Source organism: Pan troglodytes, chromosome 3, assembly GCF_028858775.2.
Source record: "Pan troglodytes isolate AG18354 chromosome 3, NHGRI_mPanTro3-v2.0_pri, whole genome shotgun sequence".
NCBI lineage: Eukaryota > Metazoa > Chordata > Mammalia > Primates > Hominidae > Pan > Pan troglodytes.
Genome location: NC_072401.2, coordinates 140,322,103 through 140,394,191, shown reverse-complemented (window position 1 = coordinate 140,394,191; position 72,089 = coordinate 140,322,103).

Genomic DNA, 72,089 nt, shown 5'->3' with positions numbered 1-72,089 from the left:
TACTACTGGGAATCAGGAAGAAATTACTTTTTATTCATTTTGTGAAACTTTCTTACTCTTCTTATTTTCCTAGCACATATTAAAACTTTCAAAATAGAAATAGATTTTTTTTCTGATTTAGAAAAAGGTTATACACTCATTGTAAAAAAAATTACATAGCACAGAAAAGTATAAAGAAAGTAAAAATCACTAAAAGTAACACTACCCAGCAATAACTACTATCAATATTTGAGGAACATCTTTTCAGACAGCTGACACTGTTCTCTCAACAGATGCAGAATTTTATGCAAACGTGTTTGTCTTACATATATTGTTCACTAACCTGCTTTTCTTTTTTTCAGAAATATATGTTGTGGCCACATTTTGAGGTCAATATGTATAGATTACAGCACTAACCTTTTTTGTTTTTGAGATGGAGTCTCACTTTGTCACCCAGGCTGGAGTGCAGTGGTGCAAACATGGCTCACTGCAGCCTGGACCTCCCGGGGTCGAGCCATCTTCCCTTCTCATCCCCTCAAGTAACTGGGACCACAGGCGTGTGCCACCTTGCCTGGCTGTTTTCTGTTTTTTTGTAGAGATAGTTTTACCATGTTGCCCAGGCTGGTCTTGAATTCCTGAGCTCAAGAGATCTGCCTGCTTTGACCTCCCAAAGGGCTGAGATTACGAGCGTGGGGCATGCCTGTGGCCAACATCATCATTTTTAATGGTCACTTAATATTCATTGTACAGATGTGCTGTAAATGTTTTTTTCTTTTTTTCTTTTTTTTTGAGATGGAGTCTCGCTCTGTCGCCCAGGCTGGAGTGCAGTGGTGCGATCTCGGCTCACTGCAACCTCTGCCTCCCGGGTTCCAGCAATTCTCCTGCCTCAGCCTCCCAAGTAGCTGGAACTACAGGCGCCCACCACCACGCCTGGCTAATTTTTTGTATTTTTAGTAGAGACGGGGTTTCACCATGTTAGCCAGGATGGTCTCGATCTCCTGACCTCGTGATCTGCCCATCTTGGCCTCCCAAAGTGCTGGGATTACAGGCATGAGCCACCGTGCCCGGTCAATGTGCAGTAAATGATTTTATCTTAACATGTGATTTTTTAAAACAAATTATCAGAAAGACATGCTCTGAAATGTTTTTTTCCTAAACATTGCAGAAGGCATGAAGTAAAAAGTGATCTCATTTATTCATTCTTCTCCCCAATTAATTCTACCTCCCAAAGGTAACTTTATGATATCCCTAGGATGAGACAAGACTAGTAAAAAAAAAAAAATATACACACATATTTTCCCAGATGCGATCATTTTATCTTCTATAATTTGCTTTAAAAAGTTTTACACTGTATTGTGTACATTTTCCAGGTCAGTGCATATAAAGTGATTTTCATGCGCGTCCGTGTGAAGAGACCACCAAACAGGTTTTGTGTGAGCAATAAAGCTGTTTATTTCACCTGGGTGCAGGTGGGCTGAGTCCGAAAAGAGAGTCAGCGAAGGGAGATGGGGTGGGGCCGTTTTATAGGATTTGGGTAGGTAAAGGAAAAAGGGGGGTTGTTCTCTGGCGGGCAGAGTGGGGGTCACAAGGTACTCAGTGGGGGAGCTTTTGAGCCAGGATGAGCCAGGAGAAGGATTTTCACAAGACAATGTCATCAGTTAAGGCAGGAACAGGCCATTTTCACTTCTTTTGTGGTGGAATGTCATCAGTTAAGGCAGGAACTGGCCATCTGGATGTGTACGTGCAGGTCACAGGGGATATGATGACTTGGCTTGGGCTCAGAGGCCTGACATTCCTGTCTTCTTATATTAATAAGAAAAATAAAACGAAATAGTGGTAAAGTGTTCGGACAGCGAAAATTTTGGGGGATGGTATGGAGAGATAATGGGCGATGTTTCTCAGGGCTACTTCGAGCGGGATTAGGGGCAGTGTGGGAACCTAGAGTGGGAGAGATTAAGCTGAAGGAAGATTTTGTGGTAAGGGGTGATATTGTGGGGTTGTTAGAATAAACATTTGTCGTGTAGAATTATTGGTGATGGCCTGGATACGGTTTTATATGAATTGAAAAAGTAAATGGAATAAGAGGAGAAAAGCAGGTATTAAAGGACTAAGAATTGGGAGGACCTAGGACATATAATTCGAGTGCCTAAGGAGATTCAGCATAGTCCTGCCAGCAAAGATTATTTATTTACTTCAAGAGTTAAGAGTGGCGGTTTGGGGATAACACCAGGAGATATCAGCTGTGCTGGCTTGGAGAAACAGTGTAAACTGGCAGTGTAAACAAGAGCAGGGCATGTATGAGTAGTTGAGAACGGTGAATAGAAGTATGACTAGACAGAAGACAGTAAGGATGACAAGTTTTTGGGGCACAGTCCAAGTTGGTCTGGTGTCTGGAATGAGACTGGGGCCTAATAAAAAGGAGCTCAAGTGGGCTGTACCTTGTAGCATTCCGAGGACAGGCCTTAATTCTGAGAAGCGAAAGTGGTAAAAGTATTGTCCAGTCCTTTTTAAGTTGGTGGCTAAGCTTGGTGAGGTGTGTTTTTAAAAGACCATTAGTCTGTTCTACTTTTCCTGAAGACTGAGGACTATAAGGGATATAAAGGTTTCACTGAATACTAACACCTGAAAAACTGCTTGGCTGATTTGACTAATAAAGGCTGATCTGTTATCAGACTGTATAGAGGTGGGAAGGCTAAACTGAGGAATTATGTCTGACAGAAGGGAAGAAATGACTGTGGTGGCCTTCTCAGACCCTGTAGGAAAGGACTCTACCTATCCAGTGAAATTGTCTACCTAGACTAAGAGGTATTTTAGTTATCTGACTTGGGGCATGTTGAGTAAAGCTAATTTGCCAGTCCTGGGTGGGGGCAAATCCTCGAGCTTGATGTGTAGGGAAGGGACGGGGGCCTGAATAATCCTTGAGGAGTAGTAGAATAGCAGATGGAACACTGAGAAGTTATTTCCTTGAGGATAGATTTCCACGATGGAAAGGAAATGAGAGGTTTTAAGAGGCGGGCTAGTGACTTGTACTATAGCATAGCCTGCCTTTGCTGGTGTGTGGCGATTAGGCCTGGTGGAACTGCCATCAATAAACTAAGTGCGATCAGGGTGAGAAACAGGGAAGAAAGAAATGCGGGGAAATGGGGTGAACGTCAGGTGGATCAGAGAGATGCAGTCATGAGGGCCAGGTGTGGTATCAGGAATAATGTGGGAGGCCGGATTGAAGTCCCGGCCAGGAACAATGGTAATTGTGGAACTTAACAAAGAGTGAGTACAGCTGAAGGAGCCAGGGAGCAGAAAGTATATGCGTCAGGTATGAGGAAGAAAATAGATTTTGGAAGTTGTGAGAAACGTAGAGAGTAAGTTGAGCATAGTTTGTGATTTTGAGGGCCTCTAAAAGTATTAGGGCGGCAGCAGCCGCTGCACAGAGACATGATGGCTAGGCTAAAACAGTAAGGTCAAGTTGTTTGGACAGAAAGGCTACAGGGTGCAGTCCTGGCTCTTGTATAGGAATTCTGACCACACTAACCATGCCTAGGAAGGAAAGGAGTTGTTGTTTTGTAAGGGATTGAGGTTTGGGAGATTAGTCGGACACGATCAACAGGCAGAGCACGTGTGTTTTTATGAGAATTATGCCGAGATAGGTAACAGATGAGGATGAAATTTGGGCTTGACTGAAGTAATGGGGGCTGTCTGTGAAGCCTTGCGGCAGTACAGCCCAGGTAATTTGCTGAGCCTAATGGGCGTCAGGGTCAGTCCAAGTGAAAGCAAAGAGAGGCTGGGATGAAGGGTGCAAAGGAATAGTAAAGAAAGCATGTTTGAGATCCAGAACAGAATAATGGGTTGTAGAGGGAGGTATTGAGGATAGGAGAGTATATGGGTTTGGCACCACGGGGTGGATAGGCAAAACAACTTGGTTGATAAGGCACAGATCCTGAAGTAACCTGTAAGTCTTGTCTGGTTCTAGGACAGGTAAAATGGGGGAATTGTAAGGAGAGTTTATAGGCTTTAAAAGGTCATGCTGTAGCAGGTGAGTGATAATAGGCTTTAATCCTTTTAAAGCATGCTGTGGGATGGGATATTGGCATTGATCGGGGTAAGGGTGATTAGGTTTTAATGAGATGGTAAGGGGTGCATGATGGGTCACAAGGAGGGAGTAGAGGTATCTTATACTTGTGGGTTAAGGTGGGGGGATACAAGAGGAGGACGCAAAGGAGGCTTTGGATTGGGAAGAAGGGTGGCAATGAGATGCAGCTGTAATCCAGGAATAGTCAGGGAAGCAGATAATTTAGTTAAAGTGTCTCGGCCTAATAAGGGAACTGGGCAGGTGGGGATAACTAAAAGGAGTGCTTAAAAGAGTACTGTCTAAGTTGGCACTAGAGGTGGGGAGTTTTAAGAGGTTTAGAAGCCTGGCCGTCAATACCCACAACAGTTATGGAGGCAAGGGAAACAGGCCCTTGAAAATAAGGTAATGTGGAGTGAGTAGCCTCCGTATTAAGAAGGGGAAGGACTTACCCTCCCCTGTGAGAGTTACCCGAAGCTTGGCGTCCGTGATGATCTAGGGGGCTTCTGAGGTGATCGGGCAGCGTCAGTCTTCAGCCGCTAAGCCAAGAAGATCTGGGAAGGAGTCAGAGAGCCTTGGGCCAGAGTTCCAGGGGCTCTGGGAGTGGCTGCCAGGTGAGTTGGACAGTCCGATTTCCAGTGGGGTCCTGCACAGATGGGAAGCGGCTTAGGAGGAATCCTGGGCTGCAGGCATTCCTTGGCCTGGTGGCCAGATTTCTGGCACTTGTAGCAAGCTCCTGTGGGAGGAGGTTCTGGAGGAACGCCTAGCTGCTGCAGTTCAGGCGTTTGGAAATTCTTGTGTGCTGGAGATGTGGCTGGGGTTTGTCTCACAGTGGAGGCAAGGAATTGCAACTGTTTTCTATTATTGTACACCTTGAAGGTGAGGTTAATTAAATCCTGTTGTGGGGTTTGAGGGCCGGAATTTAATTTTTGGAGTTTTATTTAATGTCAGGAGCAGATTGGGTAATAAAACGTATTTTAAGACGGCCTTTTGACCTTTTAGGGTCTAGGGCTGTAAAGTGTCTCAGGGTTGTTGCCAAAGGAGTCATGAACTGGGCTGGATTTTTATATTTGATGAAAAAGAGCCTAAACGCTATCTGATTTGGGATAAAGAAAAAGGAGCGTTAACCTTGACTATGCCTTTAGCTCCAGCCACCTTTTTAAGAGTAAATTGCTGGGCAGGTGGGGGAGGGCTAGTCGAACAAAACTGTAAGCCGGACCGGGTGTGAGGAGGGGAGGTGATAAAAGGATTATAGGGTGGAGGAGCGGAGGCTGAGGAAGAATCGGGACCTAGCTCCGCCTGGCGAGGAGCAGCCTGGGGAAGAGGGGAGGTCAGATGGGTCTGTAGAAAAGGAAGATTAGAAAGACTCAGCGACGCTTGGGGTTGGGACTGAGGGGGGACAGGTGGGAGGGAAAGAAGGAAGATTTGGGAGGAGTTGCATTGGGCACAGAGACTAGGAAGGGACCAATGTGTAAAAGAATGCCTGGACGTTAGGCACCTCAGACTGTTTGCCTACTTTACAACAAGACTTATTTAGATCTTGCAGGATGGAAAAATTGAAAGTGCAGTTTTCTGGCTATTTGGAACTACTGTTGAGTTTGTATTGGGGTCAAGTGGCAATGCAGAAGAAAATAAGATGCTTAGATTTTAGGTCAGGTGAGAGTTGAAGAGGTTTTAAGTTCTTAAGAACACAGGCTAAGGGAGAAGAAGGAGGAATGGAGGGTGGAAGGTTGCCCATAGTGAAGGAGGCAAGCCCAGAGAAAACAGAGAGTAGAGACACGGGGGGAAGGGGTTCAGGGGTTCTTACCCTCCAGAAAAGTGGGAAAGGGGTCGGGGCACAGAGATACGAGGTCGGGGCGTGGAAATAAGGGATTGGGGTACAGAGAATATAAGAGGTTGGGGCGTGGAAATAAGGGATCGGGGCACAGAGATATAAGGGGTCGGGGCATGGAAATAAGGGATTGGGGCACAGAGATAAGAGGTCGGGGTACAGAAATAAGGGATTGGGGCACAGAGATATGAGGTTGGGGTACTTGCCCCTCCCCCAGAAAAGCAGGACTTGCTGCTAAGGGTGAAGGAGAAGGGGTTGGGGGTTTCTTGCCCCCCAGAAAGGTGGAGAAGGGGTAGAGACACGGAGAGAAGGGGTTGGGGTACTTGCCCCTTCCCCAGAAAAGCGAGACTTGCCGCTAAGGGTGAAGGACCAAGGCAGGCGTCCCTGCGTGGTCTGACACCTCTGAAACCTGGGTGAATAATCAGGCGTCCCTGCAATGATTAAACACCAAGGGAAGGCTGCCTTTCCTAGTCTGTGACCGGTGCTGGAGTTTTGGGTCCACAGATAAAACGTGTCTCCTTTGTCTCTACCAGAAAATGAAAGGAATTGAAATTAAGAGAAGGGAGAGATTGAAGAGTGGAAAGGAGAAAGTGGTTGAGGGATAGTGAGAGAGGTTGGAGAAGAGAGTAAGAAGAGGCCGCTTACCTGATTTAAAATTGGTGAGATGTTTCTTGGGCTGGTCGGTCTGAGGACCTGAGGTCGTAGGTGGATCTTTCTCACTGAGCAAAGAACAGGAGGACAGAGGATTGATCTCCCAAGGGAGGTCCCCCGATCCCAGTCATGGCACCAAATTTCATGTGCATCTGTGTGAAGAGACCACCAAACAGGCTTTGTGTGAGCAATAAAGCTGTTTATTTCACCTGGGTGCAGGTGGGCTGAGTCCGAAAAGAGAGTCAGCGAAGGGAGATGGGGGTGGGGCCGTTTTATAGGATTTGGGTAGGTAAAGGAAAAAGGGGGGTTCTCTGGCGGGCAGGAGTTGGGGGTCACAAGGTACTCAGTGGGGGAGCTTTTGAGCCAGGATGAGCCAGGAGAAGGAATTTCACAAGACAATGTCATCAGTTAAAGCAGGAACAGGCCATTTTCACTTCTTTTGTGGTGGAATGTCATCAGTTAAGGCAGGAACTGGTCATCTGGATGTGTACGTGTAGGTCACAGGAGATATGATGGCTTAGCTTGGGCTCAGAGGCCTGACAGTGATCTAATTCTTTTTTAACAACTGCAAACATATAGATATACCATGATTGATTTAACGTATACCCTATTGTCTTAGTCTGTTTGGGCTGCTATAATAAAATATTATAAACTGGATAGTCTATAAACAATATAAATGTATTTATTTATTTCCCACACTTCTGGAGGCTGGCAAGTCCAAGATCAAGACACTCACAAATTTGGTATCTGGTGAGGGCCCACTTTCTGGTTCACGGATGACATCTTCTCATTGTGTCCTCACATGGTGGAAGAAGTGAGGGGTCTCTCTCAGGCCTTTTTTATAAGGGCACTAAACCCATTCACAAGGGCTCTATCCTCATGGTCTGATCACCTCCCAAAGGCTCCACCTCCTAATATCATCACCTTGGGAGTCAGAATTTGAACATGAATGCTGAGAGGAAACAAACATTCAGACCACAGCACCTATGGATCAACATTGAGGTTATTTCAATTTTTAGATATGCTAAACAATGCTATAGTGAACAACCTTGCATATTCATCTTTATAAATGTCCCTATTGTCTCTTTAGCAGTTTCCTGGCAATGTTATTGCTGAGTCATTTCATATTTTGATCAGTGTAGTCAAGCTCTTTTCCAGTTGCTTTCCACTTTAGGTTTGTACTGGGTGCTGATATTTTCATTTTCATCTTTTCTAAACTTCTGAGTAGAATATTTTTGATCACTGTTGTTTTTATTTGTATTTCTTTAATTATTAGCAAAGTTAAAAACATTTTATAATGTTTAATGTTGGTCATTTGAAGTTCTCTTGTAATGTGCGTATTAGTGCCCTAAACCTGTTTTTTATTGGAACGTTTATCTTTTTCTTATTGTTTTGTAGGAGTTTTTAAAATGACCAATAAACACTGTACTTTTTCCAGTCTATGTAAAAATCTGACTTAATATGACACACTCTACCAACAAATCACTACCTTTGGCTTAACTGATGAGAAAGGAAAATGAACTATGCATTGCCCCATCTTTTCCTTTCCTTCTATGTCCTTTTCAGTGTGGTTGGCTAATATAGTGATGTAACATGAGTGAGAAAGAATATGGTAGGGTTCCTTGGTTGTTCTTTTTGCTTAAACAGTATTGATTCTTTCAAGCTAAACTGGTTCAAAGGGAAAGCACGGCCTCTTGGCTGGGTTGTGGGGTAGGGGGTCACCTATCACTGAGTTACACTGAGCTTTCATGCATCATGGGTCCACCAGAATTCTCTGCATGGGACATCACAGGTGGTATATGTGAATGGGAGGCAAGGAATGGTGTTACTGCACATGCACACATATTGTATCTCCTCTGCTCACGCTCATTCTCCTTTGTCCCATGAAACTTCACTTATAAAACACAAGTTCAAAGATAAAATTATTAGGAATTTTAAGATGGCAACAATGGAGTATGAAATCAAGTGCAGGGCCTTCTGAGTGAGGGCCTGTGGGACTGTGTAGGTTGTAGCCCGGGAAGCTGGTTCTGCGGAGACACCATACGAAAGTCTTGCTGGTGGCTGGGCCTGGGCCATGATTTAGGGATCAGACCGCTGGGGAGAAAAGAAAGGGACTCTGACTCTGCCAGCTGGTGTGAAAAAGGATCTGAGATCTTTGTAGTTAACCCGCAATAGTCTTCTATCTCCCTAATAACATGGCCCTCTCTGCAAGCCAGCTCCTTTCTCTATACATGTGCACACATTTCCAGCTGGCTAGGACATTTAATTTAACCCATTTTTGCTCATAGCTTCAATGAAGGGTGTGGGTGTGGGCTGCATGTCAAATGCCCTAGCTTGCTCCCCATAAGGATAGTCCTGAGCTCCATACCCATAGCCCATCTCTACTCTCACACGTAAATGCCCTGATAAAGGGGAAAACTTGGAGCATTTCATAAGTACACTTACAAAATAACTTTTCTTCCTGAAAGCATGTTTGCTTTCTGGCTGAGCAGTTGCCTTTATTCTACCCTGGATACAAGTGCATTCCAATGACTGGTGAGGGACCCTTTAGATAAGTTTGTAAAATGCTTGAAGACGCTCCCAGAAAAAAAGACACCATCCAAGCATAAGGCTCTGTAATCACTTCTTTGGAAGTCTGCATTTTCCAAACATTTACCAAACATTCTTCCCCGGTGACTTGCAGATCAGCATGGTTTATTATAAGCAAGGCCATACATGGCTTCTCATATTCTCCTCACTGGTCTGTCGAGGATCTTAGTCTTACTGACTTTCCAATCAGAACAAAACCATCCATAAATAAACAAAGCTAAGAAAGCTAAGAAACAAAGCTAAGAAACAAAGACTGAGGTGAGGGAGATTTGAGTATTCTTTTTCCTCTACCAACAAGTGAAGAATTGAACACCTTAATCCATCTGATCTCCCAGGTGGAAGCCACAAATCGTTTTTTTGTTTTGCTCAGCATATTGGCACAGTGAGAAATTCATTTTATACTCTCTGGCATCTCTCTCGTAAACTCACCAAGTCTCAATAAGTTCACAAAGAAGGCCGAGACAAATAACCCTAGAATGCAGGTGATTGTTTATTTATGTATTTTCCTTGTTACATACCCACCTATACCCAAGGCCTTTGCAGAAGAGCTTAATAAATGTAATAGTAACTGACATTCATCACACACTGAGCTTCTCTTTCCATTTCCTGTGTCCTTAATAGATCCCTACAGAGGGTAGGGAAGAAAGCTTAGGCTATTGTCAGACGATTGTGTTACTTCACTCTCTCCAAACTCATCAAAAATTCTTTTGTTTCTGTCTGAGTGAAATGTATTTTTGAAGAGATGACATGGGTATCGTTTGTAGATATCTTTACCAACATTTGGCCACCATTTTCCTTGACCTCACATCATTCTAATGTATTCCCAACATTTGCCATTCTCCCAAGAGCGCCTTAAACGTCAGAGGAAGGAGGCACAGGACATAATAACATCTTCTTGCACTTAGGATCATTGCTCAGGAAATTTAAAAACACTTACCGGTGTAAGCGCCCTCCGTTTCTCTGATAAAAATAATGAAAAGTGCTTGGGTTTATGATGATGGGCCTCTGTAAATTCTGATGATGGTGGACACATACATTTATAGAAAGAAAGTTTCTCTGTATAAGGTAACATTTCCAGGTCCTTCCTGCTGGGAGACTTGCTTATTCTCCCTCTTCTACTCCTCTTCCTCCCCCACCTCCTTCTTTTTTCTTTTTTTTTTTTTTGAGACAGGGTCTCACTCTGTTGCCCAGGCTGGAGTGGAGTGGTGCGATCGTGGCTTACTGCAACCTCGACCTCTCTGGGCTCAGGCGATCCTCCCATCTCAACCCACCTGCATAGCTGGGACTACTGGCACATGCCACCACACTCTGCCAATTTTTGTATTTTTTGTAGAGAAAGGGTTTTGCTGTGTTGTCCAGGCTGGTCTTGAACTCCTGGGCTCAAGTGACCTGTCTACCTTGGCCTCCAAAAGTGCTAGAATCTCCTTTTTTTCTTTTTCTTTTCTTTCTTTTTCCTTTTAGTTTTGAGAGAGAGTCTCACTCTGTCGCCCAGGCTGGAGTGCAGTGGTATAATCTCGGCTCAATGCAACCTCCATCTCCCTGGTTCAAGCAATTCTTGTGCTCCAGCCTCTCAAGCTCACACCACCATGCCTCGCTAATTTTTGTATTTTTAGTAGAGACAGGGTTTTGCCATTTTGGCCAGGCTAGTCTTGAACTTCTGGCCTCAAGTGATCCTCCTGCCTCCAAAAGTGCTGAGATTACAGGCATGAGCCACCATGCCCGCCTCCTTTTTTCTTACATTGCTTTGAAGAAATAAAAATCTTTTCCAAATTGATTACTTTGATTATTCAATTTGCTTCGATGTGACCTCTGATCATAGGTTGTATAACAGCAGTGTAGTCTTTGCAGTGTTTGGAAGGTCTCAATGACAACCCCTGTTCCTTGGCTTTAGACAATAGTCAGCATTCAGATTTATTCACTCTTTTTTTTTTTTTTTGAGACAGTCCTGCTCTGTCACCCAGACTGGAGTGCAGTGATGCAATCTTGGCTCACTGCAACCTACGACTCCTGGGTTCAGACGATTCTCTTGCCTCAGCCTCCCAAGTAGCTGGGATTACAGGCGCCCACCACCACTCCCAGCTAATTTTTTTTTATTTTTAGTAGAGATGGCGTTTCACTATATTGGCCAGGTTGGTCTCGAACCCCTGACCTTGTGATTTGCCCACCTCGGCCTCCCAAAGTGCTGGGATTACAGGTGTGAGCCACTGTGCCTGACCTTATTCACTCCTTTCAAAATGGTCAATTAGTTTCCAGATACAAATGAAAATGAGAGCTGATCTGGCATGGGGTGAGAGGAAGCTTTTAGGCTCAACTGAGTCTTCCAGGAAATCTCCTCTCCTCATTTCTTTCCTCCTTACCCCTTAAACTGGGTAGAGACTCCTCTTAGCTGCTTCCATAATACCCCTACACATATCTCAATCATTGCACTCACACCTTTTTTTTTCCTTTTGGCTGTATTACCTGGTGTTACAAGGGCACTTATTAATCTTTGTTAACCAAAGTTTAATGGCCAGACTAAAATATTTCAATTGCGGTGATTTTCTAAGATTATAATTCAGAGTCGTAAGAATTTCCAAATTAGTAATAAAGCTTCTTTATATACTATTAGTACATTTCTTATTCTATTAGCAGAAACATAGAAAGTAATATCAGTGAGGACATCCACTGTGGGAAGCAATTCGATCAAAAAATCAGGGAGTGCAAACCCGAGTGTCTGCTTTGGTCACTTAGAGAGTGTACACTTGCTCATTGCAGATATTGGAAAGTAAATGGGGGACAATTTGAGGGAATCACTGGGTCCAGAGAATAATTTCTGATTTCTCTTGTCTGTCCCCTTTTATGTTAGGCTCTGTTATTTTTTAAATGTCTGGATTCTGGATGATAAGGTTAGAATTGGTGCTGATTTTATCACCGGGATGATGTATCCTTTAGATTTTCCTTTCTATTTTAGGGTTTTATGATTAAGATGAATTTCAAAACTTAAGCAAATATTAAATTCAGAATAATCAGTCTGGGCTCCTATGAAGTCCTATGTGTGTTCTCTCCCTGTGGCACGGATGGCCTGTCTCTCCAGGCACCTTCCTGGCCTCTGCCTGGCATTCTTCCCACGGGCATCTCCATGGGCATGTCCTTGCACTGCACATTTCAATTTCTGGGAGGATGCCCATCTCTGGGTGCTCTGATGTGCACCTGGTTTTCATGCCTTTCCTAAATGCTCCCCCAGCCCCATCAGTCTCATGGCGGATACTGCCTGAAAGGGCCTATCTTGCTCAACCCTCATGTTGTTATTACTTTCTTTCCAAAAAGACCTATTGAGCATCTGTTATATGCCAGATTTTGGACCAGGAAATGGGGACACAACAGAGAAAAACATAGACTCAAGCTTCTGGACTTTCAAGATTCTCAAATTTTTATAGCTTTTGCTGAAGAGAAACTAAGATCTATTCAGCTTTAAAAAAAAATGTTTTTAAATGTTTTTATTTTTTGAGATGGGGTCTCGCTCTATCACCCAGGCTGGAGTGCAGTGGCACGATCTTGGCTCACTGCAGCCTCTGCCTCTGGGTTCAAGTAATTCTCCTGCCTCAGCCTCCTGAGTAGCTGGGATTACAGGGGTGCACCACCACACCCGGCTAATTTTTGCATTTTTAGTAGAGACAGGGTTTCACCATGTTGGCCAGGCTTCCATTCAGCTTTAAGATGACATCTTTTTTTCTAGCATGATTTCCTTTGTGAATCCACAGGGGAAAAATAGGAAATTAAAATGCACAACTGTAAAAAAAAATCATAAACTTTTCTTTCTTTTTTTTTTTTTGAGACAGAGTCTCACTCTGTTGCCCAGGCTGGAGTGCAGTGGCATGATCTCGGCTCACTGCAACCTCTGCCTCTCAGATTCAAGCAATCCTCCTGCCTCAGCCCCCCTAGTAGCTGGGATTACAGGCAGGTGCCACGATGCCCAGCTAATTTTTGTATTTTTACGACAGACAGGGTTTTGCAATGTTGGCCAGGCTGGTCTCGAACTCCTGACCTCAGGTGATCCACCCACCTCAGCCTCCCAAAGCACTGAGATTACAGGTGTGAGCCACCATGCCTGACCAAATCATGAACATTTTGAGCCTCTTTTATCACCTGTAAAATTATGGCAACATTCAGAATACCTAGACTTATCAATTTAAACTTTTAATGTACCATTATTCTAAATGAAATGATTAATTATATGACTTTGTATAAAAAGAAAAATAATTGTGGTTCTTTCCTACCCCGAACACCTTCCACTAAAGTAAACTTCATGTGTGCCACACAGCCACATATAACACCAGCTATTTTAGTGCCAATAACAAATAATTAGTTTGATTATATAGATTGTTAATATGTTATATATATGTCCTCTTCCTAGAGGGTGAGGACTCTGTTTTTCATATTTGAGTAGCTAGAACATAGAAGAGTTCAATATATATTTGTTGAATAAAGGCAGATGGAATTTAGGAAGCATAAAAATGGGGTGACCCTTTCCTTTTTTTTGGAAACAAGGTCTCACTCTGTTACCCAGGCTGGAGTGTAGTGGCTCAATCTTGGCTCACTGCAGCCTCAACTTCCCTGGGTTCAACCCATCCTCCTGCCTCAGTTCCCCAAGTAGCTGGGACTATAGGTGTGAGCCACCACACCTGGCTAATTTTTGTATTTTTTTTTTTAATAGAGATGGGGTTTCACCATGTTTCCCAGGCTGTTCTTGAACCCCTGGGCTCAAGCAATCTGCTCACCTTGGCCTTCCAAAATGCTGGGATTACAAGCATGAACCACCACACCTGGCCTGACCCTGTTTTGAGGTATGGTGCTTAGGATGGAAAGAAGGGAATGAAAATAGAAAGCTAAGGGTCCCATACATGTATTGCATGTTTACTGTACCTCTAACTGTGCTAAGTACTTTGTGTACATGACACAGAAGAACTCATATTTAATTTCATGAAGGAAGAAGCATCAGTTTAATTTTACAAACATGGAAACCAAAGCTTAGGTTGTGCCATGTTCAGTCACATGCCTGGCAAAACCATAACTGTCACTCAGGTCAGAAAATCAGATTCACTTCAAATTTAGTGCCAGTTGTCATCAATATGTACTGTATCTTACAGACACGCTTTCTCAATGCTTGAGTTTGGGCAAACCTTGCTGGCAGGGTTCCTCCCCACCCCCTAGCCTGTGTCTTGCCTGTGTCTTCTGGATGCTAAGCCTGTGAATATTAATATTGTGACAGAAAATATCAAAGTGTGAGTTTTCCTTGAAAGTCATATTCAGTTTGGGGAAAGGAATAATTTGATGACATTTCTGATTTTATTTACTGTTAGGGTTTTTCTTTTTTATTTTGGCAACATCTGGCAATAGGTCTCTGCATTTAAACACAAATCCCTAATGAGTTATTTGGAAATGAAATGATTGTCTTATTTTAGGAGATAGAGAGAGAGAGAGGGAATGGTGAAAGCTTTCTTGTGCTTATGTCTAGTATCAGTATCAATCAAATATTTTTTAAAATTTTGGGTTTTAGAATAAAATCTCACTTTCAATTTTGGGAATCTCTGTTTCTTCCTTTGCCTTGGGCCTTATTGATTTATTTTTGGGTTACTGCACATTTTCTTGCAATTCTGGATGGTGGAAATGTTTGCCCTTTAAACGCAGGGGGCACTCTGGGTACAGACTGATGCTTTCTTCAAATCTGGAGTGAGAGAATTTTCTTCCTGGCAAGGGCCCCCTCCCACCTGCTCTGATGTGGACATTGAATCCCCTCAGGGTGAAGGGTGGAGAATTAGCACGAGTACTTAAAGCGGGTCTTGCTTACTCCGAAAGGAGTGAGGGACGGTTCTTCCCGTGCCTCTTTTAGTTTGGAAGGACATCCTAGGATGGATGTCAGCAGTTCCTTGATGTAAGGAAGAGAGACTAATAAAAGGCATAAAAACTTCTTTTTCCTTATTTCACTTGACTCTTTGCGTCTGTCACAGATCCTGCTGGACTGACAGAACATTACACAAATAACCCTCCTTCTTAAGTAGCGACGGGGCGGCGGTAGGCATTTTTTCATTTAGAGTCTATCAACTGAGAATTGATAAAGTCATCTCAGAACAACTGTAGTTTGACCCTGACCTGACAAAAGAGATCGAAAATGTCTCGTGTGGAGAGAAGCAAGGGGGCTGGGAACATCATTGCCTCAGAAAGAAGCTTCAAGTCGGCTAAGGGCTGACACCCAAGCACCCCACGAATGTGTTTAATAACTGGAAAGCAGATAGTGAAAGAGCAGTCAATAAACAATTGTGGTTTAATAAATTATTCATTTTAACAATACGTCCAGTGTTTGCCCAGAGATGGGAGAACGGCTGTAGGTTTTTTCCCCATCTCCTCGTCTGGTCTGAACCGTTTTTTCCCCATCTCCTCGTCTGGTCTGAACCTGCCTGGATGCTGAGTTGTTCGCCATTCTGGACGGCAGAGGGCACTCGTGTCACACCTGAAAAGGGGATTGGCTGAGCCTTCCCAGCGCCTATCCGTGCTTATGAAGGAAAGATAGCAGAGATAGGAAGACGTCGAGAAGACGGAGAGAGGAAGATAGAAAACGAGTGGATAGCCCCGGAAATGAAAAATATATATTTCTCACAGGCAGATCAAATTCAACCCTGCACTGAAGCAAGGCATAAAGAAATAAATAGAAAACAGTCGCTCTATATTTCTTGGTTAAAATAATTTATTTATTTGAAGATCGTAGGATGACAGATTTGGAACAGTAGAGGCAAAGGCAAGGAGATATTCAAAAAAATTTAAGAGATTTATTTTCATCTTGAAAACCGAGCTCTGATTTTCAGGAAATACTCTTAGGTATCAAGCGGTTCTCTTGGGCTTCACTGCCAGGGATAAATCAAAAATGCCTTACAGCTACTGAGGGCCCCTGGGCTGCTTGGAACAAAATCCCACCACACTTTAAAGCATGCCCTTCATGGAGATGAATCCCTAATATCAGTCAAACTCTGTCTTCATTTCTGTTCTCATGGCTCTGTGCTACGGCCTGATTTTATTTATGATACTGTGTCACATGAGGCGAGGCTCCTATTGTGGGTTGAGAAGGGCCATTGTACTCCCTGGGATATTTACTGTATACCTAGGGCGCTGAGGTGTAATCTGTCCTCTGCAGTAATGCAGATTCTAAAACGAATGGTATTTATTTATAATAACACGCGAGGCAGCCCACAGGGAAGTGTCATCTTGTTTGTAATCAATCCCAGTGTGAGGCTGTTGTTGCCGCACAATCAGCCTTTGCATTAAGTGACAAATTGGCTTCGTCTTCTTATTCTGACTGTCATTTTTCTTCGGTGGGGATACATCATCTCTGTTACAAGGCCTTGGAGCTGAGTACCACACACAGACACACACAAATGCATGCCCCATGATCGCACTCAGGAAAAAACCCACGGTCTCCCATATGGCTGTAAACAAACTCTAGTTACTACCAGTCCTGATGGTGAGCACGAATATGTTGAAAGAAGCAGGCAGAGCAGAAGAGTTCGTTGTGCTTGTGGTCATGTAAATGTTGTATCTGGTGAAGGTGGGTCATTGTTACAGACTGAATTGCATCCCTTCAAAATTCATAGGCTGAAGCCCTAATAACTGTTTTTGTAGACAGGGTCTTTCAGGAGGTAATTAAGTCTAAATGAAGTCACAAGGGGGGGCCCTATTTCAATACTACTAGTATTCTGATAAGAAGAAGAATAGATACGAGGGAGGTGGGTGCAGAGTTTTCTGAGTGAGCACACAGCAAGATGGCGACCATCTGCAAGCCAAGAAGAGAGGCCTCAGGAGAAACCCAACCTCTGGCACGTTGATCATGGACTTCCAGCCTCCAGATCTGTGAGAAAATAAGATTTCTGTTGTGAAAGCCACCCAGTCTGTGGAATTTTGTTATGGCAGCCTGAGCAGACTAACGAAGAAATTGGTACCGGGAAATGGGGATGCTGCTGTAACAAATACGTAAAAATGTGGAAGTGGCTCTGAAACTGGGTAATAGGTAGACCAAGCTTGTCCAACCCACAGCCCATGGGCCACATGAGGCCCAGGATGGCTTTGAATGTGGCCCAACCCAAATGTGTAAATTTTCTTAAAGCAATATGAGATTTTTTTGCCTTTTTAAATTTTTTATTTATTTTTATTTTTATTTTTTAGCTCATTAACTATGGTTAGTGTTAGTGTATTTTATGTGTGGCCTAAGATAATTCTTCTTCCAATGTGGCCCAGGAAAGCCAAAAGATTGGACACCCCTGATGAGGTCTATGCTAGAAAAAGCTGACATTGCTGTGAATCTCAATTGTTAAAAGTAATTCTGGTGAGAGCTTAGAAAGAAAAGAGGAGAGCTGTTAGAGAAAGCTTCCATCTTCTTAGAGAATACATGAATAATCCTGAACAGGATGTTGGTAGAACTATGGCTGGTTAAGGCCATTCTGGTGAGGTCTCAGATAGAAATGAGGAATATGTTAGTGGAAACTGGAAGAAAGGCAGTCCTGGCTATAAAGTGACAAAGAAATTGGATGGATTGTGTTTGTGTTACGGTGTTTTGTGGAAGGTAGAGCTTGTAAGCGATGAAATTAGATATTTAATTGACTTCTAAGCAAAGCATTAAAAAGTGGCTTGATTCCTCTAAAGTGCTTATAGTAAAATATGAGAAGAGAGAAATGAGTTGAAGAAAGAATTGTTAAGCAAAAAGGAACAAAAACCTAAAAATTTGGGAAATCCTTAGCCTGTCCATATCGCAAAAAATGAGGAAGTGTGCTCAGGAGAGAACACTAAGGGTATGGTTGACTAGCCATTTGATATGGAGGCTAGTGTGGGGGTGAACCACAGACCTATTTAGCCAGCCTAGCAAAAACACTGCCAGTTTGAACGGATGGAGACAGGATGAAATGAAGAAAGGCTGCTGGACTTCTTAGATCCTACAGGAGTGAACCATACAGCAATTTGGCTGCAAAACCATGCTCTTCTTCAAGATGAGGGAATAATAACACTAAAGGTGATTTGGAGATCATCAAGCCTGCCTCTTTGGTTTCAAAATATGGGTGGGGAACCCATTACCTTGGTTTCAACAGGCCGGATGGTGGCTGCCTGGAGCTGTAGGGATGGGGCCACCCAGAGCGCCTATCTTGTGGGAGCCTCTTTTTCTCCCTTGCTAGCTTTGAAGAAGCAAGAGGCCATGTTGGGGAACCCCCTGCAGCAAGGAACTGCAGATGGCCAGTGGCAGCCGAGGGCTACTTCTGGCCAATATTCAGCAAAATTCTAAAGCCCCCACAGTCCTACAACCACAAAGAGCTGCATTTGCCAACAATCAGAGTTGAGAGCAGATCCTTCTTCAGTTGAGTCTCAGATGAGAGCGAAGCCTTAGCCAGCCCTCGATTGTATCCTTGTGAGACCCTAAACAGAAGACCAGCTAAGCCATGCCCAGACTCCTGACCCACAAAAACTATGGGATAATAAATGTTTTCTTTTTAAAGCTACTAAGTTTGTAGTGATATAGTTACACAGCAATAGATAACACTAAAAACCATATCCCCCTTTTTTTTTTCCATCTCTGTCCTATTGTCCTGTCAAAAACCAAACTACTTCCAAAGTGAGCTGAATGAACTTTCCTACTTAATATCAGCTTAGGTCTTAAAGGCAAATTTGTCTGACTATCTGGAAGAGGACATGCCTTCTGTTTAGGATAAACTCAAAAGTTAGACAAAAAGAGAAAACAAATTGCAATGAAATTGAACTTGCATAGTTAATGGTAACAAGCTTTAGGACTGGGCCTGGTTATAAATCAGACAATGATTATTTGGTAGATAAAGAATGAAGCTGCTGCAGGGCAGGCAGAAGGCAGATCCCACGAAATGCAGGGAAAGCACTGCAGGGTGTTCCTGCCTTTGCTGAGATTACATCTTTCCTGGAATATTCTCACTAGCTCACTGTATCATTCAATTCCTGTATGTCTGCAGGTCCAGTTCAAACACTGACAACCTCATGAAAACTTCCATATCAACAGATCAATTCTTTATTATTTTTATTTTTATTTTTGAAACAGGGTCTTGCTCTGTCACCCAGGCTGGAGTGCAATAGTGTGATCTTGGCTTACTGCAGCCTCCACTTCCCAGGCTCAAGCAATCCTCCAATTTCGGCCTACCAAGTAATTGGGACTACAGGAGTGCACCACCACATCTGGCTAATTTTTTTTTTTTTTTTTTTTTTTTTTTTTGTATTTTTTTGGTAGAGATAGAGTTTCCCTCTATTGCCCAGGCTGGTCTTGAACTTCTAAGTTCAAGCGATCCACCTGCCTCTGCCTCCCAAAGTGCTGGGATTGGCTGGGGGTTGTGGCTCACTGTAATCCTGGCACTTTGGGAGGCCGAGGTGGGTGGATTGCCTGAGCTCAGGAATTTGAAACCAGCCTGGGCAACATGGTGAAACCCCATCTCTAAAAATACCAACACCCCTCCCCCCCCCCCCCCAAAAAAAACCAACCTAAAAAAAATCCAAAGTGCTGGGATTATAGGCATGAGCCATTGTGCCTGGCCCATATCGAGTCACAGAAATTCTCTTGAGCGATAAACGAGTATCACTGGCTCATGTCACCGCATTGTTTATCGGTAAACTGGGCTTCATGTGAGGTTGATCCAAAGGTACACAAAATCATCAGGATGCTAGCTAGGGGTTTCTTTAATTTAAAAAGTTTTATTTTTCTCTCACTCTCCTCATGGTAGCAAAAATGATTTTATTTCATAATATTTCTCTTTCCAAAGGAAGAGAAAATACTTTTATCCTAAAGTTCCAAGAAAAGACCTAAGAATCACACTGATGGGCCTGCTTAGCCTACAATGCTTACCTCTGAGCCCAGTGTTTTGATCAGGGGGATGGAAAGTGCTGATTGGTGTAGAAAATCTCTGGGGCTCTATCCCTGGGATAGAATCAGCTCCCCTAGAGCCACATAGATCCCCAAACAGAAATCAATGTCCACTCAACCTTTATTGCCTCTAGCCCATCCTTGTTTTTCTACCTCTGAAATAAAAATTTAATAAGAATGTCGATGGATGAACAAATAATGAATGCTTTGGTGAGTTAGTATTGTTCCTATTTTTAGCCAATCCCTTAGCAAAGTTAGGATGTTTGCCTCCAATTTTGATCCTTCCACATTTCATGCGTGGATTGCAGGCCTTTCCTAATTAGATGATGTGCCTTTTGAAAGCAATGACTACACATAACTTCTCAAATACTCTCCCTAAAACATCAAAACAAAAAAACCCCACAAAACAAAAAACCATGTGTTTGCAATTTAAATAGGTATTGCCAATAGCCTAAGCTGAAGCCTTGATTGTATCCTTGTGAGACCCTAAACAGAAAGGTATTAGCAATACCTATTTAAATTGCAAACACACGTATCATTATTTATTTATTTATTTATTTTGAGATGGGGTCTTGCTTTGTCACCCAGGCTGGAGTGCAGTGGCAGGATCATGGCTCACTGCAGCTTCAACCTCTCGGGCTCAAGCAATCCTTCTGCCTCAGCCTCCCAAGTACCTGGGACTAAAAGTGCATGCCACCACTCCTGGCTAGTTTTTTGTTTTTGTAGAGACAGGGTCTCACCATGTTGCCCAGGCTGGTCTCAAATTCCTGGGCTCACACAGTTTGCCTTCCTTGGCCCCTGAAAGTGCTGGGATTACAGGTGTGAACCACCCCACCTGGCCACAAACACATATATCTTTTGATCTAGCAATCCACTTTTAGAATTTTACCATACAGATGTATACTGGCACACATGTAAAATGGTATATGTTCAAAGTTATTCATTGTACCATTATTTTTAGTGGAAGAGATTAGAAGCAATCTAATTATCCATTAATATGGAACTGCTTAAATAAATTACAGTGGAATGCTAAACTATACTCTTGCAATACAAAAAAATGGCCTGGTGTGGTGGCGGGTGCCTGTAGTCCCAGCTACTCGGGAAGCTGAGGCAGGATAATTGCTTGAACCTGGGAGGTGGAGGTTTCAGTGAGCCGAGATTGCACCACTGCACTCCAGCCTGGGTGACAGAGTGACACTTCGTCTCAAAAAGGAAAAAAAAACAAAGGAAGGTCTCTATGCATTGGTGTGGAAAGACTGACAAGTCTTTGGTTAAATGAAATGGCAAATGGAAAAAGAAAAGCCCAAGGTGCCGAACAGTATGTAGACTGCATTACCTTTTGTGAAAAACAAGAAGGAAAAATATGTATGTTCACATGTGCATGTATTTGCATAAAGGAACTCTGAAGGATACCTTACAAATCCAATAAAGAGTATAGAGAGCTGGTGGAGGACAGGATGGGAATAAGATGTTTCACTCTGAACCTCTGCAGACTGTTTGATTTTTTTGAAACCTGTAAATGTTTTACCTATTCAAAAAATTTTTAAAAAATTCTGAACCTTTCAAATGCGTTTCCCTCTTGCCTGTCTGGGAAGTGGTGGATGAAACACTGTAGGCTCCTTTATCATTTATGTAGCGCTTGTGCTGTCTCTTGCCTTAGGCTGGAGGGGACAGCTCGCTGTAATGGTAAAGAGTGTGCCTGGAATTTGGAGTCAGTCAAACCTGGATTCCAATTTCAGCTCCATCACTTGCTAGCTGTGTGACCCAGGGCGAGCTATGTCACCTCTCTGAACTCTGTCCATTTACAGGAGTGAAGAAAAAATCAGATGTTAGTAACATGCTTAGCACAGTGCATGGCAGTTACTAAGTACTCTTTAAATGATGGTTAATATCAAAGTACAAGGACCTAGATGTCAGGGGCTTTCTGCTTTGTTTTGATGTGTTTTTTTTTCTTTTTCTCCCACCAGCTCAGTCTTGGGAGTGCTTTGTGTAAAGTCAAACAGAGGACTGTCATGAACATGAGATGACGTGGATGGTGACATATTTATTTCCTGAGAGATTGCAGGGAGATAAGTTTTTAGAGTTCTTGCTTTTAACCCATAACTAGGAAGAGTAAGTTCTTACATAGTCCTGGAAAACAAGGGCAGAAACTGTTGCCTGGTTTCCACCTCAAGGCCTGACCTACCTTGGTTTCCAGCATCGGTCAGGTAGCAGCAGGACAGCGACCATGAAACCAAGGGCCCCTGGAGGCTGGGCTCCCTGCCAGGACTCAGGAGGAGTGGGCCAGAGGCTGAGCAGCCTGAGTCTCAGGTGCTTTCCACCACACTACAGATGCTTCTTTCCATTCTGCTGCTGGAGCCCTGAGAGGATCATTAATTCAACAAATAATTATGAGTACTTACAATGTTCCCGGCAACTGGCTATGATTCTAGAGAAACAAAGACCAGTGAAATCTGGTTTTTAAATCATAGCTAAGACCGGTTCTTAGTACACTTGCCCTTTGTTTACTGTGCAGGTTTAAAGATGTGAGTTTCCTTAACTCCTTCCATTCTAGTTTTATTCTCCTACCCTTTTCAATTTTGTCATTTAGGTCTAGCTGAGACCATAATATTTTTTGGATTATCTAAAAGAAAGACATTTAGTCCCGTTAACCTGAAAGTCCAAAGGCACTGATATTCAGCCAGGGAAGGCTTTAGGTTACACAGGGTGCATTTAGCTTAATCCATAAAAGAAGTAATATTATAGCAGCCACATCCCAGAACAGGGAGGGTGGAGGTGGCCAATGTATTTGCATTAAACCCTCTGTGTTTACACAGGGTTGGGAACAAGAAATATCTAGACTAGTGGATGAGTTTGTGACCTTTTGGCAAACATAAAACTTAATGTTACCTCCCATTTTTCGCATGTATCAGCTTGAGACGATGATGATAGTGAGAGGATGGCATAAAAATAATGAAGAATCTTTAGAGGATTTATTTCTTTAACACTGAAAACACCATTGAGGTGCTTTGATATTGTAATATCAAGAAATTGCTAGGCTTCCTTAGTGGCTGAGAACTCTGCTTCCTATTCTGAGACAACTAATTCAGTTTCTATCCAATAGATGAAAACTGAAATTAAAGTGAATTAGACCTATTACATACTACGTGATTAATACATAAGGCTGGGACCAGGTCTTCTTTTGTCTTAGTAGGGAGTAGTAGCTCTATGCCCAGCAAATAATGGATGTGAACAATGTATCACCCCCCATTTCAAACCCTCTCTAGCGGTCTCCAGTGCAAGGGGTGGAGGTGTTGGCCCCCTGCAGGTATAAACACACAGGCATGGGGCATAACATTCCAAATCAGTGACCAGCATGTCAGAGACCCTTCTGTATCCGTGCAGCACTGAGGTGGAAGAGGAGCCAGGGCTTCAGTGAGTTCTGGGCAGCTGAGAATAACAGCACCTCACTCCCACCCCTCACTTGGCCTGTGCAGGGGCTGTCTCCACATTTTATCGGCGTTCTGAATGCACTGCATGTGTTTCCAATGCTCTGGGAAATGGAGTAGAGACCCAGAGCTCTAGCCTTGGAGGGATGGCTGAGTTTAGCCAGGTGCTGTGCTTGAAGGCGCTGTTAGTTTCCAGCCACCTCCTGAAATGTGTCCGTCCTCACCTTCCCCGCTGACTCACAAAGGGCAGAGCCTGCCATGAGATCCCAGGCTCAGTACTTGGGTTGTTCGTGTCATTTCCTGCAATGTTTATCCGTCCTCTCCGTGTACTTTGCCAGCTAGAACAAAACAGTGCTGCTATGGAAACTGCAAACACCAGGCAATCCTGGCCCCGCCACTTGGCAGCCCAGCCGGGAGAGAGATAATGGCTTTTGTTGTTATCTATCGGATGCTGATGCTCAGTCGGTTGTACCCTCAGGCCCTAACTAGGGACACGCTGACACTGCACCTTAAGCTCTCTCTTGTAAACTTCCTCTGCCTGTGATGCAGGCCTGAGATAACCAGTCCAGCTAGGGCGCCGGCTCATTATCCTGATGACAACCTGGGGCTTTATACTTTCCTGACAGCTTCTGTAGGTTCTTCACTCCTAGGTGACCCAGAACACTCAAAAAAGCCTGCTGAACTCTCCAACTTGCAAAGCCCAACTGATTGGCAAATCTTACAACCTGTTTTCCTTTCTTTTTTCCCCCCAGTGCTAATAAATACATTATCCCAGAGACAGCTGTGACTCATGCATTAAACCGAGACTGCAGCAGAGTGGTGGTAAGACTCACCCCGCGGGTGCAGCCCACAGCACCCAGAATAGTGGCTATTGTTTTTTTTTTTTCTGCGATGAATACAAATTACAGCCCTCTAAAAACACATTTAATACAAAACTCCAAAAGGTTATTAAAACCTCTCTGTTGGCTGCAACATTTAATAATAGGTCAATTTACTCTATCAAACATCAACAATAATAATGCTGGGAGAAGAGGAGCCTCGGAGACTGAATAATTGGATGTGGCAGCCTTTCACCCCTGGGTTGCCAGGTTAAATCAAACACAGCCTGGCAGGAGTAGGTGTGGACAAACACAGCTGTGTTTAGAATGCACTGATGTCTTGGTCTATTTTTCCAACATTTGTGCTTTGAAAAGAGCTTTCTGCTTGAAATGCAGCCTCTCTTGTGCTTTGGAGCTCACATGTGTGGTAGAAGAAAGTTATTCCATCTCAGTTTCTGAGATATCTCAGGCACTGACTTTCTTGTTCTCTTAAAGTAGTTTTTTTTTTTTCTTGGTAACACCCATTTTCTCTGGTTTCAAACTGCTCTTTTCTGGAGGAGATAATCGCGGAAAAATCTTTTGACCCATTTGCTTGCAAATGGTAAGAAATGTTTGATATTCTTAAAGCTCTTGGCACATAAAGTAGGGTGATTTTCAAATTCTGTTTGATCCTTCTAAAAGCTAGCTAGCCTTGTTCTCAGAAAAATTGTAGTGCAGGCACAAAAATACAGTTCTAATTTCTGACTATTATTTCACACTTGTAGGCTGTTGCTCACAGGAGTATATGGATGAGAGAGAGAGGTGTGAGGCCATCATCATTAATGGTGCTCCCTTGCCTCAGAGAGGCAGCAGCAAGGGCAGTGCTGGTTAAGAATTTAATGGAGTCCTTGCATATGGTAATCAGAAGCTGGAGGTTGCCTGGGTGTAGCTAAGGGAGCCACAGTCAAAATGTAAGATGTATATGACTTATCAATGGGTTGGATTCTTATTTCCAGTGGCCATGGGGGCGCAATTTGAATTTGCAGATGGGGGAGGATTGGTGATGAAGAAAAAGGATCACCCTGCATAATTACGTATTCACTTTCCTGTGAGAGAGGCAGTCTTGCAATCTATAGGGCAGGAGTTAAATAAATTATACATGGTTGGGGAAGATGATGCAAAATGGTAGGCCCACATAACATGGGCACGCCTACCAGGCAGCTCAGTTGTGTTTGGCATGTAAAGCTTTAAAAAAATTTTTATTTGAAGTACGTAGTTGCCACATTGTAAAACTTTGGAGAGTTTCTATAGATACTTAGATATTAATTTTTTTAAAAGGATTGCAAGATCTGGCCACACTGACCCGCAGCTTGCATGGTAACACCTGGGGACACGGGGAAAGAGCTGCTTCCTTCAGACAAGGCAATCCTCAGCAAGTTTTCCATAGCTTTGTGCACAGTCTGTTTCAATACTGGCATTTTCTGTATGGCCGCTTCAGATGTTCGTGTTTGTGACTCCTGGTCTGAGACTATTAGCTCTTTTGGTGTGTGTGTGTGTGTGTGTGTGTGTGTGTGTGTGTGATTTACCTGTGGGTAGCATTATGTGTGGGAGCTTTATGTGTGAACATATCCATACAAGTGAGAAAAAAATAGAGAGTTTGGATATAGAATGCCAATGTTTTTCTCTATCTTGCTAGAGCTTAAAGTGCCGAAGTCACCACTCATTATTATGCCAAAGTCTCACTGTTCTCTTTGGGGCATTATTTAAGATGAATAATTCAGATTTAGTAAAATGTACAGCTAGAAGGAAGAATATAGATTTTGGAGTAAGCCTAACACCTGAGGGCAGGGTTTCTTGAAGGGTTGATGAAGAGCCTTAGTCTGAGGTGATATTTGTCTGGGTAATTAAGGCTATGGTGTGGTCACAGATAGCCCTGGGACCTCAGGGGTGAAGCACTGTGAGGGTTTCCTCCTTGCTCACAATACAAACTCTGATGTAGAGTGGGCAGCACCTCTCCATCTTGTAGCAGTGCCTCCTAGAACATGTCACCTTCAAGGAACTGTGGTCAGAAAAGAGAGGGAGTGGACGCTGTCCTGCAGGGGATTTATGACCAGGCCTGGAAGCGGCAAACATCACTTCCAGTCATATCCCGTTGCCCAGAACCCCATTGCATGGCCCTCACAATGCCTGCATGGAAGGCCGAGGATGGAGTCTTCTCATGTGCTTGGGAAGAGGAAAATGAAACAAGACTTGATATCATTGTCTGTGCCGCAGAAGTTAAAGGAAAGGTGCGTTTTCCTTCCTTCCTTCCCTTCTTTCCTTTCTTTGCTTTCTTTCCTTTCCTTTCTTTTCTTTTTCTTTCTTTCTTTTCTTTCCTTCCTTCCCTCCTTCCTCTTTCTTTCTTTCTTTCTTTCTTTCTTTTTCTTTCCTTCTTTCTTTGTGATAGCAGCTGGAACAGAAGGAAAGGCGTGGTTTTTTTTTTTTAAAGACATATTCTCACGCTGTTGCCCAGGCTGGAGTGCAGTGGAGCAATCTGGGCTCACTGCAACTTCCGCCTCCGTGGTTCAAGCAATTTTTGTGCTTCAGCCTCCTGAGTAGCTGGGATTACAGGTGTGTGCCACCATGCCCGGCTAATTTTGTATTTTTTAGTAGAGATGGGTTTTGGCCATGTTGGCCAGGCTGGTCTCGAACTCCTGACCTCAAGTGATCCTTCTGCCTCAGCCTCCCAAAGTGCTGAGATTACAGGCATAAGCCACCACACCCAGCCAAAAGGTGTGTTTTTGAGAGAAGGGCAGACCTCAGGACAGGAGAACAGAGTTAGGAAGTGGGATATGCCCCTCGTTGAGGTGAGTTGCCTATCTGGGTCCTTTTCTCTCAGGCTATGGGAAACATCTTCAGTACATGGCTGTGAGTCTGTTCCAGTGTAGTAACTCCCTTTAACTACCCCAGACTTTTAGGGAAATGTGACACACATCCCCCTGTAGCCTTATGCCAAGTGAAGCAGAGAATGAAGAGGCAGCACAGCAAAGGGACATGCTCCCTGCCTACTTCCCTTTCTGCCTTTTTCCCTGGAGAAGCAGTGGCATCCTATTTGAAGAGTCTGTGACCAGGAGCACCCGGCAGTGACTGGCCACAGAGTGAATGGTGACCTGGCCCAGAGCAGGGAGCATTTCCCAGTAGAGAGCTCAGGAGGATGGTAGGCAACACCTCCCCTTTAATCCCTACCAAAGAAAGCTGACCTTCGCAAGGGGATGATCAGTGCTCAGGCTGTGCTTCACTGTAAAACAGCTCAAAGACCAGATCATATCAGTAGCCTTCAGTATTGATCAGTACTATTGATCAAGCGGCTGCATAGCCAGGCACCACGCTGAACACTTTGCAACCTCATCTTATTCATCTTCATGACAACCTGATGAAGTAGATGGACTTCTCCCCATTTTATGGGTTAGGAAATGGAGGCCAAGAGAGATTAATTTACCCAATGTCACACAGCTGGTGAGTGGTAGAGCCCAGTCTAACCTGAGTCTGTTTGATTCTAAAGCCAGTCCTACACTTCCCTCACTAGCAATGGGCAATGGGTCAACTCCACTATATTCATTTAGGAAGGACACCAGTTTTCCCTCTCAGGAAAATCCTTAGTAAATGGGTTTCTGTTTATGACTTATTTGGATCTGCAGACTATATGCCAGGGTTTTAGGCAGGCTTGGGATTATTCTTGGGGTTGCAGTTGGAATCAAAAGACCTGCTTTGTGAAGGGTCTTAGAGCCTTGATGTCCTAGAGTTCTAGGAGACCCTGGGCAGGAACATATAGAGTCCATGTCTGTTCAGGAGTTTGCATCACTTTGATAGCCCAGGCAGTGTCCTGGAGATGACAGCCTGAAATAGACTCTGAAAAAAACACAGAAATAAATAATAAATACACACAAATTACCTAAACTACATGATTCAGTTAATATTTAGGCTCTTATGCCTACATATCTGGCTGGCTGTATATACATATATAGTTGGAATTACCTGGAATAATTATATATATATATATATATATATATATATATATATATACTGGCTATGTATATATATACTAGCTGTGTGTGTGTGTGTATATATATATACACATATACCATATGTATATATATGTATGTATATATACACATATACTATATATATACAGTATATACTATACAGTATACATATCCTGTATATATATGCATACACACACACACACACAACCCAGTTTCAGGGTTGTATATATACAACCCCACAACCCCAAGGATAATCCCAAGCCTGCTTCAAACCCTGGAATGTGGTGTGCAGATCCAGATAAGTCATAGAAGCCCATTTACTGAGGATTTTCCTGAGAGGGAAATATATATATATATACACACACACACATAGATATGAGTGATATATATATATACGTACACAGATATAAATAATAAATATACTTGTGTGTATATATATATGCACACACACATATTTATAATTATATTTTTTACAAAAATGATATTCAACTCTAGTATTATTTTTGCACCAGGCTTTTGGGTGCTTTTCCTTGAATATGTTAGTGCTGCTGGGGGTGTTGAACACCAGGACTCAGGTGTGAGTTGAGAGCAAGGTCAACAATCAGGAAGAAATAGCATAAGTTGAGAGGCAAACTCAGAGGTGAGGCCAGGGGCTCAGCTCAGAGTCCAGGAAAAACTAGCAGCGGTTCCTAACTTTCTTGGCACCAGGGACAGGTTTCATGGAAGACAATTTTTCTATAGATCATGGAGAGAATGGTTTCAGGATGAAACTGTTCCACCTCAGACCATCAGGCATTAGATTCTCATGAGGAGCCACAGCCTAGATCCCTTGAGTGCACAGTTCCCAACAGGATTTGCAGTCCTGTGAGAATCTAATGCCATCCCTGATATGATAGGAGGTGGAGCTCAGGCAGGAATGCTTGCTGGCCTGCTGCTCACCTCCTGCTGTGCAGCCCAGTTCCTAACTGGCCACAGACCAGTGCCAGTCTGCATCCCGAGGGTTGGGGACCTGTGAACTAGAGGATATCACAGGGCCTGTTTTTGTGGTTTGGTAGCAGGACTGACCCTTAAATATGCCAGACTGAGCAGAGTGGTGAAACAATGAACTTTTCTCATTTGGATGTATAGATTAAATAGTTCAATATGATGATGCCTTGGAATTACCTGGAATAATGTGATTTTTACTCCCATGAAAGTTTTGTTCTATCAGGGTCTGTTTCATTTGAAAACAAAAAAACCTTTGCTTGGGCAAGAGTCCTAGAGTGGTTCAGAGCTGGCAGTATTCTTTTCAGGTAGATAGAGAGATGATGACAGGACACAGAGCTGATGTCCTACCCCTGCCATTCCTTCCCCTCTCTCCCCACACTTCTTTAATTTTGGATCCTGTGTCTTTTCAGCAACCAGGCTTCTAAATTCAGAAACTTGGTAGTAAAATTCAGCTTCTCTGGCCTTGTTTCTGAGGAGTGCCTATCAGAGTAACACACAGGGCCTTAATGGTTTGTAAATGAATAAAAATCAATGAATGGATTAAACTGACACCAGAAGTTGAAGCTCAGTGAAAGAATCAAGTTTTTCATAGTTTCCTCCAAGTACAACATTGAGATGACCTCATTTCAGGGTGTTAGTTTAGTGCTTTTGCTTTCTAAATGAAGGCGTCAAGCTATTCCATTAGGTAAGTCAGGCTGCATTACTTACATGCTGCTTTCTGGCTGCTGGGGAAGGGAACGGAGGGCGTGTTGGAAGTCAGAGAACATCCCTGACAGTTAAAGTGGAATCAATACCCATTTCTTTTTGGGACCCAAGTGTACGGTTTAATTTCTAGGCATGGGGAGATCCCAAGCATTCCAATTAACAACTCATCTTTTTTTTTTTTTTCTCATACCTAGTGTAATAAACCAAACACTGCAAACTTGAAAGAGATTGAGAGAAAAAAGTAAAACCATGAGAGAAATAAAATGTAAAAAGGCAGAAATCCTGTTGCCCTAAGGCTAGTTAGGTGCTTTTATTCAACACCAGGTGAATAAAGTAACTATGATATCCAAAGACTTTTAGGGAGCCACCAGGAGTGCGAGGGGGTGATGGGTCACAGGAAGGGAGGCTGGGAGCAGGAGGCTGGTGTCACACATTTCGGGAACACCATCCAGGTGGGGCAGGATCCTTCACTGAGGAAGCTGAGAGGAGAGACTCATTGGCTCACTGGAGCCTGTTATTTGAATATCAGTCATTCTCGTTTTGTGTTTTTTTTTTAAAACTTAAAAAAAAAATTTTTTTTGAGATAGATCCTGCTCTGTCACCGAGGCTGGAGTATAGTGGCGTGATCTGGGCTTTCTGCAACCTCTGCCTCCCAGGTTCAAGCGATTCTTGTACCTCAGCCTCCTGAGTAGGGAGGCTGGGATTACAGACGCACACCACCATACCCAGCTAATTTTTGTATTTTTAGTAAAGACTGGGTTTCACCATGTTGGCCACACTGGTCTCAAACTCCTGATTTCAAGCGATCCACCCACTTTGGCCTCCCAAAATGCTGGAATTACAGGTGTGAGCCACTGTGCCTGGCCATTCTCGTTTATTGATACTCACTAAATCCCAGTGACTCGACCTCTAATCTTTGCATTTCTGTAAGATGGGTATCATTTTCCTCATTTTGTAAGGGTAGAAATGGAGGCTCAGAGAGGTTAAGACAGGTCACTTGCCCACTTAATCGTTAACATTAATTGAGCCCCTACTCTGTACCAGGCCATGTTCTAAGCAATTAATGTGCTCACTTATTTAACCCTCATAATGTCCCTATGATGCAGGCTACGCTTATTCTCTCCATTTCACAGATGAGGGAGCCAAGGTACCAAGAGGTAGAGGGGCTTCTCCAAAGTCACACAATTAGTAAATGGGAGGACCAGGATTCAAACCAAATCTGTCCGACTCCCCAGCTTCTTTTGTTTTTCCTACCTTAGCAGGTGGCAACTCAAAAAGCTGAGAAATATCACAGACGTCACAAGCTCAGAAAGCTGAGAAATATCAAAGAAGTTGTAAAATTCAGAAAGCAATGTTATATTTTTATTAATGTATTTTCTGGGATACGTTTATATATTTTTTCTACTCTTCTTAGGGGCAGCCTATGCTTTGATTGCCTCTTTACATGACAATGAATTTGTAATATCAATTTTTACAGTGAGAATAGAAAGATAATTTAGTTCTTCCTCTGGCATGACTGATCAAAGTTTTTTTTTCCTTATTAGAGCTTGGAGTGCATAAATCATGTGATGTCACACACAGACAAACTCATTTAGTACCACTATAGAAATTTGGCCTATGATAAAGGAGTTATGATAAATTCTATTTTGTGCAATTCTTATCAAAAAAGAAAAAAATGTCGAGTGCATTTATAATTACATGTCATGCATTATTGAGTATATTTCTGCCAGAAAAAGAACTTTTGTTTTGACTAGGCTTCAATGGGAATCCTCTAGTTACAATTTTACATGTCTGAAGATTAAAATAATTTTCCAGTTACAATTGTAATCCTCCAGTTACAATTTTAGATGTCTGAAGATGAAAATAATTTTTCACAGACTACCTTCTGATTCCTTACATTTCAAGCCTTATTTCTCCTCTGCTACCCACAAACTTCCAGTGCTGGGTGCTACAGATAGTGTGACTGCCAGGGTCTGAATGTTTGTGTCCCCTCCCATGTTCATATGTTGAAACCTTATGTCTGGTGTGATGTATTAGGATGTGGTGCCTTTGGGAAGTGATTAGGTCATGAGGGTGGAGTCCTCATGAATGGGATTAGGGAGCTTTTAAAGGAGTTCCCCGAGAGCTGCCTTTATTCTTCCATCGTGTGAGGACCCAGAGGAAGGTGCTGGTCTTTGAACCAGGAAGTGGGCCCTCACCAGACACCAAATCTGCTGGGGACTTTATCTCGGACGTCCCAGCCTTCAGAACTGTGAGAAACAAATTTCTGTTGTTTATAAGCCACCCAGTCTATGGTACTCTGTTATAGCAGCCCTAATGAACTAAGACAATGGCAATACATCTGAGTTTATCTGGGCTAGTCCCAATTTTCAACTGCTGCCTTGGGATAATTTTTTGTTTGTTTTTGAAACAGGATCTCACTGTATCACTGGGCTGCAGTGCAGTGGTGTGATCATGGCTCACCACAGCCTTGACCTCCTGGGCTCAGGTGATTCTCCCACTTCAGCCTCCCGAGTAGCTGGAACTACAGGAGTATGCCACCAAACCTGGCTAATTTTTTTGCATTTTTCTTAGTGATGGGGTTTTGCCATGTTGCCCAGGCTGGTCTCGAACTCCTGAACTCAAGTGATTTGCCCACCTCGGGCTTCTAAAGTGCTGAGATTACAGGTGTGAGCCACCATGCCTGGCTGGCATAATTGTTAATAATATCTTTCTTTTCCGTCTCAGAAGTGTCTTGGTGGGGAGGAAAGAGATAAGGCAGCCAGCCTGTGACCCACATCTTTCCTGATTCCTGGGGGAATGCTTCCAGAAAAGAAATCAGGTGACCTGGTTTAATCTCCTTGTACACATGCTGATGATAACTGGACCTTCTGGTAGACTAATGATATTTGGGATAGGAGTGTCTTTTTTTTTTTTTTTTGAGATGGAGTTTTGCTCTTGTTGCCCAGGCTGGAGTGCAATGGCATGATCTCAGCTCACCGCAACCTCCGCCTCTTGAGTTCAAGTGATTCTCCTGCCTCAGCCTCCCAAGTAGCTAAGATTACAGGCATGTGCCACCATGCCCATCTAATTCTGTATTTTTAGTAGAGACAGGGTTTCTCCATGTTTGTCAGGCTGGTCTTGAACTCCTGACCTCAGGTGATCTGCCCACCTCAGCCTCCCAAAGTGCTGGGATTACAGGCATGAGCCACCACGCCTGACCTAGGAGAGTCTTTAAAGAAGGCATGTTCTCAGTTGGATAGCCCTAGCTTAGGATTACTTAACATCAATAAACCTAGACTGTATACATTTAGGAGGCATGATTCCCAAAGGGGATTATGTTAACTCTACAACTTTCATAACCTGAACACTCCCCCAAGTATGATGTGATACAAAAACCTCATCTAGAGACACCATATATTATTCCTCTGGGCCAGAGTATGTGTTTAATGTGGGGAGGAAGGGCCTGAACAGGTACACAGAGCATCCCTTTACCTGCTTTGCTGTGCATCTTGATTGCTTATATCCTTAAGGTTACTATTAAAGCTTGAGTTTGAGTAAGGTCTCTGATTTGTGTTGGCATGATTTGACAGTCTGACCCTTGAGGCTAACTCAAGTAGTTTGAACAGTAGATTATAGACTTAGGACACGTTCACATTGCAATGTGACCTCTAGCCCTGCACTTTTGGATCGCAATGCTGAGAGAGTTTTTCTGACATCCTGCCAATGACTTGACTAGACACAGAAATGAGTAACGTGACTACCTAGGTGGTGCTGATGCTGTTGCTCTGCATTCTATATTTTAAGAACCTTTAGTTTAAAACCATTGATTGGACTCTCTAGGTCCCAATCCCATTCTTGGGTCTTATTCTGACAACAGGAGTCAGTGAATCTTTGAAACCTGGCTTTCCAAATGCTGTATATGATTGCTTCTGGGCTATGCTTTTTTTTTTTTAGACAGTATCTTCTTCTGTCACCAGGCTGGAGTGCAGTCGTGCAATCTCGGCTCACTGCAGCCTCCACCTCCCGGATTCAAGCGATTCTCCTGCCTCAGCCTCCTGAGTAGCTGGGACTACAGGTATATGCCATCACACCCAGCTAATTTTTGTATTTTTAGAAGAGATGGGGTTTTACCATGTTGGCCAGGATGGTCTCAATCTCCTGACTTCATGATCCACCCACCTCCGCCTCCCAATGTGCTGGGATTACAGGTATGAGTCACTGCACCTGGCCTGGGCTATGCCTTTTAAGACCCAGATATAAGTCTATTTGGTTTTGCAAAACCACTGCATTATTAAATTTTCTAGTCCCAGTCCCCTCCCAATGCCACTTAGGCCAGAGTCAGGGGACCCAGTCAGAACAAGCACTTGATGAACCTTTAGCAAGTTTCTGCTGTTATACCACAAAGCTGTTGAGGACACAGAGGACCCAAGAAATTGCACCCCTTTCCCTTCTAGCCCTGTTGTTCAACATAACATATTGGACAATCTGCAAGGAGATGCCAAGATCTAATAATAAAATGCCAACAACATAGAGATATGCCAAAGTTTGATGTAGAATCTCTCCCATTATCAAATTCCCAGGGAGAGATTAAAATTCAATAATTAAATCTTAATATTTCAAGCCCAGATATGTTAAAGTCCAAAAGATGAAAATTAGAGCTAAATATCTTTTGCCCTTGAGTTGAATATTCTTAAATTAAAGCCCCCAAATTACTGCCTCCAGTTTCAAATTCTGCTGAGTCACGGGAACTTCCAACCCACCCAAACACACACATTAAGTACAATTGCAGCAAATTGTGCCACTTCTGATGACACCTCCCTCATGTCCACCAGCCATAGCTGAAGGCCAAGTGGTCTACCTCTTTCCCCAGTGGTTCGTTTGCTTTTGCCAAAACTGCATGTCTTTGTGCAAGGCCAAAGTGGTGGGTGCCTTTGCTTGAAACCACCATGCATGCAGCTTTCCTTCCATGGAACTAGTCTCTTGGCTGAGGAAAAGCCACCTTAATTTGGAGGAATGGGGATAAACTTTCCCCATTAACACAGATCAGTGGGCTTCAATACCTATGGTGGCCTCTGAGGCCCACAGATTCTAAGATTACATCCACAGAGATTCTGATTAAGAAGGTTTGGCATGGGGCCTGGATATTGGTATTTTAACACGTGCCTCAGGTGATTCTCATGAAAGTCTGGTCGACTGCATTTGATTGCAGACTTCTTGAATGTATCCCCAGTTAACAGCACAACGTTTATCTAGCACTTGTGAGAGGCTGAATATTTGTGTACTGAATAAATCACTGTGAATTCACAAGGCGAGAAGGGATGGCAGAGAACCTGAGGCAGGATTTCATACTGTTCTTAACTGTACTGATAGCTCTTCTGTAGCTTTGTCAAGGATAAGAGATTCTTCCCCTTCTGAAAATGTATTTGTTCTTGGGTTTTATATTTTAATTGATGTGGAACTGGGAAAGAGGAAGGGAGGAGAACATTATAAAATCAGTTCTTCCTAAAATTACTGGGACCCTAGGATCCAAAGTTATGTCAAGCTACTTGTCAATGAATGTCGCTCTCTATAGTGTCTGGTGCCAGATAGAATCTACATTGGATGCTGAACATAATATATTTAATAATTTTCTGATAGTCATAGAGTTTTCTCTACAATGCTTTATAATTCATAATTTTATATAGCTACTTTTTCATCTTTATTTTAGAGACAGTGTCTCACTCTGTTGCCCAGGCTGGAGTGCAGTGGTGCGATCATAGCTCACTATAACCTTGAACTGCTGAGCTCAAGTGATCTTCCTGCTTCAGCCTCCTGAGTAGCTGGAACTACAGGGCTATGCCACAATGCCTGGCTAATTAAATTTATTTACTTACTTTTTTGTAGAGACATGGTTTTTCTATTTTGCCCAGGCTGGTCTTGAACTCTTAGCCTCAAGTGATCTTCCCACCTTGCTCTCCCAAAGTGTTAGGATTATAAGCATGAGCCACCGCACCTGGCCTATATAGCTACTTGTGATTTGAGCTCCACTTTGACTCCCAATTGTAGACCTGACCGTACTCACTTACATCTTGATTTTTGAAAACGTAGGTGCAAAATTCTTGTCTCCCTGCAAGTTCCTTGAATCTTCTTATGCTTACTCTTTCTTGCCGAATGTCTCCTACACATCTCTAAAATAGATAGCTAAATCTCCGCAGCCAATTTGATTCTCCAAGAAATCACGAAAAATCCTTCGATTAAGGAACTTAGCCAATAGCACTCTGTATAGAATGAATTTTTAAACTTTTACCTGTCCCTACTGTATTTTTTGGAAAGCCACAGATTTTGCTTAACTTGGCTTAGTAATGAGTCATCAAGCATAGGCTAAGGCATGATTTCCTACTGTTAGGAAAGCTGTCACTAGGCTTAATGAAGATAAGAAGTAGTTATGCAGCAAAAAAGTGGCTCTGGGGTGCCTTGGCCCTTTGGTGTTGTAGAGGTTAATTAAGTAATCCTATTGCATATGAGAGTGTGTGTGCCACCAGCAGCCATCTCAGATCAGGTGAGGCTCCTGAGCCACCTAGGCACCGATTAGCATGCTTGAATACTTGCAGGTGAGGCTGGCTGTCTCCACTGTTACGTGAGCCACTGTGCAATCAATCACTCGGCTCTTTTTATTTCTGAATTTACCATTGTGAAGGGAAAACCCACAAGTGGAAGACATTTATATACTGTATTCTTCTGAGTGTATTCTAAATCCTTCTTCTACTTGTGAAGCAAAAACCTAGCTCTAAAAATAACTCTGTGTGCTGACAGTGTCACATTATGACACATTCCCTATCCTCTTAGTTCCAGAGTAAACAGATGCGTATCTTGTACCTTGGCCAATCATAGAATTAGGTCTCAGCCACTACATTCATCTGCTATCTCGGCTGGTCTCCTGCAAATCTATGCAAACCACAACCCAGGGATAGTTCATTTTCATCAAAAAATTTCTTATCTTCCATCTGTGTTACCAGTTTATTTGTCCAGAAACAATTTCACTCAATCCCTTCACCAGTGGTTCTCAAACAAGCATGCGTCTGACTCACCTGCAGGGTTTGTGAAAATGAAAGCTAGCCAGGCACTCCCTGAGTTTCTGATTCAGTAGGTTTGGGTTTGATTCTGAGAATTTGTATTTCTCCCAAGTATCCTGATGCTGTTGCTGGTCCAGGGACAACACTTTGAGAAGCACTGCCCTAAACCAATTTTATTGATTCTGATTAACTTCTAGACTGTGATAAATTTAAAATACCATTAGGTGAAGTTAAATAACATCAGGTGGAGATGATGTTTAATTAAATTAGACTAAGTAAATTAAATAAATTAGATCAATTTAAAATGCTATCAGATAAACTTAAATACCACTGGGTAAATTTAAAATACTACCAGTCAGAGATGATATACCCACAGGTCCTGTGAAAAGGGACAAAAAATCAGGAGTGAATGAGACCTTTGAGAACCTCTTGCTCCCACGAATTCTTCAACAATATATGGAAAGAGGTTGAGGCAGTGAATTGTACACGTTTGTGTGTTGATACAAGTGTACAGAACATAGTAATATTATGAGGCATTATTACATCAGGTCGGGGGCTAAATTTTGGGTCAAAATATAGCCCTTACAGCCTGATATGGTTTGGGTTCAATATGCTGATAATGCAGGGGTTAGTTCTCTCTCTTAATTCCAAAAATGTTTATTGAGGGTCTGTTATGTACACGGAACTGAATCAAACATAGCTGGGTAAATTGGATGAAAAGACATGGTTCTAAGAGCTTGCATTCCAGAGTGTTAGATTAGTCAGAACTGTGATACCGAGCATAGTGTAAGTGCAATAAGAGAAGCATTATTTTGATATTCAAAGAAAGAAAGGATTGTCTGATGCCGGAGTTGCAGAATGGAGAATGAGAAAATGTGTAATAGAATTGTTTTTTTTTTTTGAGGTGACAGAAGTCCCTAAGACAGGGATTGTGAATTGGTTGTGTATCTGAGGGCACTAGTTATTATGGTTTGAATGTTTGTCTCCTCTTAAGACCATATGTTTGAAACTTAATCCCAAATGCAGCAGTGTTGAGAGGTGGGGCCTGATGGGGTGTTTAGGCCATAAGGACACTGCCTTCTTGAATGGAGTAATGCTGAATTAAAAAGAGCTTTTGGGGCTGGGCGTGGTGGCTCACGCCTGTAATCCCAGCACTTTGGGAGGCCGAGGCGGGCGAATCACGAGGTCAGGAGATTGAGACCATCCTGGCTAACACGGGGAAACCCCGTCTCTACTAAAAATACAAAAAATTAGCCGGGCGTGGTAGCGGGCACCTATGGTCCCAGCTACTCAGGAGGCTGAGGCAGGAGAATGGCGTGAACCCGGGAGGCGGAGCTTCCAGTGAGCTGAGATGGCGCCACTGCACTCCAGCCTGGGCGACAGAGCAAGACTCCGTCTCAAAAAAAAAAAAAAAAAAAAAAAAAAGAGCTTCTGGGAATGGGTTCCCTGCTTCAGCCTTCTGCCGTGTGAGGACACTGCAGGATGCAGTGTTCAAGGCACCCTCTTGGATGCAGACACTGGGCCTTTACCAGACACCAAACCTGCTGCTACCTTGATTTTGGATTTCCTAGCCTTCAGAACTGTGAGGAATAAACTCCTGTTTATTATCAATTACCCAGTCTGTGGTATTCTGTTTTAGTAGCACAAAATGGGCTAAGACAGTCTGAGTGGGCAGTTGGTGATTGAGTGTGGGTGTATGTTTTGAAGGTTGAGTGTGAATTAGGGGGAAAGTGTGAGGGTCTTCATCAAAAGAATAGGGCATTTTGAAGAGAAAAGCAAGAATGGAAAGGTACGATAGGGTCAGATATGAAAGGCCTTAAATATCAGCTTGAGGAATTTATTTTCAAGGGCTTTGGGGGACTCATTGATGTTTTTTGAATAGGAGAAACAATCAGGTAAACAGGAAAGATGAATTATGGCAGGGTGACTCTAACAGGTTATGGTCAATGAGCATTTGCTAATGTGCTAGGCTCTGTGCTACATACTTCATACAGAATATCTCATTTAATCTTCACTACATCTCTGACAGATAAGTACATTATTGTTCCCATTTTACAGATTAGGAAACAGGGAGCATAGAAACCTAAAGGAAGTTACCAATGACCTGTAAACTAGTAAATGGTGGGTGGAGAAATAGTGAGAGCCTAAGTAAGGATGTTGATGGTATGAGTACACAGCAGGGGACATGCTCTGGGGACATAACAGTATTGCAAAGATAGTATCCACGGGCTAGGCAATGACCAATTTTTTTTTTTTTTTTTTTTTTTTTTTTTTTTGAGATGGAGTCTTGCTCTGTTCCCCAGGCTGGAGTGCAGGGGCACGATCTCAGCTCACTGCAACCTCCGCCTCCTGGGTTCAAGCGATTTTCCTGCCTCAGCCTCCGAAGTAGCTGGGATTTCAGGTGTTTGCCACCACGTCTGGCTAATTTTTGTATTTTTAGTAGAGATGAGGTTTCACCATGTTGGTCAGGCTGATCTCGAACTCCTGACCTTGTGATCTGCCTGCTTGGCCTCCCAGAGTGTTGGGATTGCAGGCATGAGCCACTGCACCCAGCCTTGGCAATGACCAATTGTGAGGGGAAAGGGAGAGAGACAAGTTACAGTGGAATCAGAAATTTTGAGACTGGATGATTTTGGGAAATGTGTCACGATTAACATGTTTTCCAGTCTTGATAATATTAACAATATTAAGAGGCTTTATTGTTTTTGAAAAGAAAAGGAGAGAGATATGCTGTTGAAAAGGATGTGAGGAGAATAACAGTTATTAGATAAAGGGAGGCCATGTTGCCAGCACATTGCTAAGTGTGGGTGTAGGGGGCACAAATGTAGCATCCACTTTGATTTTATTTTCAGAACCATCTGTGCTTCAAGATTTCCTCATATCTCTGCCTGTGCACTCTATGAAGTATAATTTCAAGTGTCTACAAGTTCTTTGCTTCTCCTTTTACTAGGAGACACAGGCTACTTCCCCATTCTTTGGATTTGTGCTGTCCTTGACCAATACATAATGTGGTGGAAGCAATGTTGTACAAGTTCTAAGCCTGCTCCTTGAAAGGTGTGGCGTGTTCCCACTTGCTGCCTTGAAGTGTGGACCTCATGTAAGAAAGCTCAGGCTAGGCTGCTGAAGGAGACCCTGAGGAGTAGAGACAAGCCAGGCTCAGCTGAGTCTCCTGACATGTGAGTGAGGCCATCCCAGACCACTAATCTTCATCTGAGCCAGGCCAAAACAAAAAAAACCAACCAAATTGCTCAGAATCATGAACAAATAAATGATTAGTATTTCAGGCCACCACATTTTGGGGTGGTTTGCTATGTAGCAAAAGCCAACTGATTCACCATGTCACTTGATGGACCTCTGGTCAATATCATCAACTGTGGCTTTCCCAGTCTTATAACAGATCCAAAGAAGTTATTCTGCCATTCCACTGCAAACACTTTGCTTTCCAGCCCTGAAGGGCTTAAATTCATTTCTTCTTATTTTAACAACAGAACAAAATAGCAAGTCTAACTTAGTTTGTCAACTCAATGATTGATCCAGGAAAAATTTTTTTTTCCTGAGTTCAATGTTCAGATAACTCTATCACTAACTTATTTTGATAAGAAAGTTACCCATAAGTGATAATTATTATTGCCCAACTCAGTGATTTCCACCTCTAATGAGCATAAGTATACTCTGAGTAACTTGTAAAATGTACATTCTTGGGCCTCATTCTCAGTGATGTGATTTAGTAAGTCAAGGGTGGGACTCAGGAATCTACACTGATAATAACCCAAGATAGTTATGATACTGGTACTTCACTGATCATACTTTGAAAACATTGGCTTACATCTTAAAGATTGATTCTGAAATAATCTATTTATTTCTCTTCTCTAACCTTGCTCTTGGATTTGCCCTTCATTACAGGTAATCAGAAACATTTCCTAAAACAGGCCATCTGGTGAATAATTATTGATGTACTAATGCCAACCTCCCACACTTGTGCCATATAAATGCTAGATTTACTCATGTAATTTCCTCTGTTTTCCTTGATATTTGCTATGGTTTGAATATGTCCCCCAAATTTCATGTGTTGGAAATTTAATCCCCAAATTCATATGTTGATTGGAGTGGGATCTTCGGGAGGTAATTAGGATTAGATAAGGTAATCAGGGTAGGGACCTCATCATGAGGCTGGCGGCTTTATAAGAAGAGGAAGAGAGACCTGAGCTGACACACATGTGCTTGTCCTCTTGCTATATAATGCCCTTCATGATGTTATGATGTAGCGAGAAGGCACCAGATGAAGATGCTATGCTCTCCCTTTTCTTAGTGTGACTCCTAAAAAGTGTGGTTTGGGTGAGAAGGCTTAAAAATGTTTATACAAGACAGAGAGAGGAAAGAGAGAGAGAAAAGTTGAGGTAGATAAGAAAAATATAGGAGAGGATTTATAAAATTATTAAATGGCAATGTCTACAACTATTATTTCATTTTCTTTCAAGTTTTTAAGTTTTGGTAAAATTTCAAGTTTTCAAGTTTCAGGAAAATTTGTGCAGGAAGAGGCAATTATCTGTTTCAGACTTATTTACTACTTCTGGGGCTCCACATGACTTTGAAAGTGAATTAGAGCCTGAAGAAATGACTTCTCCTTTGTCTGAATTTGCATAGTGCCAGTTTCCATAGTTTATTTCTGACCAATTTCACCATGAACAACTCAGGAGTGCTGAAGGAAATAGGGTTCATGTGAAAACAGAGAGTGTTGGGGATCTTTAGAAGAGTGACTAATTTTCCCTGTGCCCCCACCAGGATTTTTTTTTTTTTTTTTTTTTTTTTTAGACGGTGTTTCGCTCTAGTTGCCCAGGCTGGAGTGCAATGGCGCGATCTTGGCTCACCCCACCCTTGGCCTCCCGGTTTCAAGCGATTCTCCTGCCTCAGCCTCCTGAGTAGCTGGGATTATAGGCATGTGCCACCACATCCGGCTAATTTTGTATTATTAGTAGAGATGGGGTTTCTCCATGTTGGTCAGGCTGGTCTCGGGCTCCCGATCTCAGGTGATCCTCCCACCTTGGCCTCCGAACGTGCTAGGATTACAGGCGTGAGCCACAGTGCCCAGCCCAGGACCCTTTAAATTCATCTTTTCACTCATTTCACCACCTGGTCAACATATAGAACTTTACTTTCATTGACAATTCTTGAGGTTTTAATGGTTTCTGTTGGCAGTGTTAGGCAAGGTTTGAATGAAAGCAACAAAAGTAAGAAATGCATTATATGGGGGAGATGCCCTGATTTTTCTCTGATTCTGGTAAAAGGATCAGAAAGTGTGGGCGAAAATGGGGAGGAATGAAAGAGGAGCTGATCTGAGTCACAGTTTCTCCTGCCATGTCAAATCATATCCGAACTATTTTTAGATGATTTCAAAATAACTGGTGATCTTAGTTAATTCAAATATCCATTCAATTTTGTGAAATGAAAATCAATCAGCCTGATTGTTTGACAGAGGTGGCCTGTCAATTTGACTAAAGTCATGGTTTTTCAACCTGAAGTGGTGGGTTTGGGGGATAGGAAGGAACTCCAATTCAGAAACTACCAGGACATTTTTTTTTTCCTTCAAAATGCATATACCAGGGCCCCTTTCCTCAGTTTGATTTCACGCTTGGGGTTCTCAAAAAGCATCTAGGTCATTCTGAGAGGCCCCTCAACCCTAACTGAGAACCTTCTAGTTAAAATAGTCACATTCAGGCAATTTGAAAGACCTGAAATATCTCCCTGGCCTCAGCAGTTTTAATAACAAAGGAGTAAATTGGTGGTTGATTTTCTAAAAGAGAAAATCTAAACAGTCCTATGCTTATTCTAAATGATTGGAAGGATGATTTCTTTCTGGGGGGCATGGGAGATGGTGCTTCTGTTTACGTTTTAGGAACTCAATGATGATGACACCACAAACATGAACCTTTATTTCACTGGAATTGATCGTTCTCTTCTGCTCTGCACTACACTACACTGTAGCTGCTCTCAGGCTGACTCTGACAGTGAGGGGCTTTCTCTTTTGAATGTTTGTTTTATGATCTAAAACCCAGCCTCACCCACAGAATAGCTAAGTCCCTCGCATGACAAGGCTGTGTGCCATCCGGGGATTTACTAATGGCTAAGCCGCATTATGAACATAGATTTATGATCACGTTCCCAGTCAATTAAAATTCCAGATATTACTAAGGCAGAATTCAATTAAGGTTAATTGGGGCTTCTGAAAACTTCTTTTCCAAAGGGAAACCATGATGGGATTGTGACTCCTGGTGGGTTTTATCAGTTTTAAATAACTTTCTGTGCCTTTTTTTCTTGGCACAAGACACTTCCTCTCCTGACTGCTGGCTCCTGCTATTATCATTCGATTCAGATGTTGATTTTTCTGTCATAAGTTATCATTGTGCCTTACTTGGTTTTGCTTTGTCTTTTTCTTAAAAAAAGAGAAAAAAACCTAAAACAAAAAACAAAACAAAACTCCCAAGGCTCGCAGCAGACCAGAACCCTAACAAAACCGCAACCCGTGCTGCCCGGAAATCACAGTCGTCTGACATGAAAGAAATATTGTCATTTGGAAGATTGTGACAACGTTTCAGAAGCAATTATCCAAACTGGAAAAATAACCCATTCCTTTTCTTTTGTCATTAAGGTGGATGAAAAGGTTCGCAAACATTGTCAACCAGGGGGAAAAAAACAGGTGCAGACCAGAATTACAATGCAAGTCAGGCTCTCCATTCTACCCTAAATTTTATTTTCTTGTCGTCAAGGGCTATTGTGACAGTTCTTAGCACAGTTGATTGAACTGGGAAAACACATGGGACGAGGCCTTAGTCACTGAATGCAGAACGTGCAGTCCGTAGCTCGCAGAGCAATCTGGAGCAAGGAGTGAATAATAATTTCAGCAGTTTATTTTCTCAGAATTCCCACCTATTGTTCATCACTGGAGACTAATAACAAAAAGCTAAGGAGAAATTTTCTTTTTGAAAATAAGAAATGATAAGTGTGTGTGCATCAGAGAGAGACTGCAACTGCTCAGATGTTCTGTTGTTCTTCCAAGGAGCAGAGCTAGGCATTTGCTGCGGGCAGATAGGAGCCCTCGTCAGAGGCTGCTTTTTCTTCAATTAGCACTCATTCCCTGTTTCACACACCTGGGCCTATCACTGTACAATGGTTTGGCACCCCATGAGGCACAATGGTTTGCCACTGCATGAGGCCATCATCCATCTGGTAGCAGAGTCCACGACTGAACACCCATATTGGGTGCACTTTCCCACAGAGAGTGGCTTTGGAAATGGCCTTGCTTCCATGAGAACAGAGGAAGGATTTCCATAAGGCCAATCATAAGGCTGCTGATTCACATCATATCCTTTCTTTTTGCATTTTCAGCAGGTGGTAAAACAGTGCTGAGGGCAGGTTGTGAAATGTGAAGGTTTTTTTTTTTTTTTTTGACGGAGTCTCACTCTGTTGCCCAGGTTGGAGTACAATGGTGTGATCTCAGCTCACTGCAACCTCCCCCTTCCCAGGTTCAAGTGATTCTCCCACCTCAGCCTCCCAAGTAACTGGGATTACAGGCGTGTGCTACCACACCCGGCTAATTTTTGTATTTTTAGTAGAGACAGGAGTTTCTCCATGTTGGTCAGGCTGGTCTCGAACTCCTGATCTCAGGTGATCTGCACTGCCGCTGCCTCCCAAAGTGCTGGGATTACAGGCGTGAGCCACTGCACCGGGCCCATGTGAAGTTATTTACATGTCTGGTATTATGTGGCAATTAACAGGTCTATGTAGCATCTCATGTTTTAAATGAACTTCCTTCCAGTGTGTCTTTTATTTGTATGTGAGGGTCGCATTTAGATGGCTTCTGCCCCACTGCAAGAAGTAGGCACATTAGAGCTGTTTTCTGGGGACGCTTTTTATCTCATTAGCACAGTGCTCCTATCCTTTGCTTTCATCTATAGATACAGCGACTCCAGGAATGAAGGCATAACTGCACTGGTAACTACTCACATACTATCTTTGCCAATTTCCTGTTTCCTCTCTTTTTAAAGACCTACTGGAAAAGAAGGGAATAGAAAAAGAGAGATTCTAAAATTATATAGCAGTTAAGGGGAAAAGTTTCTGTAATCAGAGATCTGGGGTGTAATTATGTGATAGCCAGAAGAAAGAAACATGCAGAAGGAATAAGTCTCTGGAGTATGATTACTAATGAATTCTCTTTATTCCTTATGGGAAAGAGCCACATTTGTAAAATTAAAAGTCAATGCCTCTTTGATGAGAGGATTTGCAGGCTCTGCTGTCCTTTTTTTCAAATACTGTGTGCTTGGAAAGAAGAGTGAGGAAGTTAAACCTCTAGTCAAGGGCGTTTGAGCAGAGCAGGCAGCTTGCTTTTTCCCTCTCCTATTTCAAGACTATGTGAGCCTTTTTCTGAAAGAGCTTGATAGGTGTTATGTGCATGGCTGTTTTGAGGAATACAGCCTTGTCTATACAACATTAACATACTCAGTCAATTCAGAGGAGAACAATAGTTTAGTTATATCAGTCTTTTGGCATTGTGCAGCCAACGCAAGTGGTTGGCTGGATTTTTCAGTTTTTATTGTGGTATTTGGGGGTCACGTTGAGTTTGTGGGTATGCGCACCAGCTTATGTGACATGCAGGGGTAGCAACCACAAAATGGCACACTGCCTGAGGCCATTGTCTATCTGGTGGCAGAGTCCACTACTGAAAAACACATAATTTGAGAGGAGCTCAAGAAACATCTACTTCATCAATCTGCAAAGTTGCCTGAAATTCAACCATTGCAGTGACTACTTTGGGTCTCATAAAAATGCCACCAATTAGCAGCTACATTAGCAAACCAGAAGCAGGACCTGGGTAGGGAGTAGATGGGATGGACAGTTGTTTGCAGTGGTCAGTCCATACAGGCTGAAGAGAGCCCGTCATTAAATTTTCAGGAAATTCAGGAGCTGGTTGTTAAACATAGCTATTGTTATTAAGAATTAAATTATATAAATTTATAATTAAATTATATTGGAAACAAAGTTTAGTAAATATTGAAAGCTCATCATTTCCTATTAATGTTACACATTTTATGATGGTCTGTGCCTCGAGGCTGTTTATGACTATTGCACTGTGTGGTAGAAATGCCACTGTACATTTTTTTCCTCCCTCTGCCTTCAGTGATGTCACACTGGTAGCTTGAAATTAGCCATGAGAGCATTTGCATCATGGAAATGGCAAATCCTACAAATCAGGGCTGTATTGTTCTTTGGAGAACGGCTTGTAGAACATTTACCAGCAAAACCCTGGGTTTCTGTATGGAGTGGTGGCAGTGGTGGTGGGGGTATAAGGACCTGTGTACTGGATAAGCAAATGAGTTTATTTTTAAGTTGAGGGGTTATCTTAGTTTGGGCTGCTATAACAAAATATCATAGAGTGGGTGACCTAAACAACACAATTTTTGTTTTTTTGCTTTTTTTTTTTTTGAGACGGAGTCTCACTCTGTTGCCCAGGCTGGAGTGCAGTGGCAAGATCTCGGCTCACTGCAACTTCCACCTCCCGGGTTCAAGCAATTCTCCTGCCTCAGCCTCCCGAGTAGCTGGGACTACAGGCATGTGCCACCATGCCCAGCTAATTTTTTGTATTTTTTAGTAGAGATGGGGTTTCACCGTGTTGGCCAGGCTGGTTTCGAACTCCTGACCTCGTGATCTGCCCGCCTCGGCCTCCCAAAGTGCTGGGATTACAGGTGTGAGCCACCGTGCCCAGCCAACAACACACTTTATCTCTTACAGTTCTGGAGACTGGAATCCAAAATCAGGATGCCAGCGTCATAGGGTTCTGGTGAGGGCCCTCTTCCTGACTTCCTCACACGGCGGGGAGAGAAAGAGATGACACAAGCTCTCTTCAGTGTTTTCTTATATGGGCACTAGTCGCATCCGGAGGGTTCTACCCTCATAAATTACCTCCAAAGCTTCTATCTCCAAATGCCATCACATTGGGGATTAGGATTTCAACATATGACTTTTGTGTGACACAAACATTTAGCCCATAGCCGAGAGGAAATAAAACAGTAGTTTTCAGGTGATGGGGGACCCTGGGTTTCTCTGTAGGAGAAGGAATGCTGTCCAAGGATGGGAGGATTTGGAATAAACTCCCCACATTTTGCAGTTCTGTCTAGGGCAGGCTGAGGCCCTCTCCTCTGCTTTCTTTCCCCTGATTGGACCACTTCACATCAGCATTGGCCAATGGCCTTTCCTAGTCCTTAACTGTGCTACTCCCTAGGGAAAACTTCCGAAAGACCATGGAATCTGTTCACAGGTTATGTACGCATGGACTGAATGTTTTTGCCTCTCCAAAATTCAAGAAATTCCAATCCCCAATGCAATGGTATTTGGAGTTGGGGCCTGTATTAGGCCATTCTTGCACTGCTGTGAAGAAATACCTGAGATTGCCTGTTTAGAGGGGGAGGAGCCAAGATGGCCAAATAGGAACAGCTCCGGTCTACAGCTCCCAGTGTGAGCGACACAGAAGATGGGTGATTTCTGCACTTCCATCTGAGGAACCAGGTTCATCTCACTAGGGAGTGCCAGACAGTGGGCGCAGGACAGTTGGTGCAGTGCACCATGCGCGAGCCGAAGCAGGGTGAGGCATTGCCTCACTTGGGAAGCACAAGGGGTCAGGGAGTTCCCTTTCCTAGTCAAAGAAAGGGGTGACAGACGGCACCTGGAGAATTGGGTAACTCCCACCCGAACACTGCGCTTTTCCGACGGGCTTAAAAAAACGGCGCACCAGGAGATTATATCCCACACCTGGCTCAGAGGGTCCTACACCCACGGAGTCTCACTGATTGCTAGCACAGCAGTGTGAGATCAAACTGCAAGGCGACAGCGAGGCTGGGGGAGGGACACCCGCCATTGCCCAGGCTTGCTTAGGTAAACAAAGCAGCCAGGAAGCTCGAACTGGGTGGAGCCCACCACAGCTCAAGGAGGCCTGCCTGCCTCTGTAGGCTCCACCTCTGGGGGCAGGGCACAGACAAACAAAAAGACAGCAGTAACCTCTGCAGACTTAAATGTCCCTGTCTGACAGCTTTGAAGAGAGCAGTGGTTCTCCCAGCATGCAGCTGGAGATCTGAGAACAGGCAGACTGCCTCCTCAAGTGGGTCCCTGACCCCTGACCCCCGAGAAGCCTAACTGGGAGGCACCCCCCCAGTAGGGGCAGACTGACACCTCACACGGCCGAGTACTCCTCTGAGACAAAACTTCCAGAGGAACGATCAGAGAGCAGCATTTGGGGTTCACGAAAATCCACTGTTCTGCAGACACCGCTGCTGATACCCAGGCAAACAGGGTCTGGAGTGGACCTCTAGCAAACTCCAACAGACCTGCAGCTGAGGGTCCTGTCTGTTAGAAGGCAAACTAACAAACAGAAAGGACATCCACACCAAAAACCCATCTGTACATCACCATCATCAAAGACCAAAAGTAGATAAAACCACAAAGATGGGGAAAAAACAGAGCAGAAAAACTGGAAACTCTAAAAAGCAGAACGTCTCTCCTCCTCCAAAGGAACGCAGTTCTTCACCAGCAATGGAACAAAGCTGGATGGAGAATGACTTTGACGAGTTGAGAGAAGAAGGCTTCAGACAATCAAACTACTCCGAGCTACAGGAGGAAATTCAAACCAAAGGCAAAGAAGTTGAAAACTTTGAAAAAAATTTAGACGAATGTATAACTAGAATAACCAATACAGAGAAGTGCTTAAAGGAGCTGATGGAGCTGAAAACCAAGGCTCGAGAACTACGTGAAGAATGCAGAAGCCTCAGGAGCCGATGCGATCAACTGGAAGAAAGGGTATCAGTGATGGAAGATGAAATGAATGAAATGAAGCGAGAAGGGAAATTTAGAGAAAAAAGAATAAAAAGAAATGAACAAAGCCTCCAAGAAATATGGGACTATGTGAAAAGACCAAATCTACGTCTGATTGGTGTACCTGAAAGTGACGGGGAGAATGGAACCAAGTTGGAAAACACTCTGCAGGATATTATCCAGGAGAACTTCCCCAATCTAGAAAGGGAGGCCAACATTCAGATTCAGGAAATACAGAGAACACCACAAAGATACTCCTCAAGAAGAGCAACTCCAAGACACATAATTGTCAGATTCACCAAAGTTGAAATGAAGGAAAAAATGTTAAGGGCAGCCAGAGAGAAAGGTCGGGTTACCCACAAAGGGAAGCCCATCAGACTAACAGTGGATCTCTTGGCAGAAACTCTACAAGCCAGAAGAGAGTGGGGGCCAATATTCAACATTCTTAAAGAAAAGAATTTTCAACCTAGAATTTCATATCCAGCCAAACTAAGCTTCATAAGTGAAGGAGAAATAAAATCCTTTACAGACAAGCAAATGCTGAGAGATTTTGTCACCACGAGGCCTGCCCTACAAGAGCTCCTGAAGGAAGCGCTAAACATGGAAAGGAACAACCGGTACCAGCCGCTGCAAAATCATGCCAAAGTGTAAAGACCATCGATGCTAGGAAGAAACTGCATCAACTAATGAGCAAAATAACCAGCTAACATCATAATGACAGGATCAAATTCACACATAACAATATTAACTTTAAATGTAAATGGACTAAATGCTCCAATTAAAAGACACAGACTGGCAAGTTGGATAAAGAGTCAAGACCCACCAGTGTGCTATATTCAGGAAACCCATCTCATGTGCAGAGACACACATAGGCTCAAAACAAAAGGATGGAGGAAGATCTACCAAGCAAATGGAAAACAAAAAAAGGCAGGGGTTGCAATCCTAGTGTCTGATAAAACAGACTTTAAACCAACAAAGATCAAAAGAGACAAAGAAGGCCATTACATAATGGTAAAGGGATCAATTCAACAAGAAGAGCTAACTATCCTAAATATATATGCACCCAATACAGGAGCACCCAGATTCATAAAGCAAGTCCTGAGTGACCTACAAAGAGACTTAGATTCCCAAACAATAATGATGGGAGACTTTAACACCCCACTGTCAACATTAGACAGATCAACCAGACAGAAAGTCAACAAGGATACCCAGGAATTGAACTCAGCTCTGCACCAAGCGGACCTAATAGACATCTACAGAACTCTCCACCCCAAATCAACAGAATATACATTTTTTTCAGCACCACACCACACCTATTCCAAAATTGACCACATAGTTGGAAGTAAAGCTCTCCTCAGCAAATGTAAAAGAACAGAAGTTATAACAAACTGTCTCTCAGACCACAGTGCAATCAAACTAGAACTCAGGATTAAGAAACTCACTCAAAACCACTCAACTACATGGAAACTGAACAACCTGCTCCTGAATGACTACTGGGTACATAACGAAATGAAGGCAGAAATAAAGATGTTCTTTGAAACCAACAAGAACAAAGACACAACATACCAGAATCTCTGGGACACATTCAAAGCCGTGTGTAGAGGGAAATTTATGGCACTAAATGCCCACAAGAGAAAGCAGGAAAGATCCAAAATTCACACCCTAACATCACAATTAAAGGAACTAGAAAAGCAAGAGCAAACACATTCAAAAGCTAGCAGAAGGCAAGAAATAACTAAAATCAGAGCAGAACTGAAGGAAATAGAGACACAAAAAACCCTTCAAAAAATTAATGAATGCAGGAGCCGGTTTTTTTGAAGGGATCAACAAAATTGATAGACCACTAGCAAGACTAATAAAGAAGAAAAGAGAGAAGAATCAAATAGATGCAATAAAACATGATAAAGGGGTTATCACCACCAATCCCACAGAAATACAAACTACCATCAGAGAATACTACAAATACCTCTACGCAAATAAACTAGAAAATCTAGAAGAAATGGATAAATTCCTCGACACATACACCCTCCCAAGACTAAACCAGGAAGAAGTTGAATCTCTGAATAGACCAATAACAGGATCTGAAATTGTGGCAATAATCAATAGCTTACCAACCAAAAAGAGTCCAGGACCAGATGGATTCACAGCTGAATTCTACCAGAGGTACAAGGAGGAACTGGTACCATTCCTTCTGAAACTATTCCAATCAATAGAAAAAGAGGGAATCCTCCCTAACTCATTTTATGAGGCCAGCATCATCCTGATACCAAAGCCGGGCAGAGACACAACCAAAAAAGAGAATTTTAGACCAATATCCTTGATGAACATTGATGCAAAAATCCTCAATAAAATACTGGCAAACCAAATCCAGCAGCACATCAAAAAGCTTATCCACCATGATCAAGTGGGCTTCATCCCTGGGATGCAAGGCTGGTTCAATATATGCAAATCAATAAATGTAATCCAGCATATAAACAGAACCAAAGACAAAAACCACATGATTATCTCAATAGATGCAGAAAAGGCCTTTGACAGAATTCAACAACCTTCATGCTAAAAACTCTCAATAAATTAGGTATTGATGGGACGTATCTCAAAATAATAAGAGCTATCTATGACAAACCCACAGCCAATATCATACTGAATGGGCAAAAACTGGAAGCATTCCCTTTGAAAACTGGCACAAGACAGGGATGCTCTCTCTCACCACTCCTATTCAACATAGAGTTGGAAGTTCTGGCCAGGGCAATTAGGCAGGAGAAGGAAATAAAGGGTATTCAATTAAGAAAAGAGGAAGTCAAGTTGTCCCTGTTTGCAGATGACATGATTGTATATCTAGAATACTCCATTGTCTCAGCCCAAAATCTCCTTAAGCTGATAAGCAACTTCAGCAAAGTCTCAGGATACAAAATCAATGTACAAAAATCACAAGCATTCCTATACACAAATAACAGACAAACAGAGAGCCAAATCATGAGTGAACTCCCATTCACAATTGCTTCAAAGAGAATAAAATACCTAGGAATCCAACTTACAAGGGACATGAAGGACCTCTTCAAGAAGAACTACAAACCACTGCTCAATGAAATAAAAGAGGATATGAACAAATGGAAGAACATTCCATGCTCATGGGTAGGAAGAATCAATATCGTGAAAATGGCCATACTGCCCAAGGTAATTTATAGATTCAATGCCATCCCCATCAAGCTACCAATGACTTTCTTCACAGAATTGGAAAAAACTACTTTAAAGTTCATATGGAACCAAAAAAGAGCCCGCATCTCCAAGTCAATCCTAAGCCAAAAGAACAAAGCTGGAGGCATCACGCTACCTGACTTCAAACTATACTAACTGGTTCGGTAACCAAAACAGCATGGTACTGGTACCAAAACAGAGATATAGATCAATGGAACAGAACAGAACCCTCAGAAATAATGCCGCATATCTACAACTATCTGATCTTTGACAAACCTGAGAAAAACAAGCAATGGGGAAAGGATTCCCTATTTAATAAATGGTGCTGGGAAAACTGGCTAGCCATACGTAGAAAGCTGAAACTGGATCCCTTCCTTACACCTTATACAAAAATTAATTCAAGATGGATTAAAGACTTAAACGTTAGACCTAAAACCATAAAAACCCTAGAAGAAAACCTAGGCATTACCATTCAGGACATAGGCATGGGCAAGGACTTCATGTCTAAAACACCAAAAGCAATGGCAACAAAAGCCAAAATTGACAAATGGGACCTAATTAAACTCAAGAGCTTCTGCACAGCAAAAGAAACTACCATCAGAGTGAACAGGCAACCTACAAAATGGGAGAAAATTTTCGCAACCTACTCATCTGACAAAGGGCTAATATCCAGAATCTACAATGAACTCAAACAAATTTACAAGAAAAAAACAACCCCGTCAAAAAGTGGGCGAAGGACATGAACCAGACACTTCTCAAAAGAAGACATTTATGCAGCCAAAAAACACATGAAAAAATGCTCACCATCACTGGCCATCAGAGAAATGCAAATCAAAACCACAATGGGATACCATCTCACACCAGTTAGAAAGGCAATCATTAAAAAGTCAGGAAACAACAGGTGCTGGAGAGGATGTGGAGAAATAGGAACACTTTTACACTGTTGGTGGGACTGTAAACTAGTTCAACCATTGTGGAAGTCAGTGTGGCAATTCCTCAGGGATCTAGAACTAGAAATACCATTTGACCCAGCCATCCCATTACTGGGTATATACCCAAAGGACTATAAATCATGCTGCTATAAAGACACATGCACACGTATGTTTATTGAAGCACTATTCACAATAGCAAAGACTTGGAACCAACCCAAATGTCCAACAATGATAGACTGGATTAAGAAAATGTGGCATATATATACCATGGAATACTATGCAGCCATAAAAAATGATGAGTTCATGTCCTTTGTAGGGACATGGATGAAACTGGAAATCATCATTCTCAATAAACTATTGCAAGGACAAAAAAACCAAACACTGCATGTTCTCACTCATAGGTGGGAATTGAACAGTGAGAACACATGGACACAGGAAGGGGAACATCACACTCTGGGGACTGTTGTGGGGTGGGGGGAGGGGGGAGGGATAGCATTAGGAGATATACCTAATGCTAAATGACGAGTTAATGGGTGCAGCGCACCAGCATGGCACATGTATACATATGTAACTAACCTGCACATTGTGCACATGTACCCTAAAACTTAAAGTATAATAATAATAAAAAAAAGACATTTTCAAAAAAAAAAAAAAGAAATACCTGAGATTGGGTAATTTATAAAAAGAGAGGTTTAATTGGCTCATGGTTCTGTGGGCTGTACAGGAAGCCTTTGCTTATCCAGTACACGGGTTTTTATACCACCAGCAGTACCACCACCACCAGCACCACTGGCATCTGCTTGGCTTCTGGTGAGGCCTCAGGAAACTTACAGTTATGGCAGAAGCCAAAGGGGGAGTGAAGTGTCTCACATGGTAGGAGTAGGAGCAGGAGCAGGAGCAGGAGAGAGATAGAGAGGGAGGAGGGAGGTGCTACACATTTTTAAACAACCAGGTCTTTCAAGAACTCGCCACTATCCTGAGAACAGCACCAAGAGGATGGTGCTAAACCATTCATGAAAAATCTGACCCCATACTTGAGTCACCTCCCACCAGGCCCCGCCTCCAACATTGGAGATGACTATTTGACATGAGATTTGGGTGAGGACACTGATCCAAACCATATCAGGGCCTTTGGGAGGTAATTAGATAATTAGAATAGAGCCTCCATGATGGGATTATCCCTTAGACATGGAAGCAACATGAGATCCCCCTTTCTCTCTCTCCACGAGCACACACCAAGCAAGGAAAGGCTATATGAGCACACATTGAGGAGGTGGGGCTGTCTAAGCCAGGAAAAGAGCCCTCACCAGACAGAGTCTACTGGTGCCTTGATCTTGGACTTCCCAGCCTTCAGAACTGTGAGAAATAGATGTCTATTTTTTAAATTTATTTTTATTTTTTGAGACAGAGTTTCACTCTTTCGCCCAGGTTGGAGTGCAGTAGCGTGATCTCGGCTCACTGCAGCCTCCACCTCCCGGGTTCAAGCAATTCCTCTGCCTCAGCATCCTGAGTAGCTGGGCTTACAGGCACCTGCCACCATGCCTGGGTAATTTTTTGTATTTTTAGTAGAGATGGGGTTTCACCATTTTGGCCAGGCTGGTCTCAAACTCCTGACCTCAAGTGATCTGCCCGCCTCCACCTACCAAAGTGCTGGGATTACAGGAGTGAGCCACAGCACGCAGCCAGATGTCTATTGTTTAAGCCACCCAATCTATTATATTTTGTGATAGCAGCCTGAGCTAAGACAGGTTATAAGCATAATTTAGTACAAATGAATGAGGGGCATGACTTCAAGGTATTTGCCTACACACAATGAAAGACACATGTGAGGATTCCAGGGTGCATTGTGCCCCCAGCCCCTTGTATAATATTTCAGAATGATAATGGGGAAGACACTTTTCTGGGAACCAGGAGGCCCTTGCCCTGAAGTCAGGTTCTGAATTTCCAGCTGAGAAATCCTGGGTGGGGAACAAACGGAATCTCTGTGTACTCATATGTGAAATGACATGCTCGTCATGATGTTGTGAGAATCAAAAGGGAAGGTTGTTTGAAAATTATAAGACATTGTGCAAATGTAGTCCAGGTGGTACTTTCGTTATTGTTATTTGTTTATTTTTCATCCGAACCCTCAAAACCTGTGAAACCAGGGGGTAGTTTTTTTTTTTTTTTAGAGATGGGATCTCACTCTGTTGCCCAGGCTGAAGCAGTGGCACAATCATTGCTCACTACATCCTTAAACTCCTGAGCTCAAGCAATCCTCCCACCTCAGCCTCCTGAGTAGTTGGTAAATACAGGCACACACCACCACACCTAATTTTTAAAAAATTTAAAAAACATTTTGTAGAGATTGGAGTCTCTTTATATGGCCTACACTGGTCTTGAACTCCTGGGCTCAAGTGATCCTCCCGCTTTGGCCTCCCAATATGCTGGGATTATAGGGGTGAGCCATTGTGCCAGCCTAGGAGGTAGTTTTATTTTTATTTTATTTTATTTTATTTCATTTTTGAGGTGGAGTTTGGCTCTTGTTGCCCAGGCTGGAGTGCAATGGCCTGATCTCAGCTCACCACAACCTCTGCCTCCTGGGTTGAAGCGATTCTCCTGCCTCAGCCTCCTGAGTAGCTGGGGTTAAAGGCATGCACCACCACGCCTGGCTAATTTTTGTGTTTTTAGTAGAGACGGGGTTTCTCCATGTTGGTCAGGCTGGTCTTGAACTCCCTACCTTAGGTGATCCGCCCGCCTTGGCCTCCCAAAGTGCTGGGATTACAGGCATGAGCCACCATGCCCGACCCCTAGGAGGTAGTTTTAAATTCATAGGTCCAGCACTTTGGGAGGCCGAGGTGGGCAGATCACCTGAGGTCAGGAATTCGAGACCAGGCTGGCCAATGTGGTGAAACCCCTTCTCTACTAAAAATATAAAAAATTAGCCAGGTGTGGTGGCGGGCACCTGTAGTCCCAGATACTTGGGAAGCTGAGGCAGAATTGCTTGAATCCAGGAGACGGAGGTTGCAGTGAGCTGAGATTGCACCACTGCACTCTAGTCTGGGCAACAGAGCAAGGCTCTGTCAAAAAAAAAAAAAAAAAAAAAAAATTCATAGGTCCAGGAGCAAAGGAGATTTTATACATATGCGGAACCCGCTGTACCTTCTTCTCCTGCTAGAAAAAGCCCTATGTGTAATGAATATATGTGAATCAGAACATTTCTAGTATTTGATTTTTCTCATTGAACTCTCTTATTTCTTTTGTTTTGGTTTTCTTTCTTCCCTTCTTTCTCTCTCCCTATATGTCTGTCTCAGGTCTTTTTCTTCCCCTGTCTTATTTCTGTAACTACTCATATTATAGAATTAGAGTATTTTGAGTTTTTCTCTTGTATCAATATCACCTTTTATTATTTTCTTACTAAAACTTCCCCTCCTCCTGAAGTTAGGTGCATTTTTGTATCGTGGGACCCTTGATGATTTTTCCGACTCAGTGGTCCTAATATTCCTTGCTCTGAGGATAAGACGTGGAAATTGCTGTTGGAACTCTCCTAAGGCCAGGCAAGTTGATGCTTGCAAAAGTGGCACAATGGAGGCTTAGAATCCTACCTTTCCTTGAAAGAAGGACAGCAATTAACGTTGGCAGTGGAGCAGAACTCACTTGAATTTGCACTTGTAAATCTGCACCTCTTCTTAAGCAAATATGATAGGAAGAATCCAGATTTTCATCAAAAATAAATTAAAAATGGAGCCCTCACGTTATAAAAGAATTCGCGGGGAGATTTCCTTAGTGAGAAACTCTTCCTTAATGTACTTAAACCATGTTTTGATTCGCATGAATTCATTACTGAAAGGCTTTTTCTAGTAGCATGCTGGCTGAATACATGAGGCACAACAAGGATAAACTACAGGGGCAGCTCACATTTTCAGTAAGTTTATTAACCAGTATTTTGCACGGCATTTTACTGCTTTTTAAGTTTCTTTTTTAAAGGGGGAAGTCAAGCCCAGGTGAGCCTGTTGTTTTGCTTCTGCCCATTTGGGTTTAAAACACAATCTGTTTATTTGGGCCCTTGGCTCTATTCGGTTTTCACTTTAAGCAGGGATTTTGGTTTCTGTGATGTGTGGAGGGAGAAAGTAGGTCACTAATGAAATGCTTCATGCAATGAATAAATGATCTGCCATCCGAACAGCACACAAAAGATGTTTACCAAGGGGACCGTCCAGACCTAGAGAATGAGTAGCAAAGCCAACTGGGGAGGCTTCCCAGGAATCGACCAGGATGTCATTCTGAGTACCAACACCGGCCCAGGCGGGATCTCTGAACTGCAGGAACTCTGGTCTGGTGGCAAATTCGAATTTCATGTCCCAAAGGCACCATCTTCTGTGGGGCAGAGTTTGCCAGAGGTTACTGGGGGCAAAAACAGCTGTCAGAGCTGTTTTTCCAGATTTGTGTTCACAAGGCTTCATCTCTAGTATTTTCTGCTAACTTCTGGGATGTTGGACTCCAAGGAGAGGAGGCAGATTGAAGTGAGCCATAGAATGACAGAAAGTCCTTTCTCTGGACACCATGATCCCCCTTGAAGAAGATATTCTGCATTGATTGTGGTACTACCTGTATTCGTCTCCTGTAACCAATTGTCAGAAACTGGGCGGCTTAAAATAACAGAAATGTATTCTTGTGCCATTCTGGGAGCCAGAGTTTGAAATCAGTTTCACTGGTGTGAAGTCAAGGTTTTGGCAGAGCCGCGCCCCTCTGGAGGAGCCAGGGGAGAATCTGTTCCTTGCCCCTTCTAGCTCCTGGTGGGTGCCTGAAGCAGCCACATTGCCTTCTCTTCTGTCTGTGTCAAATCTCCCTTTGTCTCTTTCTTATAAGGATACTTGTGATTGCATTTAGGGCCCACAGAGATAATCCAGGATAATCTCCCCATTTGAAGATCCTTAATCATATCTGCAAAGTTTTTGCCAAATACACTAACATTTGCTAGTTCCAGGAATGAGGATTTGATATCTTTGCAGCCATTCTTTAGCCTACTACACTCCCTCTCTTAATTTTTTCAGCAATACTGTGTTTCAGTGTTAGTGTAGCTCTAATTGTTTGTAATTATTGAGTGGCATTGGAAAGCTCTTCCATGGACTTCCTGCCAACTAAGGGCTCTCTGGCCTTGCATCATCCCAAGAGGATGGGGGAATAAGATACAATACCCTGGTAGGGAGGAGCATTTTAACACAGACATTGCTTCCCATTGCCTGTGCATGATGATAATAAAAAGCAGAACTGCTGAGTCTGTTTTATTGTTGAAAAATTTTCTAATGATAATGTACCCCTCATTTCCTGCACCCAGGGCTGACCACTCTCATATTTCCTATCTTGGTACTCCACTGCTCTGGCCAGCATCCTGATTTACTGATCATAGTAGACCCGGAGAGGTGAGAAGGCTCGCCCTCAGTCACAGAGGTAGATACAGTATTGAGACCAGCACTCATGACTTCTCATAGCCCAGGGCTGGGTTCTCACCGTTTGTGCCCCTCCTCATACCTCTGACTGGTTCCCTTCTCACCAAGCTATGAAAGCTCCAGAGGTTCAGCCTGACCCTCAGGCTCTTCTTCTGAGCAGTTATCTTCTGCTTCTCCCTGGGGCCTTTTTCTCCTTCCCAATCTAAATCTGGTTTTTGGGTTATATTTTATTTTTCTGGCTTTCTCATTTCCTGCAGCTCATAAAACATCATGTTTAAGGACTCCAGTGCTGCTCACCATGGGGAAAGAGAATGAGGAAAACAAATAGCCACAGGGATGTAGCAAATATTCCAGACACCATACAACATTCTTAAGGCAGCGAGTCATGATCCATAGTCCTGTATTCCCTCTCCTAAAGTGTGTGGGAAATTCCTTCTTGTTTTATGTGGCCAGTTCTCGCTCTCCAGGTCTGATTAGTCTGGATGCTAGACTAGACTGTGTGGAGTGATGGGGCTCATTGATCCTTCTCATCTTCCTCTCTCATCTTTCTGCGTATGGGGTGCTTAAGGTTCGTCCTCAGGTTCGCTAAGACTCCTCTTGGGAACTGCTCTGCACAATTGCTTGTGAAGGGTGTGTGTTCCTCTCTCTTTACATCCACCCCCACATGAAGTCCCTGAAAACATATGCACAGAGCGCAGAGCCAGGCAGAGGCTATTTGCACCATACCCTAAACCCCAATATAGTTGCCAGCTAGCTCAAGTAGAATACTTACTCACTCACTTTCCCTAGGCTAGAAACAACCCTCCGTGTCCTTCAGCACTAAAAGAAGGCCAAGTGACCTTCATCACTTTTTGCCCTTCATTCTGTGTGCTCTCCTGTCCCCTTCCCCTTCCCAGACCATTCTTTCTTTTTTTCTTTTTTGAGATGGAGTTTCACTCTGTTGCCCAGGCTGGAGTGCAGTGATGTGATCTCAGCTCACTGCAACCTCCGCCTCCCAGCTTCAAGCGATTCTCCTGCCTCAGCCTCTGGCACAGCTGGGATTACAGGCATGCACCACCATGCCTGGCTAATTTTTGTATTTTTGGTAGAGATGGGGTTTCACCATGTTGGCCAGGCTGGTCTCGAACTCCCGACCTCAGGTGATCCACCTGCTTCGACCTCCCAAAGTTCTGGGATTACAGGCATGAGCCACCGTGCCCGGCCTCCAGACCATCCTTATAGGGCAGGAGCAGCTCCCAGGAGGAGACACCCCCAGGCTGTCTTCCTTCTAAGATGTGAGTGAATCAAAAAAGAAACTAGCCGTATTTATTGCCCAACTGAAAGTTCCATGCCATAGCCCCCAAGGACTACTTGGATGCATCCTCCTGAAAATGGTGGAGAGGAGCCCCATGCCACCCTCACAGGCCATCTTTCTGTAATGTTTTCCCAAGTACATTCCCCTCCTGTGGTGATCTTGCAGGCTCAGTCCAGACAATCATTTTTCTTTCTTTGCTGGAGAAGTTTGACATTTTCTACATTGGCACCTACAGATCTTTTAAGATTTCCTCTTTTAGTCTGCCAGGAAGACTGTTGGCCCTGGAAGTCCTGCTCTCTGGAGCTTGGTTGGTCGGCTCTATTTTGTTCACCAGAGGCTCCTCACTGGCCGGTCCTAATGGTTAATTCTACATTAGTTGAATGTCAGTGTCTTTTCCTACCACTTTATGCCATTGGGTCCACCCTCTCTAGACAGCCTGGCCCACTGGGAGAAGCCATCTTTCTTTATTGTATCCCGAATCTTTTATGTCTCCCTCTTATAGCATCCAGGAATCTCTCCTTACTCCAAGCTCCTGTTCTGTCCAGACATGGCTCTTGTTCACAGCTCCTTGTGGAGCAGTGGTGGAAAGATTGAGCTCCACCTGGTTCAGGTTATTGCAGGTGGGATCCCCATTTCTGTTATTTTACTCTCTGGTTTCTTCTCTCCCTCCTTCTCCCTCTCCCATGCCCTCAGTGGAGCAGTCCTTTAAAACCTCATCTTTAAAAAAGAAAATATTTCAAAATACAGACAATAAAAGATATAATATCCACTGAGGGACCAGGAGGCTAATTTCCTCACATGCATTTTCTGATAATTTTGGCAAAGCTGCTTCCCAAACATCTGCATTAAATATTCCTCACCACAGGTGTGTGCTTAATGTGCTCTTCGAGTAAATAACACTCAGAATTGTAATCATGAGGTGGTCTGGGACCAGCCAGGTCATCTATCTGGATTTACACCTTGGGAATCCAGGGAGGAGGAGGCCTGGGACCAGGGCTGCATGGGAATAGTTCTGCTACTTCTCAGCAGCATGGAGAAGGCAGCTGGGTTCAGGGCCTTCCAAAGAGGCAGCACCCGCTCTTGAACAGCACAGCCCCTGAATACCAACCTGTTGTTAATTCAGTCACCGTGCTGTCATTCCGGTGCTTCACAGGTGAGAAAAGTGAGGCACTTTGAGTAGTCAAAGATTAGACCCTAAGTACCTCAGTCCCCTCGTCTTGCAGATGAAGAGGATGAACTCATGTTTCTCCTCATTCTAAAATGGTCTGATTTTATAAAATCACTCCTTCCAAATTTATACACTATTGCTGATGAGTGCGGCTGCCTCTCTAATTTCTGTGGGATGTGAAGGGTTTTCTAGCAATCTGCAGCCTGAGCTGAATGCCTCTTTGTGCTTTCCATTGCAGTCTAAAATAAAATCTTTGGAATAGTAGGAGGGAAAAAAAAAACCCTTCTGAAAAAGTCTCAGTAAAAGAAAAGTGCCTTTACTGTAGCCTCTGTTCCACAAAAGGAGAAAGATCTTGACATTTTCCCAGGAGTGAATGAGCAGGTGCAGCAATTGTAAGAGTTAATGGCAAGGTTTCCCAAGAGCTCTGGGATAAGGACAGGATCATGACCAAACTTCTCAATGAGCTTTGTAAGGGATGATGTACAAGCTGGAATGTAGGATGCCATTATGTTTCTCAGGTGAGGAACAAAAGGTTGATTTAGTGTGTTTCTTGCTCTCCCCTTCTCCTCTGTAGCCTGCACATTTATCTATGTATGTAAGTATGTCTGCATCTATGTATGTGTCATTATCTGTGTATCTATTTGTATGTATTTAGGCATGCGTATTTGCATGTATCATAATCTATGTATCTAACTATCCACGTATCTGTGTATGTATCTATATCTATCTACCAATTACCTATCTACTTACCTGTCTCTGTTTCTATCTATCCTCTATGTATCTATCTATCATCTCTCTATCCATTCACCTGCTTTCTGTCTCTGTATCTCACTTGCTTACTCTCTCTGCCTCTTCTCATTTTTGTTTTGTCAGGCTGAAATTACTTATCTTCCCAGTAAGGATGAATAATAAAGCAATTTTTTCCCACCCGTGGTATGTCAATCATTTTCCTGAGTGGACTGTTCAGATAGTTTCATAGAATTAAAATTCCAAGACTGCCCCCAAACTTGAAGCATACATCTATAATGCCTCCTGAGGGTTTTCAGAGGTTCCAGTACAGGTGATCACAGCTGCTGACAGTGAGGGCCTCTTCTCTGAAGGCTCCCGGAGGACTTTTAGTGTGATCATCAAGGAGGCATCCCCAGGCGCCTGTTGGCAGTAAGAGTCCACATCTTCCCATTCAAATTCTCTTTGTCTCCTGAGTTGTGGATGGAATTTGGTGGCTGTAGAGTCCCATGGAGGATCTCTTAATGTCATCTCCTCCTTAAAGAGTTACAGGTCTTGGAAGGGAGACCTGCATTTCTTGAAAGCAAACATAGTCATGAAACCTGTAAAAAGAATTTTTGAAGAGCAAATAATCTAGTTTCTGTCTCTGCTCATTTGACTTGCTAGAATTATTTTAGTACCTATAGCTGACATTTATTGAGTGAGAGCTTAGGCACTGTTATATGTGTTTTACATGTATTAACACATTTAATTCTCACAGTAGCCCAATGGGGTAGATACTATTAATAGCCCTATTTTACAGGAAGGGGGTTAATGAGGAAACATATCTTTTTGAGGGTAAGGCATACATTCTGCTTGGGGATTAAATAGACTAGGGAATCAAAAAAGTGAATTTCTGTCCTACCCACATTTTACTTTTAAATTCCCTACTGATATGTAAAAATAATTTTAAAATAATTTTAAAAATAGGGCAATAAGAATAAATAGGGCAGGGGAAAAGTAGAGCAATGATGACTAGATTTATGATCCGCTAGGGTTGAAGTGAGTGGAGGAGTTCTCCACGTCAACTTGTGACCCTCCTCGGCCACTCGTCTGCTCTTGAGAGCATCTTAAGACAGATGTTCACAGCCATTGTCATAGTGCTGCCGAAGCCCGATCTCCAGCACTTCCTCCCTCCATGAAGACAGAATTGCTGGGTCTAAGGGAATCTGGATTTCCATCTATGCCTAACTTCTGTTGACCTTTACTCTTAGCAGAGCAAAAGAGGGAACTTTAAGGCCCAGATCCCCCTTGCCTCTGACCACTTTGTTTCTGTGCCTGTTGGCAGGTGTAGGGTGGAAGAGAGAGAGGGGACTGACTCCGAGCCGCTGCTTCGGTGAGGCGGGTGGGATCTTGATTGCACGCCGCGGATAGTGTAAGCTGCTGTTTGACGTCCCTCCGGACAGCACCATTAACCGCCTGAGCTTTCAAATGGGCTAAACTTGGCTTCCGTTTTTAAGCCTTTAAACCAGAGCATGGAGAAAGAAGGCCCCGCTAGTGTAGGATATTGACAGCTTAGCTAAATTTAGAGGCCATGTGGAATGTGATTTTCCATATGTCCCTTCCTGATGCCAGTTGGCACTGCAGAGTTCACACAAACCCTGCACATTTTCATACTACAACGCCCTCCACGCACACGCACACCTACACACGCATGCACACACATGTGCCTGCATGTGTACACACACACAGGCAATTTGTGCATTTCAGAGTATGCTTCAAGCCAATGACTAAGCAGAGACAGCTTAGCACTTTGCAGATTTGTTTGAAAATAGCTCCTTTCTAAATGCCACAGAATCCGATTGCAGCTCTCTCTCTGAAATCTATGAGGAAATGTCATATGCCCAGCACAGGTCTGAGGCACAACAGTTCTGCTGGCCAACTGTAGTCTTCTGTCAAGCCTGTATAAAGTATGAACTCTTCAGCTTTCACCGCCAGAGCCTCTCATTCTCATCAAATTCTAAGAGGAAAAAGCTTGGGAGACCTGACAGGATATGGCCACTAGATGGGGCCAAAGGGCTGTGAAACATTTTTGTGGGCGCTGAAATCTGTAATTCCGCCCTTAGCTGAAGAATCCTTGCGGAAGAGAGAGACCTTGATCATAAATCCCACACGCAATAACAGGTTCATAATGCATCCTAGTGACTACACGTTGTAATTTTTTCTCCCAGAGAAATAAAATTTCTCTTTCAATGGAGAAGGATGTTCCTTTACATCGAACATGTGCTAATGTTAAATCTCTTTCCTAAGAAGCCAGCAACTAAGCCTTTAATGTGCACTGACCAAGACATCTGGGCAATGTCTGCAGTGAAATGCAGATTGATAGCTTGAGGGCCTAAGAACACATAAGCCACAGTCTTGGCAGCCTGGATAGAGAGGGCTATTTTTCCCCTAAAAAATGAACATTTGACTTGTCAAAATGTTTTCTCATTGATCCACTGAAACAGAATCTGCAGATTAGAGAGACAGGTTTACAAAAAATCTCATTCATTTTCGAAGAGAAGCTAAGGGGAAAACAGAGACTAATTTCTTTCATTTAAAATGTATCTACCTATTAAATACGGAGCAAAATGTTGAGTGAATAAAATGTCAGTGGGACAGAAATCCATTTGTTTGTTGCCCCTGACTCTTCCCTTCCTACAGCCTTCCCTGTTACCTGGGAAGTAGAAATCAAAGAACATAAAAAAAATTGCTAAATGATATAATTAGCAGCAGAATCTATGTATGAAAACAGTTAGCACCAAACCTACATCTACATATCCATTTATTCTTCAGAGCCTCGCTCTGTCGCCCAGGCTGGAGTGCAGTGGTGCAATCTCGGTTCACTGCAACCTCCACCTCCCGGGTTCCGGCGATTCTCCCGTCTCAGCCTCCCGAGTAGCTGGGATTACAGATGTGCACCACCACGCCCAGCTAATTTTTGTATTTTTAGTAGAGACGGTTTCACCATGTTGGCCATGACCGGTCTCGAACTCATGGCCTCATGTGATCCGCCTGCCTCAGTCTCCCAAAGTGCTGAGATTACAGGCATGAGCCACCGTGCCCAGTCAATTTATTCTTAACAGTGATCCTTTTCTTAGCAGTGACATGCAGCAAAAAGGGCTGACATTTTGTGACTACGATGCACCTTTTGGTGCTTTACCGGTGAACTCTTTACATGATGATTGTTTATGATGTGCAAAATGTGAGATTAGAGAAAAAAACAAAACAAAACAAAAGCAAAACACCTAAAACTTAATTTGATGCTAAGTTACGATTCCTTTGAAATTTCAACTGTTAGGGGTTCACAGCCATTTCTCCAAACTGATTTCTTGGAACTGCACTAGGAGAGCAGGTGGCTTGTGTGTCTTTTTCACTCTTGTATGCCCAGCACTTGGCATGGTGTCTGGTACAGAGTGGGCTCTCCAACTACTTGTAGGATGAGTGAGTGGCATGCAGGCCTGGCTGTGGGCCTGGCACGGAGATAATATGTTCATTTCCATATTTTGTAGGTGTCACAATCTGAAATCTGGTTATTTCAGATTGACCCTTCCAGAGGCAGAGATTTATCTAGAATCCTTGAAACCTTACAATTTCAAAAAAAAAAAAAAAAAAAAAAAAAGGATAAAAACTACCACATCCTCATTCCTCAGATGGGGACAAATTCTGCTGCTTTTCAAAGAAATCAAACCAAGATTCTCAAAGTAGAATGTGGTGCAATAATTTTTAATAGCTTTTTTATTACTGTGTTTATCACAAGTAGGAGGCATTTACTTTGTCAATATTCTCCTTTTCCAGAGTTTGGTGGTGTTTTTCTAGTTTCCATAATGTTAAATAGTCATCCCATATTTAGTCCAGGCTCATGTGGCCATTTGCAAAAGGGATGACAGTGTACGATGAGGCACACATTCATATTTAGACTCTAACATAAACAGAGCAGTGACTCTTAGGTGAGAGAAGTGTTTCTTCTTCATTCTCAGAAATAGAATAATACAGGAAGCAGATGCATTATTCTAGGATATCAGTTTCTTTTTGATACTTCAAATGACTTCTCACCTGCAATGCCTCCCCCTCCCCTCCCCTCTCCCCTCACCCTCTCTCTCCCCTTCCCTTCCCTCCCCTCCCATCCCGTCCCTTCCTCTCCCATCCCCTCCTCCTTCTCCCCTTCTCTCCCCTCTCCCCCCTCCCCTCCTCTCTCCACTTCCCTCCCCTCCTCTCTCCTCCCCTCTCCCCTCCTATTTCCCTTCCCCACTCCCCTCCTCTCTCCCCTCCCCTCCTGTTCCTTCCTCTTCCCTCCTTTCCCTTTTCCTTTGGGCAAGGAGATAGAGGTCATTTTCTTTCCCTTAAGATGAGATAAATCATGGTCTCTGGTCTTAAAACAGGGATGGTTCTGTCTTCTTGGGCTGCATCCCAATTCAGTGACGTGAAAACCACAGGTCAAGGGTGTACCATTTGCCTCTCAACAACTGGGAGGCAATCGAGCCTCTGCCTTCTCCACAGCTGCTGAGGCCACAGACCCAGTGAGCAGGGATCCAGAACTGGCCTCCAGCTCCTTTCCCAGCCAGACTCTGCGTTAGAACCCCTGCTGGCTGTCAGACTCATGAAGCAAATGGAATACAGTGTAGATCCTCTGGGTTTCCACATTTCAGCCACTTTTTCTTATGAGTTATTTGCTCTGGTCAGCATGTTGCAGGAAACACTTTTCAATGTGGTCTCCTGAAGTCCCCTTACTGGTCTGGGGGACCACACCACCCTACTCCCCAAGGAGGTTTTCTGGGTACTGACAAGACTTATAGCAGCATAGCTCTCTCCAATGATAAGAGTCTCACCAAAACTCACCAAAATTCTCTCTTCTCTCTGCCCTCTTTTCCTATCCTTATCCAAATGCAGATACCAAGAATTGTGGAAGGGATTGGGGGGTTATCTCTGTAAATCTGTATAAGGGAGGTCTGTCCCAATCACTTTTATATCATTAATTGTTTTGGGCTCATCAGTAGAAATGGAGGTGAAAGAGTCTCATTCTAATGTCCCGTTTTTTGAGGACTGAATGACATTCTATGAGTGAACACCAAATGGGACAAGATCTCTGTCAACTATCAAATTTTGTGCAAATGTCACTTCTTAGCATCGCCATTCTCTGCTAATATGATAATGGATTCTTATTACAACTACTGTCAAGAAGGATGGAAAAACCCTTTCCAGCTTGAAAACGTACTTCCTGGAAACAGTGCTGCAGATCCTGGGAGGATTAGTGAGTGGTCATCTGTAGTAGGAGAGCAGTTAATTTCGGATGCTGTGTCAGAGATTAGGGACAGTGGCAAATTGTGTGCTGTGATTGTGCAGTGGAACTAACCATGCTGTGGAGACGTTCCCTATGCAAGTTGTATGAGGGCAGATAATGACAGGCAAGTGACTGCAACCCAAGGCGGTTGTGTCTAAAGTCAAAGGGAAATTCAGTCAGCTTCACTTAATAGCTAAAGAATGAGAGGCCGAGGGTGGCATTCCAGGCAGAGGCCTTGGGAGTGCAACTGGAAAGGAGAAGGGGCTGCATGGGGCGGGCGCGTGTGTGGTGGGTATATAGTGTGTGTGTGCACAGTGTGTGGAGTATACAGTGTGATGTGTGGTGTCGAGTGGTGTGTGTGTGTGTGGGGGGGGTGTATAGTGTCTGTGTGTGGTGTGTCGTGTATACTGTGGTGTGTGTGGTGTGTGTGTTGCATGGTGTGTGGTTTATGTGCATTGTGTGGAATATATTGTGGTGTGTGGTGTGCATGTGGTGTATAGAGTATAGTATGGTATGTGTGGTGTGTTGGGGTGTGTGTGTGTGTGCATGTTGTGTGAAGTATAGTGTGGTGTGTGGTGTGTGTGTATGTGTGTGCATGGTGTATGGTGATACTGTGTCGGAGTGTGTGTGTGGTGTATAGTGTGGTGTGTATGGTATATGGAGTATAGTGTGGTGTATGCGGGTGTGGTGTATAGTGTGTGTGGTGTGTAGTGTATAGTGTGTGATGTGTGTGGTGTGTGGAATATAGTGTGGTGTGTGTGTGTTTGTGTACATGGTGTGTGATGTACAGTGTGTTGTGTGGAGGATAGATGGTGTGCAATGTAGTATGTGGGTATATGTGTGTGGTGTATGTATGCTGTGCTGTGTGTGTGGTGTGTATTGTGTGGTGTGTGTGTGGTGTATGCATGCTGTGCTGTGTGTGTGGTGTGTATTGTGTGGTGTGTGGTGTATGTATGCTGTGCTGTGTGTATGGTGTGTAGTAGTGTATCGTGTGGTGTGTGTGGGGTGTGTGGTGTATGCATGCTGTGCTGTGTGTGTGGTGTGTAGTGTATTGTGTGGCAATGTGTGTGGTGTGTGTGTGGTGTGTAGTGTATTGTGTGGTAATGTGTGTGGTGTATGCTGTGCTGTGTGTGTGGTGTGTAGTGTATCGTGTGGTGTGTGTGGGGTGTATTTGTGGTGTATGTGTGCTGTGTGCTGTGTGTGGTGTGTAGTGTATCGTGTGGTGTGTGTGGGGTGTGTGGTGTATTGTGCTGTGCTGTGTGTGTGGTGTGTAGTGTATCGTGTGGTGTGTGTGGGGTGTATTTGTGGTGTACGTGTGCTGTGCTGTGTGTGTGGTGTGTAGTGTATCGTGTGGTGTGTGTGGTGTGTGTGTGGTGTATGTGTGCTGTGCTCTGTGTGTGGTGTGTAGCATATTGTGTGGTGTGTGTGGGGGGTGTGTGTGGTGTATGTGTGCTGTGTGTGTGGTGTGTAGTGTATCGTGTGGTATGTGTGTGGTGGGTATGTGTGTGCACTGTATGGGAGTATAGTGTGGTGTGTGTGTGTTGTGTGAGTAGAGGATGTGTGTGGTGTGTGGTGCCTGTGTGCCTATAGACGATGGAAAGGTGTCCTCAGAGATTAATTAGACGCTGACTTGGTCTGACAGAAAGTTGAGGGAAGGGAGGTCTTAAGAGTCAATGTGGAGGTTATGCTTGATAAATAGTGAATGTTGAGTCAAATTGGGTTCCCTCAAATCAGGTTTTTCATCACAAAAACAGCACATGCATGCAGCAACACATGACGCATTCTAAAATGTGCATACATCAAAGGCAATGTGTCCCACCGCCGTCCTGCTCAGCTGCTCCAAACTTGTTCCCTTTGTTCCCATCCTGGCCCAGCGCAAGGCTCGATTTCACCCTGAAGTCACTCTCTAGTGCTTGTGTCTCACCTGATTAGGGGCAAGGTGGCAGCTCATGAGTGTCTGGTGTTGCTGGACTGGAGACTGGGAGTTTTCCACTGGAGGGTGGTTGGGAGGCAGGCACAGGGCTGTGCTGGGTAGACTTGGGGAAGCAGATCAGTGCCACTCCACAGGGGACACCACCGGGTGACAACAACCCTTGGTGATGGGTGGTCCTCACCTTGGGGCAAAGCGGCAACACCTCAGCCCCTCTCAGCTTGCTGCAGCTCCCTGGGGCCTGCTGGACTTTCTCTTCTGTAGGGGATCGTAGCTGCTCCTTGTCACCCACTCCTGCCCCTGTAATATGCCTCCTCCATTTCTTCTCTATAGACATGGGGGTTCTACCTAAACCTTTGCTCTGTCAGTGTATGGCAGAATCTTCCTGCTCTAGATTTAGGGCAAAAACAAATTTTTTTTTCTTAAAAATTGAGTATTTGCAACATTTTTCTTGTTCTGTGGTCTGTGGTTCATGCCAGGGTAACTATAAAGGGGTCTGGTGAGACTAGATGGGGGAGAAACATAACGATTAATAATGTGAAAGATTCCAATATGTATAATTTAAGAGTGAAAGCCCATCATCATGTCATCCCTTAGAGAAAACCACTGCTTACATCTGCTGTGTATTCTTTCACATTATTCTAGGACTATAATGACGTGCACGAATAAGATATAATTATGACAGTATTATTTACAGAAATGGGATCTTCCTGAAAGTACTCTTCTGCATATTGCCTTTTCCACTCGACACATTCGGACATCCTTCCACACTGTCCGCTGTAAATCAACCTCAGAATCTTAGTGGGGAGGAGGAGGAGGATAGTATTTTGGGGAAGTTGCTCAGGCAATTCTGATAGTGAATCCTCCCTCATTCCCCAGGTGCTGCGGCGTGACCCCTCTGTGGTTACAACCCCTGCTCTCGCTGCTCCATGCCCACAGGTGCTGTGCGTCAGTGCCACATCAGCATGCTCCTGATCACTTTCTTGACTTTAAAAGCATCCTCTTCCCTCCCTCCCTCCCTCCCTCCCTTCCTTCCTTCCTTCCCTCTTTCCTTCCTTCCTCCTCCTCTTTATCATTTCAAAAAACCACTGAGTATAAAGGATACCATTAATGTGGAAAAAAGAAACCACGGAAAGGCTTTTCTCTACCTTTTCTTTCCTGTAGATAGAACTGTAACTGAACTTTGAGCGCTCTGAGGAAGGAGACATACTCAGATGCCCACCAAGTAACCCAAGGTCGTGCAGTCTATAGAATGTGGCTTTTTGCCCCTTGGGAAAAAGCCCAGGAGGAGCAGGGCTGTCTGGAAGGAGGCTCTGCATGGAGCCTCATGGCTGAGCAAGGAGTCCTTTAAAAGTAACATTCCTTTCTGTCACTGATATTAGGTTTTCTCACAAGATGTATTTGTGCTCCTGCCTAACAGCATAGAAGGAAACAATGCAAACAGAACCAGAGCAGCCACTGAACTCCTGTGATGTTGTCACTAATCCGGTTGGTGTGGAGAGGAGCCAAGCTGCCAACCGCGTCCCCCGCCCCCACATCCCCCTCACCGAGTGCTTGGGTTCCTGCCTCTATCAATCACAAGGCTTATATTCCGAGGCTGGAGGTGGTGCCTCTACTCAGCACTACCTCTGTTTTCACACAACCTCTATTCTAATCTTCACGGTCAGGGTCAACAACAGCATTTCAGCTTTTCCCCGAGACAAGGGAGATAGTTCAGCAAATATCTCTCTAACTTCAATATTCTGTCTCTGTCAGATCAATAAGGAACATTTTTTGACAAGTCTGATGTTCAGTCTTTAAGAGGAAGATAACCTTCCTGAGTGGAGAGAGGAAAGATTTCTGTGCCATGACATGATGACTCTTGACTTTCATCCTCAGCTTTGTGGAAAGTAGTGTTTTAGGGTAATGGGTGGTTGGTTGACTCCTTTTGCCTCTGTGACAGCTTCTTTCTACAAGGACTTTTTTCTTAAGCTCAAATACCAAGGCTAGTAACAAGCATTACAAACCATGACACCAGCAATCCTCAAGAGGAATAAGGAAAAACAAACAAAAAAACATAGCCAGCAAGTAAACGGCATTCTTTGATTTTCTTAGGAATAAGGGACACCGTTCTACTACGGTGTCTCAGGAGGAGTTACCCTGACACAATGGGTGAGATTTCCATTCAGTAGAAAGTTAATCTCACTGTTTTACAATCCTTTCTCTAGTGTTTTATTTTGGTGACTCTTCCTTTCCATTTTACCAATGAGAAATTTGAGGTACTGATAGGCTTGGTAAATATTACAGAGCAAGTGGAATTTGAAACCTTTGTTTTTTGCTTATTAAGAGAGGGTCTCTTTTTTTGGGTGGGGGAGAGGATCTCACTCTGTCACCCAGGCTGGAGTGCAGTGGTGCAATCTTGGCTCACCACAGCCTCTGCCTCCCGAGTTTGAGCAATTCTGCCTTGGCCTCCTGAGTAGCTGGGATTACAGGTGTGCACCACCATGCTCAGATAATTTTTGTATTTTTAGTGGAGATGGAGGTTTCACCACATTGCCCAGGCTGGTCTGGAACTTCTGAGCTCAAGTGATCCACCCGCCTTGGCCTCCCAAAGTGCTGGGATTACAGGCGTGAGCCACCTCTTCTAGCCCGGGTCTTTTAATCTCAATTTTCATATTCCTCCTGGGTTTGAGACCAGATGATATTGTAGATGCACACGAGAACTTCAGTTCAGAGGCAGGAACCTCACTGTGGTCTAAGAGTGCCACCTCACACTCAGTTTGTTCTGGTCCTACTTTAACCTGGGAGCTCCCTGTGCAAAGAACTCTGGTTTGAGGCCACTCTGGGTGAACCATTCTACTTCCTGCTGTCAAGGTGCTTGGGGTGCAAGACAACAAACCACTGGTCAGATAGAATCTGAACTGTGTACTTCCAGTGAAGTGGGATGGATCCAAGGTATTTTTTTCACCCCTAGGAGAAAGACCAGTGAGTTTGGTAGGGATCGCCTGTGGCTGCTTCTGAGCTGCTCAGAAGTCTCTACTTTCAACCTGTTTGGAGGAAAGCATTCACTCTGGGGCAGACAAATTCCAGTTGAAGCAGATATATTAAAATGATGGACTAGGAGTATAGATACTTATTTGAGGTCTGAAAAAGAAAGCTGGGGCTTTACAACTAAGAAACTAACTGAACCTTGTTAGAAATCAATGCATCAAGTGTAATTGAGCTGGTAGATGAAGCCCCAGGCAATTGGCGCCTGGGATTTGGGCACCTTCGTTTATCAGCTCTAAGCCTAGTTTGGTTCACT